At 33.3% G+C, this 72,089-nt stretch overlaps 1 protein-coding gene across 1 annotated transcript; it reads right to left on the bottom strand.

Moving 5' to 3' along the window:
• Nucleotides 1-23,854: 23,854 nt before the first annotated feature.
• Nucleotides 23,855-62,481, bottom strand: LOC120768370. Its single transcript, XM_040095036.1, has 2 exons — nucleotides 62,355-62,481; nucleotides 23,855-26,265 (listed from the first exon to the last, which is right to left on the bottom strand). The coding sequence occupies exons 1-2, from the start codon at nucleotides 62,479-62,481 to the stop codon at nucleotides 25,088-25,090; spliced, it is 1,305 nt and encodes a 434-aa protein (XP_039950970.1). The 3' UTR covers nucleotides 23,855-25,087.
• Between the last annotated feature and the right edge of the window lie 9,608 nt (nucleotides 62,482-72,089).

Genomic DNA, 72,089 nt, shown 5'->3' with positions numbered 1-72,089 from the left:
TTGTGTAGAGTTTTGAAAGTTTTGAAAGTCAAGACATTTACTGAGATATCAGAGGGGAAAAAAATAGACTCCAACAATAGCTGGATAGTTTCTATAACACTTTTTCGATGTTAATTTAGAGGAATTGAAGGGAGAAAAAATGTATCAAAAAAAATTGGGCTCGGGCGATGAGGTGCTTACACAAAGCCTTCTCTGCAATAAATTGTTTCCTAACCCAAATGGTGCCGGCGATAGCCGAGTCTGCGTATTGTAAAAGTACCCTGATTTACATCTGATCTCGGCATCGACAGTATTCCTCAAAAGGCGTGGTACAACAAAAAGACTTTGTATTATCCACCTGTCAAAAATGTCGAAACACCACTTTGTAGAATAAGAAAACAAAGCAGATAAAGAGCGTAAACGAGATGGACTTAGATTTATAAATGATCTAACAGAAGACTCGATGTATTTCTGAAACAACAAGACCAGGCTTGGTAATATCAGCCTTCTAAGAGGTCGGACCACAGCCCTGTAGTTTAAGAGAGTAGATCGGATAGAGAGCTTCAGGTTTGTTTCAATTCCATACTGTTCCCAGATAGTCTATAATAAGAGAGATGGAAACTGCTCACAGCTCTTTTCTATTTGCCACCCTGTATTATTTGATCCGTCCGTGCGGTCAGCAAAAGTAGCGCTAAAAAAGAATGATTTTGCGCTTCAAAAAGCAAAAACAGAAGATCAGAAGCTCACCAAATCAATAAACAATCGCAGTCTAAATAAAAGTACAGAAAAAGGGAAATACTTAATAAATATTTGTATTTATTTATTCATAATGCACGTGAGCTGGAAGCGTAAGCGAGTGCTGCGGCTTGTAAAAACATTTAGTCATATTTGTAATACATTGACAATAAATAACAACAATCAATGTTGTAAGCAAAACAAAAACAATCAGCATCACTCGCATACATACCCATTGAGATATATACGTTTGTATATATATATATGCACTGACTGATTATCATAGACAAACAAATAGTCGAGCAGTAACTAATAGGTTTCCATGCGACTTACACAATGTTTAATTATATACCAGAATATTATCGACAACATGTAGCCCGTCTGTGTCAGAATCCCCGCTGAGGTGTTAAGAAATTAACAATTAAGTAACATGAGTTCGTGGAATGCGCGGCGGGTATTTTCGCGTACGTTAAGACACAGCTTTTGAAATTTACTAATTAAAGTAAATGTGTTTTCCATTGTCGTTATGGAGGAAATAGTTTTACTGCACGAACGTCGTTCTTTCGTTAAAGTTATATCGGCGACCTTCAACTGACGGGTGCGCTGATTATAAGTTTGCTTATTTTCCACTCATTTTCTCTTCAAAGTCCTCAAAATACCAGACAGATTGGTTGGAGTTCGTAACGTTTTTGAGAGCGGTTTTTTAGTTGTTTAGTTAGGTCTAACCTTTGAAAGACATCGGTCTTTATGTTTTACAGCTTTTCGGACTTTTGGTTCTGAGAAAAAGCAACCAAAAATCTACTAAAGAATTTTGAATGAAGATCCAAGATCCCTTCAATCCAAATATTTATTTAAAGTTCTACTGGTTACCCGGTTCATTTATTCACCCATTAGTTAAAGCGTTATTTATCCTGGCTGATTGATCGAAGATTTTTATTATTACTAAAGGATGGCTTTCTCAATTCACGCTTTAGTCCGAGGTTCGCTGGTATGGCCAGATAACCGTCTTCGATACTTCGGAAAAAATGTCACTGGTCATATATCTTATACTTTATATTAGGCCCAATAAAGAGGAGTCTATTATTTTTCCAATAGATGGCTTTAGAAAACTCGCGTTAGGATAGCGCTACTAAAACAACATCTCAAGCAGTTTTGTGAATTAGTGGCTAAGTATGGTTTGATATTATCTTTTACGCGATCTCACACCATACTATATCACACAAAAGATGATATCAGAAAAGCTAGAATTGTAGGTTTCCTTCACGAGTCACCGGGCTGAAGATGTGATTAGTGTTTATAGATTTGATACTGTAGTAGCCAATCACGGGATTTTGGTTTCTAAAAAGGCAATTGTCAAAGATATTGACGAAATAATGGAAATCCGCGAGTCCGACCGGACTTCGAATGCGGAGGAAACACAAAAAACCCGTTTGGAATCATTTAAAGCTCGATTTATGGAAGTTAATGCAAAAAAAAAACTATTGTACCAAATTGCTATCTGGAAATCGTTATGGAGCCGCCATGAATCCATTTCTGAAAAGAATGATTTATGGTAATAAAAAGTAGGTCGGTTATGACAATATTTCAAATCGCGGTGAACACACATAAAAGGTGGCTAAGACAGAATTCATGGTCCGGAGGTTTACTATCAACAGTTGTGCCGTCCGCTCAGCTAATTATCCTCCTTCAGAGCAACGCCAGGTCACACATAAGGATAGTGAATCTCTAGAAGCTCCGTCAGCTTTGTTGTGTTTTTTGTCGGATCTCAGCGTTTCGGACAAATGAGCAGCTTCCTAGGAAGAAAAGAACGTGTGCAAATTATCAGATCGATATTTCCAAAAATAATTTGTGCTTACGGACGAACGGGCAGACAAACGGACGTGGCTAAATTGACTCAGCTGACAAAGCTGGTCATTTATAACGGGAGATCGAAGTAGAGACTTCTTTCAATACCCTTTTTTGAAGGATCACTCAACTTGACGGTAGATCGCAGCAATTCGGACAGACATATGAAACGGCTTGACGCATTTTACGTCGAGAATTAAAATTGAAAGCGTAAAACATACTTGAAGAACAGTGGCCGCCAAACCTTCTCAAACGACATCGCTTCGCTCAATCTGCTCTTGACAAGTTCCAAGAAGATCCAATGTTTTCCACCCAAATTTTGTTCAGCGATGAGGTCAAAAAAAATCAATATTGCCGCGTTTGGGACGAAGATCAACCTGAAGAGATTCAAGAGCTACCATTTCATTCAAAAAAAAAAAAAAACAACAGTTTGGTGTGATTTGTGGGCCGGTGGAATCATCGGTCCATATTTTTTTCAAAATGATGCCAATGAGGAAGTAACGGTCAATGGCGACCGTTATCGCGTCATAATAAATCGACTATTTGATGTCTGAAATTGAAGCTCGTGATCTGATCTCGGTGACATTTGGTTTCAACAAGACGATTCCACTTCCTAACCATCGCATCAATCAATGGATTTATTAAGAGAACACTTGGGTGGGCAGATAATTTTACGTTTTGGGCCGGTCGATTGGTCACCAAGATCGTATGATATCACACCTTTAGACTTTTTTCTGTGGGGATATTTAAAGTCTAAACTCTACGTAATTCCGCTTCGATTCAGGCCTTGGGGCAAAACATTGGACGTGTCATTCGCAAGTTACCAGTCGAAATGCTCGAACGAGATATCAAAAATGGGACTCAATGGATGAATCACCTAAGACGTAGCTGCGGCCAACATTTGAAAAAGATAATCCTCAAAAAATAAATACCAAATAATGTTCTTTCGAATGTTAATAAATATTCTCCATTTAATTTGAAGTTTCTATGTTTTTTTTTTTTAAAGTAGTGCACCTCGAAATGGATCACCCTTTATATATATATTTTTTATTGAGTATCCTACGTTTTCTTATACATATTTATATTAATGTGTCAAAATTTGCATATCAATCGCTCAATATTCGTTTGCTGCCGCAGCTGTTGCAATGTATTTAATTGCCGCAAGGCAACAACAACAAAGAAAAAACAATTTATATCGATAATGAAAATAGAATGCAAAATTAAATTTGTTATTAATTGCATTTTGCAACAACAAAAAATGCAATTTAATAAAATCGCGCAGTGTGACTCTGTTATAATTTATAGAAATTTTAAAATGTGCTGAGCATTAATAAAACGGGAAGCTATTTATGTGGACTTGTATGTGCATGAGTGTTTGTGTGTGTGCATTTAATTGACACGTCAGCGTTTGCGGCAGTTGTCAACGCGTTTTACCTTCCGCCCATAAATACATGCGCCAGTTGCTGTTGTTGCGGTGGCTTTGTGGTTGTTGTCTCTCCAATATTGGTTTGTTTCGGCCTTTGCATATTAATATGCCATAACATGCGCGCCTAGTGATTTTTTAATGCCTGTTCTCACACATAAAAATGTCATAATTTAATATGATGTATGAGCGCTGACACCTACACCAACAACAGCACCAGTGTCCGCATGCCGGTTTTCACCAAATTGGTTGCCACTGTCCCTGTCCATTGCCCATTAACCGCCTCCGCCGCCCACTGTCATCGCTACGGTGTTTGTTGTTATTGCATTTGTTATATTTCCACTTGTTTATTTGTGTTTTTCTGTTTGCTTGTTGTTCTTGTTATTGTTATTCTTCCGATCACTCAGAATTTAATAAATTCGATTTCCTCTACGTGTCGAAAATTCGAAATTCTCACTGATTTCATTATTATTTTTCGATCATTAAACTTTAATGTATTTTGTTTTCGTATTTTTTTTATATTTTATTTCTTTTTTTTATTTTTTTAATATTTTTGTATTATTCTTTGTTTATGTACTCATATTTTGTGTGTCTCTTCCACTACGGGGTTTCATTCACTAATCACCTTCAGCGGTTGCTCATGAATAAAAATTCTGTTTATTAGACACCAATACATACCCCAATCAATTAGTAACATTGGTCCAAAATTTATTAGCTGACGTTACTTTGAGAAATCGGGAATTTTCCGCTGGAAAGCATATCACAGAGAGACAGAGACTGTCAGAAATAAGGTTGAGATGTGTTGAATACTTCGAAAAAACTGTAACGCGATTTTTATTATTGGCCTAAGTCATTTTTTATTTCGAAAAATATGATTCAATAAAAATATAATTACCCATTTTCGAAGTTAGAACCGAAAATCAAATATTTGTTTTCGAATTTTGATTAATTAAAAATGCTATCATTAATTTTTGGAATAGAAAGTATTAATTTTTTTTCGAAGATCCAATTTTGTCGATTTTGGTTTGGAGGCTAATTTCGAAAAACTGTTGAATTACTTTTTTGCTTGATAAATCTTTGCTCATAAAAAAATTAATTCTTACTTTTCGAAGTTATCCTCGAAATTCGAAAATAATAAATATATCGATTTTCGAAATTTAGCTTATAAAAAATGCTATCAGTAGTCAAATTCGGGCCAGTATTTTTGAAATTAAAAGTTAATTTTTTTCGAAGTTTGTACAAAAAATGTTATATACCATCCATATATTTTTAGTAATCACGTACTATAATTAATAAAAAACATTTTTAAATAAGCCTAATTTCGAACTTCGAAGGAAAATCTTCCGGCATTAGAGACTAACTTCGAAAAATGCCTTAGACACTCGGATATATGTATATCTGTTATGAGATAATTTTTATATAGTGTTACGCTGTTTAACATTCGCCTGGTTATTGAACAAAACAATTTTTTCGAAAGATTTGTCAAAAAAGTTCTCATTTTTCAAAGTTAATATGAGTCGAAAATAATTCTCTTCGAATTTCGAAATTTAAGCTTATAAAAAAATGCTTTTAGCAGTCAAAATCGCGCTAGTATTTTTGAAATTGAAAATTCTAATTTATTTTTTTTCGAAGTTTCCACTTAATCCCTTATATTGCAGTAACTGTCTTATAAATTTGACCTAAAAATGTTGTGCACTATCAATATTTTTTAGGTAACTACTTGCCATAGTTAACAATAAAAATTTTCAAGAAGCCTACTTTCGAACTTCGAAGGAAATTATTTTAGTTTTAGAGGCTAACAGTTAACACACTTTTTTTTCCTTGTGACTCAATTTCTCGAAATAATTTTACTGTCACATAATTGGAATTTTTTGGAGAATCCAAAACGAGCTGTTACGTGATAACTGTACATATGTATGTATGTATATACAAAATGTTGGTATAAGTTCCGATACTCACTCGCCTGGTTATTTAACAAAAACAATTATTTTTTTGAAAGATGTGTCATAAAAAAATAATTTCTCGTTTTTCGAAGTTATCCTCGAAAGACGAAAATTTTGTTTTCCAATTTCGAAATTTAAGCAATTTTTTCGAATATCTTATATGCCAACTTCTAAAAAACATTTTATTGTCAGATATAAGATTGGGATGATTTGAAGACTACAAAGTAAAGCTGTTACGCCATAACTTTGATAGTGTTGTGGCTGCATATAAATTCCGATCCTTCACGCCGTACTACACTCGCCTGAGTATTGAATAAAAACATTTTTTTCCGAATGATCCGTGGTAAATAAAAAAAATTGTTTCCCGCTTTTCGAAGTTTGTCTCGAAAATCGAAAATAGTTAGTTTCGAATTCCGAAATTTAACTGTTGTAAAAAGTTCCAGTGGTCAAATTTGGTCCACAACTTTCTATTATTAATTTTTTCGAAAATCCGATTTTGATCGCATGTAGTAAAGCCATATTAAGGATTAAATTCGATTTATGTCGGATTAGGATTCACCGAAAAAAATAATCATTGACATCTCTATGAACCCATCACTGGCAGAAATCCGCCAAAACAGCAAAAAATCGAATTTAGGTCGTCTGAAAGCTAAATATGTGTTTGCCAGCAAAGCATGAGCAAGCTACCTTAATCGCCAGATTGGACTTACCGTGATTTTCTTCTGCTAGCTTAACTCAAATAATCCTACTGATGAAAGCTACAAATATAATATTTTTATAATTCATAGATCGTCTCCCAAATGTTCGCTTCACGACGTGGCTATATACTTACGATTTGTGATTATCAACTGAAAGATTGTAGCGTGTAACCTCAGTTCTCATATCATAGAAATTCTTTAAAATAATTAGTGGGCTTCTACTTCTACAGCCATTTTTTTGACGATGAAGACACAAAAAACAATAATCATACGAAGTAAAATCTCCCCAGTTATATACGAGACACACACCAATGTCAGAAGCGCAAGCTCGATCAAATACTAATTTCAAGTGTTAACCTCATAATTTTACTTCTACTAGCTTTGTCGTGCTTGTTTTTGTTTTCAATCCGTTCGATTAATTTGTGTGGCGTCAACGGGCATCTCGAATAGTAAACAGACCAATAATTAATTAGCACATTTAATTCACAATTGTAGCAATCAATCAGCGGTTGACAGGCATTACACAGGTGATTTCTCTCCGCGATTATTTTGTATCAACGAATTTACTGTGTGGACTTTAAAAATTAGCGCTTACGCTAACCGGTTCACTGGAGCGACAGATGTAGCGTTACGATTTGCAAGCTACGCTAAAGAAAGACATAGGTACATATGTAAGTCCCGATTTAGCAGATGTTAATTCACTATTTATTGATATTTATTTATTTCATCGTTTTTTATAACAGAGACTACTTAAGATAACTTCATTCGTAAGGTTGCCATATGCAAGGATTTTGTAAATATTTTCTCGTATTTTCATGTTGAAATCTTGTTCCAAGTAATATCTTTTCTCAAGACGCTCAAATTATCTTCTATAACCTCTTGGTAAGATAAGAGATAGGCATAAATCATATCTGTAGAATACGTTGAAAGCGCTAACAGTTCCAAAACTAAGTCCTGAACCTGGTTCCAGCTGCGTATAAGGAAAATAGATCTTGGTTTCCTTGATTTTACTAATGTGGGTTATTTTTTGTTCAAAGCTGTGTTTCATGCTTCCGTTATCCTAAGATCTGTTTGCCATAAATAATTTATCCTGATAATATCGAGTTCTGGATTCATTAACTTCACTTCCTGCGAAAGCTTCGAAGGAAGGTCCGAGTCACTGTTAGGACCTCGAAGCGTACGCACCTCTAAAACACTGGAGACGTGTCTTCCTTCTGTCACAACATGATCGATCTGGTTGGTGGCTTTTCGATCCGGAGACAGCCAGGTAGCTTGACGAATTTTCTTATGCTGGAAACTAGTTCTACAGTACAATTTAGTAAGATAATTATTCACTTTAACGTGCCACAGGATTCCAGTACGTAGTTAGGAGTCTTACAATTCCAGAGATTTCATCGCCGTCAGCTCCTTATTGACTACTCACGTAAAAGGAAAATTTCCAAGACTCAAAAAAAATCAATTCCGTGTATTGAACAGTAACTGTTCATTGTTTCTCAGCATTTCGTACAGCTTTTTTCGTTTTCGCACTGCGCAAGCGCAGGCTACTAAATATTTTACGATCTTATCCGCAGCGCATTCAATGCAGCAGCCACAATGCGCCACTAATTGAGTGCCGCAGAAAACAGTAAAAGCGAGCAAGCAACCAGCGCAGTTGCCATTGTCATTGGTGAAGGGCCACTACCTCGACATTGTCAGTGGCGGCGGTGGCAGTGACAGTGAAATCGGCAGTAAAAATTGCTTAATGTTGCAAATAAATCTTATTAATATCACAAATGCAGCGATGCGTTCGCGATCCATTTGTTGTTCATCTTGCATTTGTCATTTGTTGTAGTTGTTCTTCCACTTAGAGCTGTGTGTGTGCGACCGTTCCTTTGCTTTTGATTGCTGATGCAGAATATAAATTTGTGCTGTTGCTTTTTTAATGCGCGCCGAAAATTTATTTCGTTAAATTCTGATGAGTTTCGTGATGGCGATCGTAAATTTTCATTCTTCTTTTCTAGATTTGTTTCGCAAATGTGTTGCTTACGGTTTGGTGGGGTGCTGTGGCCCTTCGTTGAAGCGCAGGTCGTAAAATATAAAGAATCTGCGAATTTTTGTAAAGTGTTCTAAAAAATTTTCCAAAAAAAATTTCAAAATATCTCTCCTAAAAGGATCACTACCAGCTCAATATCCTTCTGCGTCGATGCAGTGCTGTCAGCGCGATTTCCAAGCATTGAAGGCGTCACGGAAGGCATTCTCCGGAATCCTGCTTGGGTCCTCTCTCTTGTCTCAAAATGCTTGCCTTTCATCGGCCTTTTCAGGCAATGAAACAAAAATTCCAAGAGGTGGCTTGGTTATCATCCGATTTCATCGATTTTTATAGTTCTGATAGACTTAAGGGGGACTTAAGGGATTCGTCCTGATCGATTTTGATTGTTTTAGCTTTAATGATTTAGGATGTGTACAAACTTAATAGAGGGCATTCTTTTTCAAAATTTGTATCCCATAGGTGCCTCTTGCTAATGCGATTACCGAATTTCACTTCTATATCTTAATTAAGTACTTAGTTACGTTTAATGACGTTTTGTGGGCGTGACAGTGGTCCGATTACGCTTATCAACGAATTCGTCCTTTCTTGTATGCCAAGGAAACCGTGCACCAAGTTTTATTACGATATACAGACAGACGGGCAAGCTTAAACTTTGTGTATTGTAAGAAAGACCCAAGTTCAGAACCCATCAGAACGCTGTGTATAGCCGTAAAAATTTATTGTAATGATGAGTTTTATCGGAGAAAAGTGATAAATTCAATCGAGGAGGAATCATGCAGCTCATTAATATCCCTCAATCTCTATCTGTCTCACATTTTTCATGTTTTCTTTTCATGATTAAGTGCTTGCAGCGATATGATTAATAGAGGGACCTGTTGTATTTTTCTTCCTGTTAAGTGGAGTGGTGGCACAGTCGTGGCTAGGATCTTTTCTCCTATTCTGATGTATGGAAGAACATAATATATATCTGTATACGTTTAAAATATTCCTATGTCACAAGTTACCCTCGGGTTTACCAGGCGGGTTTTTGAATTTTAACCAATTCATCTATAAAATTAGGTACATTCCCTTTATTTTTATTGCGTAATAGCAAATTTATTAATTTATTTTCACTTAATAAATAACTAATCTGATTTTTTTCTATTTCCAGAACGCGAGCCGTCGGTTAGTCATAACGCGTAATAAATCGTTTAAAAGTGAATCACAAAAAAATAGTGAATGAGTGTTAGAATATGAATGTTAGGGCAGTGAAAAAAGTGATAACGCGAAAGAATAAATGTCCCGTGAAGGCATTGCTCGATTTTTGTTCGAAATAGGTCTATCGAAAGTGATTTTTTTTGTATGAATATATAGTAGGAGTGATGGTGAAATTGTGAAATTCAGGTAAGTCATTAGTCATAATAATTTTCTAATTTAAATATTTGAGACAAACTATATTAAAAATTTTGAAAATATTTTTTATCACGTGAGACCTCCAGCATTAGATTGAATCGTTTGATTTTTGTCGTTATTACATTTAGAAATATTCCCATTCACATACTTTGTATATATATACCATGTCCATGTGTGATCCACTTCGAGCTTCCCTACTTTATTTAATGAGAAAATTTAAAATTAATTAGGAATGTTTTATCATTCGAAAGAACATTCTTTGGCAGTTATTTTTTGAAGATTATCTCTTTCAAATGTTGGCCGCATCAGATGGAACTGAGTCCAATTTTCGATGACTCATTCAGGCATGTCAACTGGTAACTGACAAATGTGAAACGCATGGTGTTTCGCTCCAAGTCCTCAATTGAAACGGGATTGTCCGCATATGCTTTGGACTTTACATATCCCCACAGTAAAAAGGCTTACTATGTGATATGAGACGATCTTGAAGGCCAATCCACCGGCTCAAAACATTAAATATCTGCTCACGGAAGTGTTTCTCAATAAATCCATTGATTCATGTGATGTGTTGGTAGTGGCGCCATCTTTTCGAACACAAATCTTGTCGAGATCGCGAGCTTCAAATGTCGCTATTTACGATTACCTCTTCACCGATCATTTTTGAAGAAATATGGATGATTCCACTGCCCCACAATCCACACCAAAGCTTGATTTTCTGGGTGAAATGGCACCTCTTGAATCTCTTCAAATTGCTCTTCGTGTCAAATGCGGCAATTTCGCTTGTTTACATACCCATTGAGTCAGAAATTGGCCTCATTGCTGAACCATAGCCCATAGAGCGAAGCGATGTCGCTTGGGAAGGTCAAGTGATTTCAGTTCTTATCGATCCATATCACGACGTAAAATGCGCCAAATCGTTCCACACGTCAGTCTGAACGGTGCCGCATCGACTCTCCAATTCAACTCGATAACTTCGTTGTTTTCATATGTAAATTTCGTGATAAGAAAGCGGAGAGAAAAGACCAATCGAAGGCACCTAATTTAACTTTGAACCGGGTATAAACGTATTATGTTCCCAACGATGTTTGTATCACCTGGTAGGAAATGTCTCAGACCCTTTGAAGTATATTACAATTAGTGCGACGAGCTGAGACGATTTAGCCATGTCCGTTTGTCTGTCTACATAAAGGCGCACCAGTCCCTCAGTTTTGGGATATCGTAGCCAAGATGCCGTCGATAACGGAGAAGTATAATATAGACAGAAACGTGTAGACAAAACCAGGGATGGTTGTAGTGAGAAAAAATCTACAAAACATTGTTGCAGAGCGCCGGATCTCCCGAGAGGTGTTGTCACCGACTTCCCTACTCTCTTTTTCACCGCTTATAGGCGCAAAACAAACTTATCAATCTCAAGTTCTTATATGAGTTTCTATTCGAAATAATGCCCCTAAATGTAGCCAACTTTTCGTAGCTTTTGTCTGTTGAGTAAAATTTGTAGAATGGAGGCCCGAACCGAGTCCACTAAAGAAACGAAATAAGTCATGCAAATCATCTAGAAACGGTATTTTCTGAGCTTTCCCTTAAGCTTTTCGATTACTACATCGTACAGTGGGCTAGTTTGACAATTTACCACCTAAATGCGTGTTTTACTTTCAATTTTAGCCGAGGAAGTTTTTACCTGTTTTTAGAGGGTTAGTGAATGGATCTATATAAGTTATGGATATCTGTATATGTATATATATGTAATGTACATATATAATCACTAAAAATTTATCAAATAAATGAATTCATGCAATGCAGCCCGGCTCCCCCCTACCCGGCGTTGGGTGTGCATTATTTTGTTTTTGTTTTTGTTTTTATTGTTGTTGTTTTTGTTTTATTTTTCGCATATAATTAGCTGATGTAATTAGTTGTATTCATTGCGTTGGATTTATTATTAATTAATTTGTTTATTTACTGTTCAATGGAAAATTGTTCAAGCGCAACTGTTGCGGCTGCAGTTTTGCTTGTTCTTGTTATTGTTGCTGTTGTTGCCGTTGCTATTATCGTTGTCATTGCACTTGTGTGCCATTAAAAGTGCGCTGTTATTACCATTTCATTTTCATTTTATTTTTTATTGATTGCTTTTGTTGCTGTTATGGTTGTTGTTGTTGTAATATTTTGCCGCTAGTAATTTTTAATTTCATGTCAAGCCATTCTATTTTGATTTCACGGCATAAATTCGCTTAATGACTGCAAGTCCCCATCTACGTGTGTGTATGAGTGTGTTTGTGTACTTGAGTGTGTCTGTCTGTTTGTTGGAATTATTGCTCGAGTGTAGATTGCATTTGTCCGTATGCATGTTTGTATGTCAATAAATAATAAATGCAGCACGAGTAGAACACTTACGTACGCCCCGCTATAATATGATATGTCCATTTGTATAGCGGTTTTGCCGGCGGCGGCGGCGTCGCAGTTCAGTGACCCGAGCGCCGCGTAACATTCTCTACCCTCTGTTGTACGCGGCAACAGGTGTCTCCTCGGGTTCGACGGCGGTTAATGCTAGCGAAATATTTTTTTTATAATTTTTCATTTGTTGTTGTTTGGTATTTGTTTATTTTGCGCTTAATTGCACTGATTTTACTTGGAATTGGGTGACGAGCGAACTTTATGGCGACTAGACAATTTGCGCTGCATTTAAGCGCTTGCTTATATTTATATAATGCATGTAGGTACATATATACATATGTAGGTGTGTGTGTTTAGCGAATTTTATGGTTTTTGGTTCGTGTTACCGTTTTGAGTTATTAAAAATATATTTTCGAAGCCGAAATTCGCGAGCTTGATTTGAAATGTCAGTGACTTTTTTATCAGAGACATGTTCAGTAAAGCAAAGAACACATAGTCTTTGCAATGGAGGCATTTTACTCCATTTGGAATAATCAAAACATCGCTAGAGTTGAATCTATTTGACAGCTGCCCTCAGTTTTTCGTTTGACAGTTGTCATTTGACGTGCACCTTATAAACGCCGTCTGGCATTCATTTGATGCCTTGACATTTTCGAACTGACATCTATTTGACCAGTTGATTTCCTCCAACTACCATTTGTTTGACAGCTCCTACCAGTCCATTTAACATCTTTCATATAACGTCACTTTAACACCTCGGTATGATATCGACAATCTGTTGTCAGTTTGTCATCTGTCATCAATTTGATATACATATCTTCTTGACAACCAATTTCACCAATTTAATATCTACCGTTTGACATCTTTCATCCGACATCCCTTTCTCATCTAACATCCATTTGACATCTGCCACTGACGTCCAGTTGATTTCTTCATTAGTTTGACAGCTCCTATCAGTTCATTTGATATCTTCCACATGACGTCACTTTGACACATCAGTCTGACCATGTCCATTTGACATCAGTTTGTCACATATGACGTCGATTTGATATCTGATATCAGTTTGATACATCTTTTTGACATTAATTTGACACATCTGTCTGCCATCTGTCATTTCATATCTTCCAACTAAACTCCATTTGATCCGCCATTGTTCGTTTGACATTTGCCATTTAAAATCTGTTTTACAGTTTCTATCTGACGTTCATTTGACATTCTTTATATGATATTTGTTTGACATTTGTCCCTGGAAATCCGTTTGACAGCTGTTTGAGAGCTTCTGTCAGGTTTAATTCTTGCATTTGACATCTATTTAACATCTATCATATTACGTTCATCCTCAATCTGACGTTCGTTGAACTTTGCCATTTGAAATCTGCTTGATAACTTCTATTTGACAGCCTTTTGACATTAAATTTTCTTTAGAAATTTGTCCTATAAAAATGAGAGAAGTCTTGATTTGATTTAATATCTTTCAGTGACAGATTTACCATTACTATAGAAACAACCAGGTCCAACTAAAAACATAGTGCATACCTCGTGGAGTCGATTTGTGCCCCGATCACGATATACCTACCTTGGTCCTAACTGACAAGATTTTTGGAGTCATATTGGGTGTGTTCGGGTTATGTGGTGTTGCTCTTTCTCCATGATGTGTTCAGCTATTTTCATCGAAATGTGCTTAACTTTGTTTATTGCATCTCGGTGTATTATTGGGCTAAACTACTTATGTTTGAGACCCCCACTTGGCTTCGTATAACAAGCGCTCTCCAACTGGCACTTCATGAAGGCCATGCGGATTATAACTACACCAGATAATAACCTCACCTCTCAATTCTGTAATAACTTAATTTTCAATGGCGCCATACTTGAAAATAGCTTCATGTGATCCCCACTTTACTTTCCCCTAAAGCCCCTCTTTCTTGGTAAAACAATGGCATTTCCTCATATTGCAATCGGACAAGAAAATTACATCAGTTCATTCATGCAAAACCAGTGCGCATTCTGTTGCAGCGAATTGTTTATCAATCAATTGCCAATTGTAGCAATACCAACAACACCAGCAACAAACGCATTGTGCAGTTAAAACAAAAGCCATAACTTATCAAGTGTCCGATCGAAAGCAAGCAGGTGTTCTCCAACCGATCGATCGAGATATTGACTTTGCTCTACTGCTATTGTTGTTGTTGTTGATTGTTGGAACATGTGTAAGCGTTTTGTTGCAGTGTTCTAGATTCGCCCACTCGAGAGTGACGTAAAAAGTCGCGATCTGCCTCCGAATGGCAGCGGCTAATAATCGCAACGAATGCGGTTGAGAGGGGCGTGTGCGCGCCATATGGCAGCCGGTTGCAGCGACAACCTGGCACTGTGTTATACGGGTAAAATTAATTATTGACTTCTGTGTTGTGCTGTGCTGTGATATATGTACATTTAAATGCATGTAAATGCCTTGTAAGAATTCATTGCTTGATGAAATGTTGCCGTATTTATTACTTCGATTTATTTGGTATTCAAGATAGAGTTGAGTTTATACACATATTCATTATATCTACAGTTGTGACCAGAATTATAGATGCGAATGGACCGAAGCTTCAATACGAGAAGTCTTGACCGGTAACCTTTCACCCGCATTCATTTTCTAATCACGTAAGGGAAAAAGATATTTTATGAAGTTCTTTACATTGATTTTGATCTATTAGTTTGTATGGCAGCTATATACTATAGTGGTCCGTTCTGAACAATATATCCGAAGATTGCATTGCACATGTGCCAAATTTGGCGAAGATATCTCCTCAATTGAAAAAGTTTTCCGTACAAGAACTTGATTCCGAACGTTCAGCTTGTATGGCAACTGTATGCTATAGTGGTCCGAACTGAACCATTTGTTGGTAGATTTTAGTGCTGCCTTGAACAATAATCTTTGTCGAATTTCATAAAAATATCTTGTCAAATAAAAAAGTTTGCCATACAAGAACTTGATTTTGATCGTTCAGTTTGTATGACAGCTATATGTTGTGAAGGACCGATAGCGGCGATTCCGATAAATAAGTAGTTTCTTGGCAAGAAAAGAAAGTGTGCAAAATATCAGGTCGATATCTCAAAAACTGAGCGACTAGTTTTATAAAATCTCCGTCGTTTCCTTCTAGTTGTTACAAGCTTCTGGACAAATTCAACTGTATAAATTATTCAGGGTACTTTACTTTATTTTAATCGAAATTGCATATCTTCCTAACGAGCTAACCAATTTCTATCAAATTTGGTGCAAAGTGTGCTTCTGTTTTCCTCTTGATATAGCCGACAATTGATATAATCTGACCATAAATACAGTTTTGAACCCATCCCTCCAATATAAAGGACATACAAGCGCTTACCAGCCACTGAAAACAATATCCTACTACTATAGATCCCGATAGCCGATTTCCTGATGAAAGAAGCCGCGGCAACCAGTTCGATAGGAGCGGAACCGTTCTTTGTTGTGGGCCCCCACACTTTACGAGAGAGGTTCCAGAAGAGCAAAAAAAAAAACGGTAGAAAACGCCACAAGCAACAAGTGCCTGAGTATCGACAGAAGAGGCTGTTTCTGGCAGAGTTCAAAAACCTAATGCCTCTTCCTAGAAACAAATAAAGGTAGCTTGTTGGATTATATACAGTTCACTGCGGGCTGTGATTTAATCTGAACAAACTAGGCTACTTTTCCACGGTCCAGTTTCGCTTCTGCGATCAAGTAGTCTGTGCTCCTTGCACACCACCAGAGCACATACTCTTGAATTGCTCGCAATTTCAAGAAGAAGAAGTCGGACTACTGGTCAATTAAACATGCATAGAGAACATACATACTACTATATTACATAAAACCATTAACTCAGAAGCTTTTCTACTAAGTCTCTTCTTTGACTTTGGCATTTATTTTTTGAAGATTATCTCTTTCAAATATTGGCCGCGACTCCGTTTCAGATGGTCCATCCGTTGAGTTCTTTTTTCGATGACTCGTTCAAGCATTTCGACGGGTAACTGGCGAATGACACGCGTAATGTTTTGCTCCAAGACCTGAATCGAAGCGGGATTGTCCGCATAGACTTTAGTCCTTACATATATCCACAGGAAAAAGTCTAACGGTGTGATATCATATGATCTTGGTGGCCAATCGACAGGGTCAAAACGCTCATCTGCTCACCGAAGTGTTCTCTCAATAACTCTATTGATTGATACGATGTGTGAGAACCAAATGTCGCCGAGATCACGAGCTTCAAATTCGGGCATCAAATAGTCGGTTATTATGCCAAGATAACGGTCGTCATTGATGGCATCATTTTTGAAAAAAATATGGATCGATGATTCCACCGGCCCACAAACCACAACAAACCGCTGTTATTTCTGGATTAAATTGCAGCTTTTAAATCTCTTCAAGTTGCTCTTCGTCCCAAATGCGTTAAGTTTGCTTGTTTACATACCCATTGAGCCAGAAATGAGCCTCATCGCTGCACAAAATTTTACTCGAAAACGCCAGATCTTCTTGGAACTTTTTAAGGCTATTGAAAAATAACCTCTACTGTATCACCCGTTATATATTAGGTACTAGTTAAATAGTAAAAATAGTTAAAAGTTATCTCAATCTCAAAGATAATATTTATGTTTTAAATAGATACTAATGGCAGTATAATTACGTAACTGTATTTGAGTGTGTAGCTACCAAATACTTTAAATACATTTAATTACAAATTAAAACAAAGTAGATCACTAAATTTATCTCCAACCATTAATATTTACTATATAAAGTCAGCCCAGCTCTCGATTTCATAACATTGAACGCGAAGGCGCCTAGCGCCAGATAAGCCCACAACACTTACAACGATAGTACTTATATGGGAGAGGTAATACTAGGCTACTGAGTTGCCACCTGTATTACAACAACTCAACTTTTTTTCTGTCATTTTTCTAATTGTTTCTCTAATAAAGACGCTAATTCAAAATGACTCTACAAATGAGCAAATTACTAAGTCTTCGTGTGCATATGATTACGTAAACCGTTATATGACAGCTGACACATTTCTCCACTTTTTTGTTTTGCTCATTAAAAGCTTAACAATAATTGTCAGTGCGCCTTTTAATTGCATTTGCCTGTTCGTAATGTTCGTAATTTCATTTGTAATAAGTAATCGGTTGTTGTAATGTATTCGGTGATAAATACTACCTTGCCGCATATATAACGTTCAATTTGCATAAATATTATATATTATTACTTATATTTTTCTATAATACTCGTGGCCCGGTATAAATTTTACTACAATGATTTGCATTTCTCGCACCAACCGATTTCAGTTGTTTGTGCGGCAATTTGTGTGGCATATTACATCAGTTTAACTGGTTATTGTTCGACGTTCCCCGGCTGTCGGCGATAAAGAGAAATTTTACAGAACTTTCGTGCGACTCCATTTTATGACAATGAATTGTGGCGTGTTTTTGTAAACAGAACTCTGAAACACGTGTTAGAGATAACGGGTTTTTGTGCTATTATCTCCAGATTTATTTTTAAACAACATTTTTCTATATTCTACTTTCCATTTTATGGTGTTGTTATTTTAGTAGGCGTACCCGGTTAGCTTTAGCGGCTTCTAGATATTGATAACAGAATAATTCTCCCTATAAATTCACGGATTCGAATCTTGGTAACAGCCGCAGATGTAATTCATTCATTAACAATCGCAGTTCTAGAAGTAAAAGTTGATGGAACCCCGTTTCGAGCGCTGTGCGGTCGGTGTTTGTACGCTGAGACATAACTTAACATTCTTATTTATATCTAGAATTTACATAACCGATAGTTTGAACAGCAGTCTAAAACTCGAGTGAAGCAGGTGGCTGTTTCGAACTTAACAATGGAGGCAAGTCAGTCCTTTGTAGTAGCTTCATGCGACCGATAACTTTCTTTCTGATGACATCGTTTGTGCGGGAATGATGCGAGGTCTGTGTTCGGGGAAAGCATTCAAGTGTAAACTCTTTGCTTAGTTGGAGTAGTAAATCCAACTTTGATTTCTAGTTTTTTCTTGTTGATGATTTTTCGTAAGACATCGAAGGTATTGATAAATTAGTCATTGATGCTATTAAGGATAACAACGAGACGTTCTTTCGTTTCCTTCGGCAACCCAGACAGATTCGTCGATCGTTTTTGTTTTTTTTTTTTTGTATGCAGTCGTGGAGAAATGGACTTACAAGCTAAGCAGTCTTTTGGAAACCTCACCTACGTTTTTTGAAAAACATTCTCTCAGAGAGCAGGAATGGAAGTTGAGCCAAAATTACAGCCCTTGGCCGCATAAATTTCGGTTCAACTCTGCTTTCATAGAATCGCCTCTTGTGTGAATTGTGTCTCTCTGAGTGCCGTTTCCTTATCTTCTCGCTTTCCGTTTCCACTTGAATAAAGGAGTCTTTATAATTCCTGAGTCCGCAGTTTAATATAAAAACCAGCTTCTTGTAGACTCAAGTTTCAACATCAAATATTTTTTAATAAGGTTTTCAAGACTGACGCTGTCAACTTCATACTGTGGTTGAGAGTAGGCAATAATTTTTTTCATTATAGTGTTTTTTTTGTAGTTTTCTTAAGTTCATCGGGCTCTCAGTGCACTGTGGAAACCATATACCCAGGTAAGACTGTTTTCTAATTACAACCCGCTAAAGTGAGTCAAACAATCAACGCAAACGACTTCGATTGTGAAGAATTGTAAAATACTTGGTCTAGATCTTTAAATTCTGTTACATTCAGAATGTAGGAAAAGTCCTTCGTTGATAACTGTTTGTCGCAAGCAAGTGTTTTGGATTGGTACAAATTATTCAAAGACAGTCAAGAACGCGCTGCCGACGAATCACGGCCAAAACGGCCATCAATATCAACTGATGTTCAACACCTCAATAAAATAAGTGAACTGGTGCTTGAAAATCGATATTATGGATCTCTGGGTGCAAGTTTATTGGGGCCAAGAAGGGTTACTTTGAGGGGATCGACATAGATTTTGTCTTACTATTTTTTGCTCATATTCATTAGATATTGCTAGTATATATATCTAATAAATATAATATCTATAACTGTACGTACATATGCACCTGTGGCAGTACACGTGCCATCTATATTGTCCATATGGTGAGCCACCTGTTGCCATCGCTTATCAACTTATCGCTGTAATCACGGCAAATATTTAGTGCTGTTAATGACACATAACATTTTGAACAAAGAAAAAGATAAGCGTACTTTTCCAACGCGATAAAATATATGAATAAATAATATATATTATAATAAACAAAATATAATACATTTAATATCATACAACTTTATATTTGTCTAAATAAGTGATAGGTCAGTGTGAATTTAATTTTAAATCAATTATTTTCTTAAAGTTCTTTAAAGTATTTTTAGTGGTGTCGATCTTCACTTGCAGTGAATATACATATGTATCTCTCAACGCGGGTATTCGGATTATCATTGAATGTTGCCGTTTTGCCTTAAACCAAAGTTGAAGCAGTTACGCTCAGCTCAATATTTCCGAGTTATTGCATCAAACGATTCTTAAATGAGCGATCGCTATGGATATTTTAGCTGAAAAATGCCTCTTGATTTAACAGTTCAATTGAAAAGTTTCCGGCCTGACACAAAAATGTGTTTTACAATGATAGACCAAGTATTTTTCAATTAACCTGTTGGATCCAGCTGTCCTACAAACACCTTCCTTTTAACTATATCTACTTGAAACTAATCTCTCGTGACTCCCAAAGCTTGAAAGTTAGTAGCTCAGCCATCTGACGCCTATTCCAGCGCTTAACGTTTTATCGAAGGCCTCTCCGTTGTGACTAAGTTAGTCTATTATCTACTGGAACTATCGCGAGTCATAAGTACATCTTAAAAATTGGATTCTCTCATCTGGCAACTATTTCAGCTCTGAACATCCTATCGACGATCTCTCTCGTCCCTAATTTGCTAATTTATTTCTGAATTTACACCAAAAGTCTTTTAAAAAGTACACAAATTATGGTCCAGAGTGTCCCTAGTAGATTCACGATCCACATTTGGATCAAGCGAATTTTAGTTTTTGCGTAATAATATTAATTTATGAGTATTGTTGCTGCTTTTTATAAAAAAAAAATGTTTGATAGTATTCTGTGACAAGATTTACTGTCAATTAGCAAAGCGCAGGGTTGCTTTCAAAGTTCAAAAAATCACCGATTCATCACACCACGTCCACAATGATGTAGAGATATATAATCTTCTTATTTATTGGCGTAGAAACCAAAAAGTACTCTTATGTAATATCATTAAAATTTCACTCACATTGTTTGTCATACACCTTACTAGAACCCACAGTTCACCAGCACTTAGCCTGCGACGTACAAATGTACCCCATAATCGAAATTTCGTTATCGAAGAATGTATTTTCGTGTACTTATCTAGGCGTTGTCGAGATATTAGCCGTTTGTGGGTTTACCTATATAAATACAAAAGGCAGTAACTCGAAAAAAATATTTCGCATATACATATGCTGTTGTACATACAAGTATATACTAGCTTATGTAGAAGTATGTAGGATCGTCGGTGCAGATGTGCCTGCATATCTTTGACACCTGTAGCACCTGTATTGCGTTTAACGGTTAAATATACGGGACTGGGTTATCAACATTTGACAAATTGCAAGCTCATTTTCCGTCACTCCGAACAGCCGTCGAAACATATATACTCGTACAAATAAACACGATAAGATTAAATGTCGGTAATTAATATTCTATGTACTTTGGTGTTGTTTTTGTGTTGGAAATGTGAATAATTCCCTTAATCATTGCTGAGGCAACATGTATATTGCGATTGCGGTCATTTGCACCGGATAAACATATAAACTTTAGACTATACGTATTTGAAATAACACTCCCGTTAGCAAAAATAATCTAAGGATACCTCTTTTTTAATTCAGCTTATCAGCTTTTCGTTTCCTCTGGATTCTGGAAATTCAAAACTTCTGATGTTTTCTACTTGAAAGCTTATGACGGTAACGGCAAAATAATCAAGAGCTTATCTAACCTAATTTTTAATTTTATTTTTATTTTTATCAAAATTTACTCAATTTAGTTCAAAGTCTATGTTATAAGTCATCAGCTATACTCGTAAACTCTTTGAAACTATCAAATATGAAGGTTAGCTCAATACGAGTACTATTAATACTGATTCGTGGGACAGTTGGATCTTCGTAACCTTACGATTGACAATCGGATTATTAGCTGACCTTATATTGTATGTAGGCAAAGTGTCTAAAGTTCATCAGAAAGAGCTTGCGACCTTGCAGGATGATCTACTGAAACCGCCCATCAAGCTCTGGTTTTACGTGTTATGTGCCCTCTTAATATAATAGTGTAGTTCAATATAGTAATTTCAGAATAACAAACCTGTAATGAGGACCAATTCTGGGGTAAAGCGGTTAAAATGAACCGTCTTGGCTGCACTTAACCAAAAAATATAAGGAAAATATTTGTCAAAAAATACATATATAATCAAGACAATGTCTGTTGTGAGCTCATCAATGGCCGATGGGTGGCTCTGATCTGTCAGTGTAAACTGCTGTTGTTGTTGTTGTAGCGACAGAATTCTGCCAAGTTAACACTCCTTGACTGATAAAAAATCGCAGTGCAAACTGTCTTACCACTCGGACGTTCAAAACATCTAGACCTTTTTTACGCACTTCCGCGCCGACATAAAATTCCAACATTTCTCGACTGTTTCGTTTTGCTTGAAAATATGTGGACCCGTGAGGGTTTTGGCGCCAGATCGTCAATTTGCATACACTTGCAACTTGTTGCTACAGAGGATAATAGTTTTGTTCACCTAAAACTAATCGAGATACACTCGTGGTCACGCAAACCTTACCACTCAAAATAGAGATATAGTAAAAAAAAACTTAGTATACGCGTTTCTTGGCTAAAAAGGAGTTCAAAGATGGGCATAATCGCCAATGCCACGCCAGCAACTATTAAACGAAAACCTGCAAATTGCCGTAAATATGCATTAAATCAAGATATAGAACTGTAATTTGGCATAGGGATCGCAGCAGTAAGGGGCACAAAATTTTAAAAAGCGGGAGTGGCCCAGCTCTCTAATAAGTTTAAGGTACATATTTCCTATATCACTAAATCTACAACAACCAAATTCGCCTAGAGCAAATACATATTATAAGAACTCCTACCAAATGGATAAAGTTGAATGATACCGCCTACTATCCATATAACGGTACTGTTAAAAATATTAAAAATTTATTAGATATTAAATTTTACCCTCGACATGCTATGAGCGTTCTTTATGTAAACCGGTGTGGAAATCAGATCATGGGTGTGACACTGCCCACTTTTAGGTAAAATCACATATCTCAAGATCTGCTCGACCGATTTCAACAAAAAATGGTATGCAACATTCTTCTAGCATTCCAATGTCACTGTGCGAAGATAAGGGAAATCGGGCAATAATCACGCCTACTTCTCATATAACTCAATTTCAAATTTCATTTGATTGCTTTACTTTCCAGTATAACAATCAATAAGCAAATTAATATAACAAGATAAAATTTTGCATGAATAGTGCCTTTGAAGTGTGTCAACTTATGACTAACAATTTTTCGAAACAAACTGTAAAAGACTAGGTACCGAATATGTGGACCTCAGTGCCTACAGTTGGCTTTTTACCGAAAATAACGGTCAGTGCGTGAGGTATATCATTAAAATTTGGTGTGAATCCTTTCCTGATATTGGTATGTCTGTGTATTAAAAATAGGTTGAATCTTAGCCACCATATACCTAATATAAAAATATTCGAACTTGCGGGTGACTTTATACCGCATATATCGGCCAATATGTGAGTTCTCTCAATAAAATTGTGAAAGCTTGTTTAGAATGAAAAGACACGGCTGAAAATTTGTGCTAGACCTCACATAACTAACAAGCCATATGTATCGGAAGGTGTCACCCTGGCTTTAATCCTTCCAAGTAGCAAGTGTATGAAATGTTTGATAATACCCGAGCTTAACGCTTCCTTATATTCTTATATTCTATCCAATGTTACACTTACTGTTAGTAAAACCATTTTCTCCCATTACAAAAAGAATAAGACACGAGTATTTTAGATTTTTCAATATTTGTAGACACCATAAAGTGTAGCCTTGAACTTTATTTTCATTGTTTTTGTTTTGTTGTTGTGTTCTTTTCTCAACTATCTTTTTTTTTGTTTGCAAAAATTTTTTGAAGTTCTTGTAATTGCTGTTTGTGGTTTTTGTTTTGCTCTCTTCTCTCAACACATTTTATGGCACTTCAACTTAGAGACTAAAAACAATGAGATTACAGTTAAATATTAAATATATTAATTTTTAGAGTAAAATTACTTGCAGCTTATTTTCACAAAAAAGTAGCAATAGGATTTTTTCTTCATAAATTTAACATTACATAGTACATACATAAAAGTTATATAATATATATAGCTTGATTTAGGGTAGCTAGAGCGACATAAATATCTTTAAATCTATTTATATAGTATGTATATGTAGTAGTGAACATACGTGTTGTGTGGTTGCATGCAACAATTACATTAATTTGTACAGGAGCGAAAGAGCCATTGTTGTTATCTAATAAATGGAGAGTAGAGTTGAAATTTTATAAATACATATGTAGGAGCTTTTGAAAACTTTATTGAGAAAATGTTTTGAAAATCTTCTGTTTTTTTATTATTATTTTTATAATATAGTTATTGTCATTCGAGTGTATTGTAGCAATGAAAAGCTGCCATTTGTTGTTGTAAAAAATTTAAAAATTATTTTGTTTCGAATATTTACCGTTAGTTTATAATTATTGTCTTGGCGGTAATTGAGCGATTTTTGTTTTTTTTTTTTATTTTTTTGAAAAGCAAGCGACATGCTTTTGTAACGGTACTTTTTTTTATTAAAAAATATTGGAGATTTTATTCAAATTAGTCTTTTTTACCTGTAAAAAAATTTAAGAATTTAAAATTTTTTTATAACTTTTATCACTATCTGTTTTCTGCTCTAAGACTCAAAACCGTTATGCCGCATACAATATTTTCTGCTTCCGCTTACTTTTTTTACCGCTACGTTTTTGTACTGTTTTTTTACCTTTATCATGTTCATACTCTTTGAGAAACCACTCTCCCTTTCTCTCTCCTACATCACTCTGCTCTCTCTGGCATACAAATAAATTTACAAAAAATTTTAACCTCGTGTTTTTTACAACTTCTCATTGCCGAAAGCGTCATCACATCATACAATCATACTTATCAAAATAATTATTACTTAGTTAATATCAAATCGATTGAGCTTTCATGCGAGCTTTCATCGTTCGCATGCCATACTAGTATTAACTGATCGTTTTTTGTAAGCCATATCAACGCTTTTAAAGCTTTATTACACTTGCTCACACAGTTGAGCTTTCACTTCGCACACGCAAAAGCTTCGTACGCTCTTAAGCGCCAGTGCTTAAAAGCTTCAGTCACAATAATTTTTATTTTATTATTTATTGTTTTACTTAATTGCTCAGTAGGAAAATCAGCAAGTCTAAAAATAAAGTCTTATGTGCTAAACGCACTATTGAAACCTGCTTGCTAACTAGCTTTCACTTTATCGCCGCTTAGCGCTTATTCGTCCTTCTTCTTTCTGATCTTGCCCTCAGTCTGTATGGTTTCGGTGACCGCATCGAAGCAATCGGCCAGCGATGGCTCAGAACCATCAGCGCTGTAATCCTCACCAGCCATGCGGCTCAGCGTCAAAATGTAGGAACAAGCGATGCGCAATACTGAAAGCTTTGACAATTTCTGCGCATTCGAATAGGAGGGCACAGCACGTCGCAGCGTCTCATATGCCGCGGAGATGGTATGCACGCGCGTGCGTTCGCGCGCATTCGCCTCTATACGTCTTTCGCGTGTCATATTCTTATAGTTACGTTGTTGCGGACGCGCGCTGCCGCTGCCAATACTACCGCCGCTACCGCTGGGCGTCTCATCCGCTGCGCTGCCGGGTTTATTGTATTGCAATGCGCTGCCATTAGCGCTAGCCTGTTGTTGCAGCGCGTGCTCGTCCCGCGCAGCGTTCAAGTGATGCGCGCTCGTCGTTAACGCCAGCGGTACGGACTCACTGTTGACATGGAACTTTAGTTGACTATTTGCCGTTGCCTGTTGCTTCTTCGGCACATAAACGGACGGCGCTGACTCATCGCTGGCAGGCGCGCATTTGTTGGGCACATACGCATGCGCTTGATCGCACTCAACCTTAACACTGCTTGTGGTTGTTGGTTTCTTCGCAACTAGCGCTAGCGGCTCCAATTGCTCTTCGACGGTGCTGGCAGGTATGCGATGCAGTGTCGTGACACCCGGATGTCGCACAAACACCTGCGCTGGATTTGGCATCAATTCATGAGGTAACACTTGACTAGGATCCCAGATGCCGTGCGTTGGTGGCGGTGTCGCAAGCGCTGGCGGTGTCAACACCACTGCAGAATCTGTCGTCGAGGTATAACGTATGCGTTTCTTTAGTGGCGCCGTGGCGAGTGCAGGCGCAAGCGCGCCCGTCGCAACAGACGTCGCGCTTGCGTCCACCACCTTAGAGGGTTCCGAACTTTTGCGTTTATTGCGCACCAGCGCAATTGGTGTGACTTTGACTTCAACGGAATCCTCGGAGGTCTCTGTTGTCGCATCAGTGGGGCTGGTGGGACTGCCGCTGCTTTCGAGGCGCGCATGCTCCATGCGGTCGAGATCGTCGCCGCCCTCAGAACTGCCGGAGCAGAAGCCAGCATCGCGATCGTTGGAATTGGGTGAACCTGTTGCGGAGCAAAAGAAGTAGAAAAGTGAAAAATTAGCTAAGTCAAAACTTTGTTTTCAGAAACTTAAATGCTAGTAATAAATTACTAAAAGTTAATAAATTGCGCTCTCACATTGGCTTCGACAGCAATTTGCATAACTTAATTATTTCGTTGTTGATCAGAAGACAACAAAAGCCAAAACTCAAAAGCAAGAAATAGTGAAACTGCCTTCAGTCAAATACTAGAAATAAACAATGGAAATAATTCCGTCTCAAACAAGTTTGCGCCGCCTACGCGTCTGCGCACACATGACTATCGAAGCAAGGCATGCCATGCGCCGTTAATCTGCGTTGTTTATTTTTCGTATGACAACAATACAAGTTAATCGGCGCGCAGCTGGCGGCACCCAAAAATAAAAAAACACAAAACGTTTTACAATTAAAAATCCCAAGCAATAAATTTAATCGTTTTAAAGCTAGCCGAACGCGTTTGTGCTGATTCGTCGTCGTCGTACGCGTTAACGTCTGCGCTTTCAGGGCTTGGCCGTGACTCAAAGCCACAACCATTTAACTCCTGCTTAACGACGTGCCAGCAGCGCGCCAGCGATTCGTCTATTAAACGGGCGCTATGAGCCATTAACCGTTTGGCTGCTTGGTAGCGCTATGCCGGCGAGGTGTTGGCGGCAAACGAAGAATTAATGCGTTATTTAACGTGCTGTTAAGCGTTCGAGCTTAGCAGGTGACGGCTCATTTACAATTCACACCAAGCGGGCGGTGGTACGGCTTGTGCGGTAATTTATTGTAATTTGTTTTTATTATAATAGATATATTTTATTATAAAATATAATTATATAACAAAAGTAATTACGTCTGAAACCTGTTTGTGCAAGAAATCTGTTAAAGCAACGAGATTTAATTATTATTTTTTTATTATTTCAATTAAGACAAGATTCCGTTTTCTATATTTATATGAGCTGAGCCAGCAGGAAATTGTGGGTCGTCATTTCCGTCACTCTCACTTTAGCGAGGCGCCAGTGATGCTCACAATAATTTCTGTTATGGTCTTGCATACTTAAACGAAACCAAAATCTAGTCCGTAAAAGTCACGTTTCCGTTGAAAGTCACCAAGAAGTTGATATATTCTGAAACTGTTTGAGCATTGAACCGGTTTTGAAATATTTTAATTAAATATGAAAAAATAAATTCACAATAAAATTCGCAACTTTGCCTTAATTACAGTAGTTCCTAACGGCTTTGAGCACAGTAGCACAAAAAGACTGCAAAATAATTTAAAAATATCAATATTTGCTAATATTTTAACGATATTTTTCATAAAACGAAGTTATATTGCTGTAATTTTCAACAAGTTATGCTTTTTGCAGCTGCTGTTGGCAAAATAATTATAAACCAGCAAAAACCGTTTCATAACCGATTCAACCGGTTCGCCAATTTTTGTGAAATGAATGAAAAAAAGTAATACCGAATTCTAATTGCGCTGCGACTATTGTTATTCAAATATTTTATATATTTTTTAACCACAGCGACGATTTTTTAAGTGGAATTTCCATTTTTCAGCTACTAGAAAAAATAAAATTTCAAAACAACAAAAACCGTTTCAAAACCGATTCAACCGGTTCGTTTTTTAGCATTTGGGCAGTCCCAAAACATAATATTAACTTTTTATGCGTATATTTCGAAAGTCAAAACACATAATTTCAAAATTTTTAATGTGCTATGTGTTTTCGAACCTGTAATCATACACTGTTATCCATATGGAAACCTGATGCTACCAAAAATAAAAACAAATTTTTGGTTTGCAACCTTTTTTCAACTCTGCTTAAGAGCCAGCCGCCGTCGTAACTCAGTATACAATTGTGTATAACATGTGCTGGTAAATTTGTATATATGTATGTGCATACTTATGTACTACATATACATATACTGTCATTGCAATGTGGCAGCGCTCAGTTTTCAAGTTCATCACTTGGAAGCCAACAACCTCCACAAAATAAAAAACTGTATCAATTCGTGGAAGCCCACAACTAAAAGTGCTCGAAGGCAGGTTTGCAAGGTGCAAAAAAATTCTCAAAAAACTTTTTCAAAAATATTCTCAAGCACTTGGCTTAAAACTTGCTTAACGAAATTTACATACACACATACATATATTTTATTTAGTCTCCACAAGCGACTCATTCGCAATTAAGGATAATGTGTTTGGCATGCAAATTTTTTGCAGTTCAAAAATATTTTACTCACTTTAGAAATACAACAATAAGAAAAATACCAAACTGAAAGCTTATTAATGAAACTGATAGGACCGCGGTGATGGGTTTATACATATTTTGGCATTAAATGCATATGCAAATGCAATGTTGCAGGAACAGGTGTAACTTTTCGGGTTTGTGAGCGCCATTTAGCTGCCAGCTGTACCCATTGATGTTCAACCGAGGGGCGTTGCTCGCACTTTTTGCGCTGCGCTTATCTACCCATTATTTGTTGCTAATTGCAGTATTTATGCATAAGTAAAATTAATGATTTTGAAATAATTAACTTGTTAAAAGTATACATTTATTACAAATATTTAACTTTTTAATTTAAATTGAATTCAGGTCGTTTTATTTAAACATTAAATGCATACAGATCTGTATTTTTTTTATATTTTAACATATTTCGCTCTATTAATGCGTTTTGTGCGCAAAAAACTATAAACCGTTTCATAACCGATTCAACCGGTTCGAACCGTTTCACAGAATTTCCTGTTTTTAAGCACGCAAAAGCATATGTCACTCGAAAAATTTCATATTTATAAAGTATTTGGTTAAAATGCATTGTTTTCATTCCAAAAGTTGAATTTGCTTATTTTGAAATTAAATTTTTCAGCAAATATGTGTAAAACGAAACGAAACTGCCCAAAATCACAAACCGCAAAATTTCAAAACCAGCCTCGCAATCAGGCTGCGCGCACAGCGCACGCAACGACCCACCTCCAGCAGTGTGTCAGTATGCTGAACCGCTAATCAGCACACTCACACACTAACACATGCTTCAGAATTGAACATTTAAAAGGTTGAATATTTATTAGCCAGTCAATAAAAACGCAAATGCGCTGACGCATGCGTTACAATTTATGCAAAACCTGCCTGTATTTTTTGTACAACAACAGCAAAAACCACACAACTATGGCAAATCGCATCGTAAATTGAGGCAATGACCAAGAGGCCGCGACACGTCGATCGACAGTAGTCGCCGACAGTCGAGTGCCGACCATATATAGCAGTGCATGCGTGTGTATGTGCGCAAATTTTAACATTTGTAAGCACATGTGTATGCATATTATGGTAAAGCTGTCGTTTTTCCACGAATTACTCCGCTGCAACACTTTCAACGCTGCTGCAAGTGGCACGTTGTTGTATTAATTACAGTTTTAATCTAGAACATTTACTGTGCCATATTTACTCTGTTTACTGCTATAATTTCCAATAATTAGCTGCAGATTGCATCAATCTATCAATCAATAATTATATACATATGTATATGAAATCCCCCTTGGCAGCCGCAGGGGACGCTGGGTGTGTTCTGGTTTGAGCCCATCCAACCTTCGACTTGCAGCGATTTGGTGTTGCGGTGCTGCCTGACGCCTAGTACCGTGCTTCGTTTAATTGTTATCGATTTAAATAATATTATTAATATACAACTGTTTTAATTTGAAGCGCGCCGCTCGCCGACTGACTCACTTGCGGGACTTTTTGTTTGTTATATTTTTATTGTAAAGCTGTTTTGCTGAACGCTGTAAACATGTATGTGTGAATATATGTGTTAAAATGTAATAAAATCAGTCAAAACAGTTGCGTACACTGCGCGTTTTTATGTGTGTGTGTGTCAGCTTTATTGTTATTAGTTTGACCCACAACCCCAAATTAAAATAAAATCCCAATAAATTGTTTTTTTCGCAAACAAGTGTAAATGAAAAGAAACAAAAAATATTCCACTCATTTTTTTTTACCAGTAAAACAGCCTTTTGAATATTTCAAATTTATCGAGAATTGCGATTATTATATCTTTTGACAATCTTTATGAGTAAATTTTGTAAACTTAAAATTGTAGCTGAATTGATATCGATTTTAAAGCTATTATGTGAAAAATTAAAGCTAATACACATGTTTGGTAATTATTTTCAAAAATAAACAAATTTTTAATACAACCGTTTCAAACCGGTTGAAAATTTTTTGTAGAAAAACCTGTAAAATGCATAAACTGCCAGTTTTGATGTGTTAGTAATACATTTTTTATTGTTTTGGTCAGTTAAAATTACATTTTAGTGCTATTGATTATGAAAATTTCAAAAATTTTTGAACGCTATTGAATTTTTAATTTCTACTTCGCAACAGCAGCCCAAATTGTGCAATAACCGTTTCACCCGGTTCGAACCGGTTCACAATTTTTTTAAGCAAAACACTACATAATCTTTTTAAGTATTTATATATATGTATATAAATTTAAAACGCAATATTTTCTGCTAGTAATAAGCATTTGGTTAGTGCTAAGAGCTTTTACTTAACAACAGCGCACGAATAGTAGAAATAGTAAAAATATGACGACATTTACGTATAGAATTTCATTATTCAAAAAGTGATAATAATTACTCTAAAAAAATATATTTTTTCTTTTTTCCATCATTTTACGAGCACTTAAAATCATCAAAAGATTTTTGTGATTTTTTTTCTTTCAATACTAAGCACTTTCACACTTGCTCTACACACCCAAATGGCGCACGTACTCACAGAATCCGTCGCGCATTCACTACAATTCATTCATTCATAATAGTGAAGGCCAACACAACGCCACCCGACTGATAAGCGAAATTCTAAATAATTAGCTATTAAATTCATTTGTTTACTCATAATTGCAACACATGTCCCATGAAGCGGAATATAAAATAGAAGTAAAAATTAATCGAAATAAATAAAGTACCAAATATGTGAAATATTACTCGGTTTATCAGTCACGTCAGGAACGTGCGTCCGAGTCCATCTCACTAATCTGGTATTGCCGTCGCCATACGCTACCATCTGACTGGCAAAATACTTCGTGCATGAGTGCGAATGCCACTTGCGCTGATAACCTATTGGCGAAGTCAATGCGCAAGGGAAAATCACTCAGGATCGCCGCTGTTGTGACTAAAAGTCTCACGATGAAAAGTAAAAATAACAGCAAGATGATGCTACAGATTTTTCTAAAAACGACGATTAGCGCGACACGCCGCACATAAGTGTATATATGTATATAGTGTAACGGCATTTTGCAGGAGCAATCGCAAATATTTTAATTATTACATTTTTGTGGACTAAATTAGAAATTTTACTAAATATTGTTTTTCTTTTCTTTTTTCAGTGTGATTGAAATTATTTGCACCATCTTCATAATTTTTTTTCGGTAAGTGATTTATTACTTTTTTTAAATTTTTAAATATTTTATTTAAAAAAAATATATGTATATAAACATAGTTGAATTTTACTAATTCTAGCATAAATAAAATAAAAATATGATAAAGTAGAGGCTTACAGTGCCTACAAAAAGTGTTCGTAACCACAATTTTTTTTTCTTAAATTTAAGCTGGCGCATTAAGCCGGTAACAGCACACACTGAGAAATAAGGAAGGAAATACATTTGATATTTTTTCAATATGTACATGTATCTGTGTGTGTGTTTGCTGTAAATTAAAAGCGAGTGTGAAAAGGTCACTTTTCAGTTATTCTTCAATTGCCTTGGGTTGCAACAGGTAAATGCAGCCGCACATATGTTTTTGAGGGTCAGCAAAGGTGCTCACTTGTTATACACCGATTGTTTATTGTCGTGCCACATATGGTTGCACACACACACGCTTGTCTTTGGGCACATCTGTAGGCAAGCAGCGTTGCATATGTGAAATTTCCAAGTGTAGCATACAGTTTTCCCCCCTATTAGTTTAAGGTCGTCGGATTTTCCTGCCAGCGCGCTTGCTTTGTTGCTGCTTGCTTGTGTTTGTGTGAAAATTTTTGTTGCATGAACGGGGGAAATTCCTTTGAAATTGTGCTGCAGTCCACATGGACTTTTACTTTGATCGTAGATCTTGCTATCTTTTGCTTTTCTGGTATTGTTTTTGGGTAAGAGGGCACACAGACTCATATACATATATACGTACTTACATACATATACATATGTGTGTGCGCTTGGGGGTTGCTCATTTCTTTTATTATGCATTTACGCGTATAATTTTGATTCCTTTGAAAAAATGAGAAAAAAATCTTGCAACGCGACGCATATTGTGTAATTATTAGTTTTTTTGTGCTACTTTTTCAATTACTGTGATTTTTTATTTTTTTCCATTTTTCTCATAATTTTTTTTTCTATATTTTCTCTATTTTTCTTATACATATATGGACATGTGTATGTGTATATATATTTTTTTTGATTGCTGTGACACCAGCAGTTACTTTCACATTATTTATTTGCCGCTGAGGTGTTCTCTGAATATCAGTGTATCTGTTTCTTGCCTCGCTCCCTCCAGATCTGATTTTTCCACTGTATTGGTTTTGTTTATTTTTTTCTTAGATTTTATCTTTTTTATTTGTTTCTTTTTTTTTTTTTTTTTTTGGTATTTTTTTTTTTTTTGATATTTTTTGTTATTGTTTTTGATATTTTTTGTTGCTTTTATGCGACTTGACTTTATCCTTTACAGGTGTTTCCACGCTTTATTTCAGTCTTCCTTTAAATGCCACTAAAATGCAGACAATGCATTTAGCTGCGCTGCTGTCCCTAAAATCCGCCGAGTTTCTTCCTTAAGCCTCTTACTTGTGAAAATATTTTCTTTTTTTGGAGAAATAAAATTTTCGGAAATTTATTACACTTGTTTTTATGCCGTTGGTAGCGTGATTGTGTCGTCGTGATAAGCTGATACATTTTTTATGCCTTTGATTTCCCATGAAAAAATGACGAAATGCAGGACAGTGGGCTTTAAGTATTTATTTTTCTGATTCATTTATTATTATTCAATATTTTTAATATTTTTTTTTAATTAATTTTAATATTTTTAATTATTTTTATTTTTTTATTATTTTTTTACATTATTTTTTTAAATTTTTTTTATTATTTTTAATTTTTTTTATATTTTTTTTTAATTTTTTTTATTTTTTTTTTTTTTAAACATTAAATATATTTTTATATATATTTTTTTATTTATTTTATTTGTCTTAATTATTAATGTTTTAAATATTTTTTTAATTTTTCTTGTTATTTTTAATAATAGTTATTATTTTTAATTTTTTTTTTTTTTTATTTTATTTTAATATTTTTTTATTTATTTTATTATATTTTTCTTAACAATGCCTTCAACATCTCATTTTAGCCACCTGAAATGCGCTACCTTTTTGCTGTTGTTTTATATTTATATATTTTTTATTTTAAATTTCTTACTTCACTTTGAGTTTTGTTTCGAAAATCGGCGCACTCATAAATTATGGCCACGACGACGAAACGTGACCCCTTTTAGCGATCTCTATCGCCAACTGTTGCACATGATGCGCGCAAGCAGCGCAAAAAGCAACAAAAACACACATTCATCCACACAACTCTTGGCTAAATTTGTATATAAAGCAACAACATAACACTCGTACAACTTTTTACTGGTTTTTTGCACACTTCTTATTACCTTTTTGGTTCAGCCCTTGAGCGTTGCAACCTGCCGCACCGCTTTTGACTGGTTCGACACTTCAGCGCCGCAGCTTCTTGGCTCATTTTGCAACGATAAAGTGTGCTTGCAACATACACGTACATATTTACATATATAAAATGTTAAAATGGCGTTAAGCAGCACGTTTTATCGCTGCTGCTGGCGGCTGTGCGGAAAATTTCGAAAAGAAATAAAAATCATAAAATCTGGCTGTTTGCTCGGTGTGAAGTTGAAGAGCGGAACGCTGGAAAAATATCACGAAATTATTTGCTAATTTTTAGAATTAAAAAAAAATTGTTCAAATATGAAACAAACAAATCAAATTTTTTTACATTTTACGCATTATTTGATTTAAAAATTATTAAACAAAATATAAATAATTAAAAAAAAGTTATTTAAAAATTAAAAATATTTAAAAAATATGTTAATCTATTATATATTTTTAAAGAAATTATAATTCTAAATATTTTTATTTAAATTTAGATTGAATAGCAAAAAATTATTTAATTAAAAATTTTTAATTATTTTTTTCCGTTTTTATTATTATTTTCTTTAATATTATTATTTTTCGGTAAATATTTAATGCATGATTAATACCGAAAAATTATTTACTAATTATTAGTATAAAAATTCTGATTAATTTTTTTAAATTTTATAATGCATTAAAACAAGAATTTTAATTGAAAAATTAAAAAAAAAATTAAAATTATTCGAAATTTAAGTATATGTTTTTAATACATTTTTCACATAAAGATATTTATTTAAATATTTTTTCTTAAATTCAGATTGAATTGCGAAAAAAAATTAATTACGATTTTTTTAATTAATTTAAAAATTAAGATTAATTCATTTAAAATTTCTTCAATTAAAAAATTATAAATTATGCAATTCTATCTAAATTGGAAAAAGAGTTTAATTTTTTAAATCTTCTTTTAATTTAATTTTAAATTTTTTTATTATTTTTTAATTTTTTTTTGTTATTATTATTTTTTAATTAATTCTTTTTTTATTATTATCATTAATAGTTTTTATAATTTTTTTTATATAAAATTATTGCAAATAAATAATTAAACCTCCAGTCAGTCAAAGTGGCCTAACCACCGACAATCCAACAATTAGTTGCCTGCTCGCGTATGTCCACACATTCAACATCTTTGTTGCGTCTTATTTGCCTGTTATTCAATCAAAGTCTGCCAACACCTTCTGTTGCTACAACGCATTGGCATTCGTTGATGAAGTTGTTATTTTTATTTTTTATTTATTCATTGTTGTTGTTTTTTCTTCTGTCGATCACACACGCTCGCTTTTGCTGTTTTCACATATTTTTGCCTTCTTTTTCACGTGCAACTTAAGCCGCACGGCAATCAGATTTAGCCTTCATCCTTCAATGCGGCTGCTGACCGCCGCTCTTCGGAACAGATGTGCAAATCCGCTATAGAATTTCACACTTGCTTGCGCTGAAGGTGGCGCATTTTCGTGTTTTATTTTTACACAATTTTTTGCAATTTATTTCCTGCTATTTGAATGTTCATTTAACAAACAAATGATTTTTCAAATTTTTTGTTTTACTTTTATGCGTTGTTTTTGCATTTTGCGTGGTTTTCCATTTGTTTTTAATTTTCTTCTATTAATTTTTTTTAATTTTCTTTTATTATTTATTTTTAATTTTTTTTATTTTTTTTTACATTTTTTTGTTTTTATAGGTTTTCTTTAATTTTTTTTTTTGGATTTTTCTAATTTTTTTATTTTTTTTTTAATTTCTCAAATTTTTGTTTTTGTTTTTAATTTCATATTTTTAATTTTTTTTTCTATTGTGCATACCTTTCTTCTATCCTCAATCGCTTTATTTTGGCAAGTTCGCTCGAAAATATGGTTTTATGATTGATCTGTTTGGCGGATTTGTTGACGCAGGCGGTTATTAGTGTGTACATACATATGTACACAAGCAAAGCAAAAACATGTGTAGATACATACGTACTTTTGCCTTTATGTGTTTGAAAATATTTTTCTTTGAGTTTTTGTGGCGTGTTTTTGCCTTTTTATTGCTTTCATTTTACTCAATCTCATATTGCCACAGCTTTTTTCATATTTAGTTGTTTATTGTTGTTGTTTCTGTTGATTTTGGTTTGGGTGCACATGTTAATAGTCGGTTGGCAATGCTACTGGCGCCAGTTGTGGTTGATACATACATATGTCATTCAGCATTGTAAGAGAGCAATTGCTCTTGTTTAAAATTTTAATTACAATATTTTATTATTAAAAAAAAAATCGTAGATGCAGCAAAAAAATGTTGTATCCAATATTTTTGTTTTGTATAATTTTTTTTCCAGATTTTATTTTGTGTAGCAAGTGTTCTTAAAATTAGAATTACAATTATTTTTTAATATGTTTGCAATATTATTTTTTTTATTTAATTTAAATTTTTTTATCTTAATTTATTAATTTATTCTAATTTTGTAATATACTTTTCTTAATTTTAATTAACTTTTTTTAATTTTAATTTCTTAATTAATTTTAATTTTTTAATTTATTTTAATTTTGTAATTTAATGTTCTTAATTTTAATTTTTTCGAAAATTATGTATTTTTTTTTCATTTAATTTTTTAGTTGTAATTTTTTAAATTAACTTCAATTTTTTAGTTTCCTATTTATTATTTTTTTTAATTTTTTATTTTTTATTTAATTTTTTCTCTTTTAATTTTTTAAATTTTTCATTCATTAATTTTTCTTAAATTTGTTTTTAAGTATATTTTTTTACAAACACGCATAATTTTTGATTTCAATTTTAACTTAGCAATCAAAGCAGTTTATTTCCTCCTACTCACTTCCCCAACTTCCCTTCAACTATGCATACATACATACATACGAGCACATTCATACATATGTACGTATTTATGTACAGCCTATGGTTTGTTCACTGCAGCAATCAATTTTTTATCGCCTTGTTCATTACTCTTGCATATATTACGGCGCGCACACACACACATACACATGCATTTGCATCTATGCATTTTTAATAAAAACATGGTCGTCATGTTTACGTCTGCTGCTCGTCAAAGTCCCGCTTCGCTGCAATGCATAAAACATGTGTATATTTATGAAAGCAGACACGCACATACACACACACACGCACACATCCAACAAATGCCGTGCAACATCTCTACTAGCGCCCAGCGTCAGCCTTCGATTGTCAATTGCGCGAGTGCATTCATTACGCTATCTTCATAGCTGTAGTTGTTGTTGTTGCATATATATTTTTTTGCACGCAGCTTCGCCTTGTACGCAATACGGACTTAACGAATCTTAATTATGTGCGGCGCTTGCAATTAATTTTTGCAGCAACATGCATACACATATGAAAAACAAACATACATACACACATAGATATGTATATGCATGATTAGCAGTACTACACATGTTTTCCATCACTATTCGTCTGCTTAATTATTCAGCCACATGCGACTGCGCTGATCGCTGCGTTGTTCTTATTGTTGTTTTTGTTGCAACTACTTAGTTTCCCGTTAAAAAAGCGATTTGATTTTGTTTTTGTAGCTTTCGATTTTTTGTTGCCTTTGTTTTACTCATTTGCTATTGTAATATTGACAAGTGTTGTTGTTTTTATTGTTATTGTTATTGTAGTGCGCTCTTTCATTGCATTTATTTTGATTGTTGTTGTTGTGTGACATGTTTTCTCAATTTGCTAGACATTTTTCGCATACAACAACTAATTGATTGCAGTTCAATCAGCAAATTGTGCGGAAGAATTGGAAGTGGCTAAGGGAGGGGAGGGGGGAGGTAATGCGTTGAACTAATACTATTAGGGCAAATATGGAGGACTCGTATATTACCCTAATTTTCTAGTTAAATATGCGCCCAGGCAGTTAACAGACTTGTGGGTGAACTTTAAATATTTGTTTTTGTTTTCAAAATTATCATTGATTTGTAGAATGTCTACGCTCTGTAACGATGTGACATGTGGTTTAAAGGGGAAAAGGGGAGTAGTGTGGAGACCGCACTGGGTCCAAAAATAGAACAATATCATCTAGAATGGAGATAATGTTAATTTATTATTCATATATATCGGATTTCTCGGCTCAGCTCGATTCGGATATTTGTATGTTAGAATAATAGAGACTAATAACTGATTTATCATTGTACATTTAGTTTTAAGTACATTTAGTAGATGCTGTCGCTGCCAATGACCTGAATTTCAGAATCGGTTGAAAATTCAAATTGAAATCGATGAAGAGGAAACTTTCTCTCTCTGACACACTCACAGTAACTCTGTCTCTTTCTTTTGCCTTCCTTCTTCTCCCACTCTTTGTTTCATTCTCTCTCTTTTTCTCTACTTTTTTGCTCTATCTTTCTCTCTCTTACTTTCTTGCTGCCAAAGTAATTGGCTGACTCTGTTTTTACCGATATGTAAACGATTAGTGGTCACGAGCTCGATCCATTGAACCTTGATTCTCGCTTAAGCCGTTGCCTTCCCACTTCTAGAATCAATCGTGAATAAAAAATTCCTTACGAAACCTCAAAAGCCTCATAAGGATTGCAAAAATGCTATATATTATATTCTATGTCAATAAAACTGGTTTCAGGGTCGTTGAATATTCAAACAGATATCGAAATATATAGCAAAGCTCTTTTTTAGCCTCATTTACGCTATATCTGTCTCTTTCTCTCGCTCTCTTACACTTTTTTATTTCTCTCTCTCTCTCACTGTTTTTTCTTTCTCTCTCTCTTTTCTCTATTTTTTCTCTCTCACTATCTTTTCTCTCTCTCTCTTTCAATCACTTTTTTCTCATTCTCACTCTACTTCCTCTGTTACTTTTTTTTCTCTCTCTCTCTCTCTCTCTCTCTCTTTCTCTCTCTCTTGCTGGTAGAGTAATTGACTGCCTCTGTCACACTCAAACAAATTTTGGTCACAAGTGTGACCGATCGGACCTCGGATCAATTCCTTGCGTTATATGAGAAAAGAAGGAAAGCTCTCTCTTAACTTCTTTGACACTATCTCTGTCTCTTTCTCTCGCTCTCTTTTCTCTCTCTCTCTCCCTCTCTTTTAACTCTCGCAATCTTTATCACACTTAAACAATTATTGCTCACGAGTTTGCACAAATCGCTCCTCGGATCGGTCCCTTGAGTTCCATGGTTCACAGGATCGTTTCAGCGCGCTTATAGAATCGACTCATGAATAAAAACTCATTTATGAAACCTTGAAACTCCCACAAAAATTGCAAAAATGCCCTTCTACTAAAAAGAAGCTTTGAACGCCGAGCCACAAGTGCTTCGTAATTTATTTTTAACACTTGAGCAAATAGCGCGACGACACAGAGAGAACTTTTGCACAATTATGGTCACAAAGCGCAATGCTTGGAATTTGCTGCGCATAACCCAACACATCACACACACACACACACACACACACACACATACTTCTATAAGGGCATATCAATCGCGATCGTGTCGATCATTTATGGCGAGATCGTTTATTATCGCTGCCAACTGGCTGCCGCAACGCGTCGACTTCACCTTGTAAACGGATACGTTGCGGCGCTGCACGCTTGGCTGGCTGGCCCGGCCACCAAATGTGGCGTGCAATATGCGTAGCAAATGCGCATATGCGCGCCGGCAATGCCGATTTGTGGCAAGCCAGTTGGCGCCTGAGCGCTTAATTTGAAGCTGCCTCACCTACTTAGCCGCCATCTACACACATGCACGCAGCTCGTCGGTTGCATGCACCAGCAGGCGCACTCAGTTGGACGCATGCCACTTAAGCATGCAACAATAGCGTTGCTGCAACAATGTGCAATGCAAAGCGGAGTATGCCAGCAGCAATTCTTTGTACCCTTTGTTGTTGTTGTTGTTTTTATAATCATTGTATTCGCTTGCTTGCCCACTCTGGCCACTGTGTGACTGTTGACCGTGGCATGCGTTGCAATTTTCATTCTCCACTCCTGCATTTGTTGTTGCAGCATTGTGTTGCAGCAGCAGGCAGCAGCTGCTGTCGCTGGACGCTTTTGTTTAGCCATCGCTTGGCATTTTTCTGCGCTGCACCATATTGGAATATGGACACATTCCGCAGCGTTAACATTTCATTTGTGGCACACATGGTAATGGCATGGTGGGTCGGTCGATTGGTCGGTTGCATGCAACAGACAGCTCACATTTCAACTTGAGGCAGGTAATTATAGGCATTGCATGTAATGCATGTGGACTGCTACGCTTTGTGTTGTTGTTGTTGCTATAGATGTTGTTGTTGTTTTTTTTTGTTTTTTTTTTGTTTTCTGTGCCTACCACAAAACGCTTCTGCCTGCCCAGTGGCTGTCTGCTATTTACATTCTGCGTTGCAGCGTCACGTGCCACATGCCCCATACAAGCATTTGCAAACGCATGCCTATCAGCCGGCAACATTCATCTATGAAATGTGCCGATTTGCAGACAGTTTGAAATCTGTCTGTCTGTCTGTCTATCTGTTGCATTATCTAGTTTTGCGAGTTTAATTTCTTTGACTTTTCTATACTTCTGTGCGTTTCTTAAGTTCTCTTGCCGTCTCTCATTGTGTTGCAAATGCAGTTGCACGTGTGTGTGTGCGCGCTTTATGCCATTTTTACTTGATAACTTGCTATTAATAGCGCGCCATTGTCATTCTATCGTTAACTCAATCAATGTACAATCTTAGTACATTGTTGTTGTTGCTGTTTTGGCAATGATTTACTGGAATTCTTTCACATTTTCAGCCAATTAAGCGTTTTCAGCTTAGCATACTTCTTTGTATTATTTGTGGCAAGTTTGAAATTTTTTCTATGGTTTTCGTAAACAAAACTTTAAATTTTAGAAAAAAAATTAATTGTGGAAACAAAAGTTTTTATATTAGAGAATATATTTATTAAAAAATTTTTTTTTTTTTTTTTTTTTTAAATAACTTTTTTAAATATTTGTTGTTTTAATTTTTTTTCTATACAAAAATTTTTTTTGAAAATTTTTTTATATAAAACATTTAATTTTTTTAAATTCTAATTTTTATTTTTTTAATTTTTTTTTTTTTTAATTTAGAGAAAAAAATTTATCTAAAGTTTTGGTTATGTGTTCATGACTATTTTTCTGTGAAAAAATTGTGTTATTTATTATTTTCTTTTTTTTAATTAATTTATAAATTGTATTTTTATGTTAATTTTTTAAGTATTTTGTTCAAAAATTTTCAATTTATATATTATATTTTATTTCATATATTTATTTAAAAACAATTTAGATTTTTCAAAATTTTTTTATATAAATTTATTTTTTCTAAACATAATTTTTTTTTTCAAAAATGAATATGAAACAATTTAATTTCAACAAAAAAATTTTTCCATAAAAACAATTTCCTATTTTTATTTCAAAATTACAATTTGACATTCAGAAATTTAAAGCGTCAATCAAAATCAAATCAAACACCTTCATGTACTACACACAAAAACAACAATAAGCCACAACGCCACCGAACCCAAAGCACCAAAAAAATAGAATATGATATTTTAAATAACAGTATCCATAACAATAAAGGCAGCCAAACCACGCAACCACTGATAGCTAACTGAATGATACATATACATACATACATATTTACGATTAGTTGTTGTTTGTGTTGCTGCTTTGCCATAGCGCGCGAATTACGGTGTTTGATGCTTTGTGTAAACTGAAAAATTATTTGACGCTGTCTTCGGCGGCGTTGAGCGCTGGCGGTGGCGGCCGTTGCACCGCAAAACACTTAATGCTATTTCCCCTGTGAACGACCGCGAACCATCCCCCGGCCAGCAGCCCGCCAACGGTTGGCTGCTGTCGCTAGCACGTTGTCTAACGCCAACGCAAAACCCTCAAATCAACTCAACTTCGCGCCGCGCCGCTTTCAAGTTGCATTGCCATAACAAATGATATTTGTCATAGTATTTGTTGTTGTTGTTATTGTTACTGTAGCGCTTAAATTGATGCGCGCATCAGCTGCACGCGCCCGCGCCCGCCGCCTCACCACGCACACACGCGCGCAAATCCAATGCCAAACTGCAGCAACACTTCGCCGGCGCTGCGTGTGCTACTTGCAACAACCCCATAAAAGCTGCTTGTAGCCACCACCAGCTGTGCAACAAAGTAGCAAGTCGTTTTTTCCAGTTTCGCTTTTATCTATTTCCATATTGTATTTCCTGCTGTGCGTTTTTGTATTTTTCTATTTTACATTTTGTCTAACCGTCCGTCCGTCCACCCTTTAGTCGCCCCTCGGTCTGTGCGGTGCTATGCTATGCGCCCGCGGCTGCGAGCCAACGAGCTAAACGCCAGTTACTGGAGCGTCATTATTCTCATCAGCCATTCAGCGCCGATGATGCATGAGCACGAGCGTTTCGGTGGCTGTCGGATATTTTCATATTTTCCGGTTTTTATTACCACTGCAGACTGTCAGGCTAAGTTAAGTACGTCAAGAGCTGACAGTAGGAGTAGCAAAATTATTATTTTATACTGTAGTCTTCTTTTCCGACCATATTTTTTGTTGTTGGGCGGGGTATAAATCAAGCAAGTGCCAGAGAATATCGAAATTTTGTTGACTGAGATTTGTTTGGGTATGGGAAAAATTCTAGAGAGGCTTATCTTTAATAAAATTTTACTTTTTATTTTATATTTAGTCAGCTCATTAGTTAAGTTAGTCAATTTTAAGTTGTCAATTAAGTTCTGGTTAACTAATCCGAGGTCCTTCTTTCGGTAAAGAACCTTTCTTTAATCAGAACTTAACATAAAAATTTAGTATCAAGTTCAAATTCATACTCACTTTAGGTTTGAAGTTCTCTCTGAGTTTTAACCGGCACTTTAAAGTGCACTTTGGCTAAGTATAATGCTGAATGCGAGCTTTTAGTTTACCTTTACTTTTAGTATTCACTGTTAAACTTAACCATCAGTTAAAAATTTAACCGTCGGTTAAAAAATCTAACCTTAGGTTAAAAGTTAACCACAACATTAATGCAAATGTTATCCTAGTCTTCTAGCATTCACTGTTACACTTAACCTTCGGTTAATAATTCTAACCCTCGGTTAAAAGTAAACCACAACTTTAATGCAAATTTTAAGCTTGTCTCAAACTTGATTTAAAATTTTCATTTAAATTCTTGCTGACAGTAAGAATTCACTACCATACTATTTTGCTACACACAGTCATTTTGCTGTCTGCACCATTTGGCGAAGGCATTACTCGTCGGCAACTTAACCCAAAGCGCTTGAATGCCAAACAGCCGCCCAATACCATTCAAATCAGTCAACAATCCAACCGTCTCAGAGCGCCTACCCAAAAACCCAACAACCAACAACACTTTCTATCTACTAGTCTATCCCATAGTTCTTGCCACACACCTCCCGCTAACCGCGCCAACTTGTGCCCATTTTCTTGCTATCCCAAACGCTGTCGTCTCGCCATTAAATCGGCAAGTTTAACTGCTGTCATCTGCCGCTGATGCGGCTCACATTTCTAAAGAGCATGATTTTTATGCCTTTTCTTTTTGCAGCACACGCTTTTCACTTTTATTTTTATTATTTTCGTTCACTTTTTTGCCTCGATTTTCTATGATTTTTATGTTGCTTGCTGGTGGCATGACTCCAAGCCATCGGCGTTCGGTTCGTGTGCGTGTGTTTCTGCTGTGGCACGAACTGCGCTTTGAATGAAGTCTTCTCGAGGTCGTCCTCAGGGTCTGCACGTCCACCGCGCCGCATTGGCAGTGCCGCGTCTGGCCGTTGCATGATTTGTTGCTTGCTTTGTGGCGGCAGCCTCAGCACACATCCGTCCAACAACCAGCAGTTACTTGCCAGTCGATTACTCATTGCTGCCCGTTGGCCGGGTGTTGGCGTTCAAATTCGATAGCGCTGCCTGCCACTGCTGTGCGCTCATGGTTTTCTTATTTGCCTGCCTCATCTAGTGGTAGCAGCAGCTGTTCTTCCTCAACAACAACCATTGTTCTGGCCTTTATTATGCCTTGTTTTGCTTGCTTGTTGTTGTTATGACCGTTGTTGTTGCTCTTTTCAGCAATTTGAGTTTTCCACAATTCGCTCGACATGCCACCTACACCTACAACATGCATTGCCACACAACCATATTGCTCACCGCTCCCCTCGCCTTGTCACTGTTGACCCCTTTTCGCACTCTCTTTCGCCGGCTTTTTGTTATACTTTGTTGTTTTTGTTGCAAACATTTGGCGCCATCTGTTCGATTAAAATCCAAACTCAAAGTTGAGTGTTTCCCAGCGCGCGACGCTCGCTTGCCACCGCACTCTTTGCGCCACCAACAATGTCGGCATCGTTAGCTCTAGCCTCCACTCCTTTGCTGGCATTTTGCTATTATTATTGTTGTTGTTTTTGTTTTGTTGAAAAGCATGTGATTCACGCTTTAGCCAACATTGTGGCGCTTTGCCTCGTCATAGTCGTAGTCATCGCGGTCGTCGTCGTCGTCGGCACCGCTGCCTTTGCTGCTTGCCGCACGTTTGCTGGCTCACTTGTTTGCCGCCGCCAACACATTCTGGGAAAATCGGTCGCGCATTGCTGGCAAAAGTTGTTTGCAGCATTTATCGCCAACACCAGTTGTCTACGCGTGTATGTGTGTGTGTCTATTAGCACATGTTGTTTAAGTCCGCGTGTGTGTGTGTGTGTTTGCTTGGGTGCCGCATTTGGGTTGTTCCCGTGCTGCTGGATGAAGATGTGCCATGCTGATAACTTTGTGAATTATGTACAAGCGTTGTCAGTGTAACAGATGTGCACTTTTCGAAAAAGCAACAACAACAACAAGTACCAATAGATATGCAAAACAAAAACTGACACTTAGAAGATAGCGAACAAATGTTGCCATTATGAAGATAGAATATCGAATGAGTATTTAATTGAAACATGGCGATAACAATGTGCACGACTAAGTATGTGTGGGAGTGTGTGTGCATATATGTACATACATATGTATAAAGTGGAGCTTAAGCGCTTAAGCGGCTTTAAGCAAGGGTCTTTCTGTGTGAAGTTTGCTTAAAGATTGTACAAATTTGTAGAGTGAAAGAAAATCCATAAAAAAAAAACAATTTAAAAAAAATAGCTGAGTTCAGAAAGAATGAACTGAGCCATGAAATTAGTTTTAAGATTTATCAGTTCTTAAAAATTGGTTTCCGGCTAGCTGATTATCATATCAACTGTCGCTATTTTTAGTTAAATATAACTAAAGGTCTTCAAACCTATTCGTTCTTGATCAAAAATAACATTTTTAGCAAATAGAGTTGCCGAGTACCTTTTTATAAACAAAAAAATATAAAAAATTTTTCGATATGTAATTTTTCAACTTAATTAGTTTAATTTAATATTTTTTTAATTAAAAAAAATTTTATTTCTTATACCATATACGCACCTTCGGCAAAACCTTTTTATATAAAGTTGTAACTTCGGTTCCGAAATCATTACAACTTTGTTATTATTATTATTATACATAAATGTTTCAACTGATTCTTAGCAGCGTTGCCACAGTTAGTTTAATAAAATATTTAATTAGAATTTTGTAAAAAAAAAAAATTGTTAATTTTAAATGAAATGAATTTAGTGAATATTGTAATTGAACGAATTTAATTAACTTAATTAATTAATTTAATTTTAATTAATTCAATTTAGTTAATTTTCATTATTTTTTCTTTTAAATAATTTCATTAATTATTTTTATTACTTTCATTACAATTCCTTTATTTTCCTCTTTTCTTATAACTAAAATCTCTTTCGCAAAAAATTTTCACACAATTTTCCTAAATTTTTTTACTTTTTTTTTAATTTTACTTTTTTAAAGCGTTATTTCTTTATTTTTTCATATTTTATATTGTATAATTTTAGTATCTATGTTTATGAGTGCATTAACAGTTTTTATAACTGTAAGCAATATTTTAATAAATTTTTATTATATTAATTAATTAAATAATTTCTTGTTCTTGTTTTGATAATGTTTAATTATTTAATCACTATTATATAATTTTATTTGTATTGTTGTTTTTTTAACTTGATTTCAGTTTATTTTATTAATTTTAATTTTTATATGTACATATGTATATCTATTTTTTTAAATTTAATTTGCTATGATTTTATAATTTTAACTACATGTTTACATTTTTAAACTGGACATTTAAAAAAAAATATTTTTCTCTTCTTTATTTAATTTGATACATTTTTAAGTAAAAAAAAATTAAAACTAAATTCTCTTCCGCAAAAATTTTAATTTACTTTTTCAATATTTTTTTTTATTTCTCTGACATTTTATTTTATTTCTATTCCGGTGATGTAGATTTTGTTATTTTAAATTATATTTGTGTAACTCAAATTATTTTTTAATTTTATTTTCATTATTTTTATAATTTTTTCATTAGATAATTTTTTGTTTTAATTTAGTTTCTTTTTAATTAATTTCATTAGCATTTCCTAATTTTCCTGCTTTTTACAACTAAAATCCCTGCCACAAATAATTTTCACCCAATTGTCCGCAATTTTTTTTTACTCCTCAGCTCCCTCTCAGTTCTCTATTATTTATAAATATTTATTATTTTATTTATAGCAAAGGAATGGTATACAATAATATTTCATTGCAAGCTATTTTCGCCTTTAATTTATTGCTGGTAATTCATCTGATTTGCGCTGCCAATGACACATACGCATACACACCCCGTCGAACCCAGCGCAGTTGGGCAGCAAACCGTTATGCACATGGCTAGGCTCGAATATTTATTGAATTGCAGGCAAAAAGTCACAGAAGAAAAAGAATTTTTATAGACAACACAATTTATAAAAAACAACAAAACAAACAACAAAAATCATAAAAATGTCGACACGTTGTAAATTTGGGTGTGTGCGTGCATGCGTTTGTCTGACAAATCAAGCAAAAAGCAATAATACTTGCATATGACAGAAATACTTCCAATTTATGTTTTGTGGGGAGGGATAAAAGGCATTAATAATAAGGAATTACGATATATGGGGAACATAGAGGGATATATGGGATGTGTTCGCAATTTTTTAATATTTTTTTTATTATATATTGCAATAAATCCACATTTCTCATTTCGAACAATGCTGACTTATATATTTTTTATTAGAGCAAACATTTTCAGAAATCTTTTCATGAATATATGAATTTTTTTCGAGTAAAGAATAAATTAAAAGAAAATTTCATAAATTATAATTTTTTTTTTGATATATTTCCACAATCTATCACCCGCATTTGACAGCTGTCACACACAAACCTTTTCTCTCAAATCAAAAATTTCCTACTGGGTATTTGAATTCATTAATTTTTCTCCGCACTGATACGCTGACAGTTGAATTTGTTTGCATTGCATTTGCAGATTTTCCGCCACCATTGCAATTTGCCCAATTTCTCTTGTTTGTTGTATTGTCGCCTACGCGCTGTGTTGGGTGCCATGTGGTGAGCCATCAAACAATAAGCTTATTATTTTGGCGCCAACAATATGCGCGCATAATGACAATCACTCAGCTGAAGCAAATCGAGCGACGAAAGCAATGCCAGCGATGCCATAAATTCTACCAAATCAGACTGAATGCCAGCAGACCACGAACAACAACTACAGCGAGACAACCACGCCAATCAATATTGTGCCGAAAATGTGTGGAAAACAGTAGTTGAATAACTTAAAGTATCAGCAGAAGCAAAAGACAAAGCAAAAGTGGAGAAAAAAGCAATTGGTTGGCAGCGCCACTTTGACTGGAGCACTTGTGCTTGGCTACATATGGTCGGACGCTGCGTATGAGCAACATGCATTTGGTGTGAGATTTTATGTGCGCAGATGTGATTATGTGTGCATGTGTGTGTGTGCTGAGGGTGCTCAAAAGTAAGTTGTACGCGAACTAAAGCAATCTGTGCGCATTAAAACTGCGCCGCTCCCCACCCCTCCGCTTGCATCTCCTCCACCAGCTCAATTTGAATGCTTTTTATTGTTGTTGCCGCTGACTTGCGTTGGCCTGGCAGGCGACGACAGCATGACATTTTTATTATTTGTCGCATGCCACACCGCTGCGTCTGTGGCAGCGGCAAATATGAAAAAATAACAACAACAACAAGAACAAGCAGCAGTGGCAAGAGTAATTGTAGCAAAGTTTTGCCGCAACAGCAGCGCGCTTAAATTGGACTGCAGCAACAACAGCAAGTAAAACAAAGGCGCAGCAAGCAATCATCAGCGAGTAAACGCAGCTGTGACAACAGCTTGTTGGCCAACTTGATTTTTCCAGCGCACACACTGGGGTTGATTGGCAAAGCAGTAAAGAAAAGCCGAGCAACAACAACGACAATTACAACAAAAACACCGAAAGCAATTCATTTGTGTAACAACGTCGCAACTGTCTGTGCCCTCTACATTTGCTGCTATCGCTTTTATGGTTATTGTTCTTATTGTGCGGCTCAAGCTTTTTTCGACATATTTGCTTTGGTTGTTTTTGTTGTTCTTCTTATATTTGCTTGTAGTGTAATTGTTGCCGCCAAGCTGTTGACGAGATTTGTTATCGTCGCCCGAAATAAATTGTGTGGCGGTTTTTGAGTCACAAGCACAATTTTGGCGCTGCTGTGGCGGACAATGTGGCATAACAGAAGTGAGGGAGTGCTTGTTGTTGTATGTGTATGTGCGTACACAAAGGGTGCGCAAGGGCATTTGCCAGCTTGGACGCGTCATCCAGATTATATTTATGCAAAATCACAAACGCGCAAATGTAGTGCCACACACACAAACAGATAAAAAATACATATGTATGTGCAGATATACATATGTACATACACATATACTTACATGCATATACATATGTATGTGCATATAAACGTAAATACATCACATCTGCATATATTTGCTTAGCACACAGCCACCACTCGGCGACGTACAGCAGACAGCAGACAGCAAGACCATTAGTTAGCATACTTCTGGGGGTTGCCAAGCGCCAGCAGCAGCCGCAGTGGTAGTGGGTGGCGAAACGCAAGGGTAGCTCGTACTCTGTGCATAAGTATATAAGTATGTAAGCATATTTGCTATTCAATTTGGCATATCGGAGAGCTTATGGCATTTTGAACGCTTGGATTTTCTGGAATACCTAAATATTTATTAAATATTTGTGCAAAAATACTAAAAAAACATTCAAAATTAGATACGATTTGTTTAAAATTCTCACTAATGAATCAAAAACGGATTTTCAAGAATTATTCAAAAAATATTAATTTTCAAAAATATTTCGAAATAAATTTTGGAATAAAAAATTTCAAATACTTTTACATTTAAAGAGTAAATTGTGGTGATTTTTTTTATATTCCATTTTTATTTAAATAAAAAAAAGCTTTCAAAAACATAAATTTTCGAAAAAAGTGACCTTTCCGAAATATATTTTGCGAAAAATTCCAAATATTTTTTATTTAAAGCGAGAATTATGTTCAATTTTATGCATTTAGTTTTTATAAAATTTTTTTAAAATATTTTAAACTTTCAAACACAGGAATTTTCGAAATAAATTTTGCAAAAATATAAATATTTTTTTTTACTTTAAAGCGAGAATTCTGTTCAGTTTGATGCAATTTAGGTTTTGTATAAATTCTTAAACATATATTTTTAGTTTCAAAAATAAGAATTTTCGAAAAAATTACGTAATAAAAATACAAAAAAGCTTCAAAACTTATTTTTCCTTAAAAAAGATGTGTTAATTTTTTTTTTAAAGAAAAAATGGTTTTTATGAGTTACAAACTTAATAAAATAAAAAGGCTTTGTATTTTCAAAAATTTTTAAAGCTAGAATTTTTGAAAAAAAATTTAAATCATTTAATTATGAAGCGAAATCTCTTTTTTGATGTTAAGTTATAAGAATAAAAATCATCATGTAATAAGCAAAGAATAACACATTTTCAACAATTATCAAAATTGAATTTTCGAAAAAAATGTAAATATTTTAATATATATTTTTGTTACATTCTTATATTTATATTTTCGAAAAACAAAATTATTCCGAAATACAAATTGTTTTCAGTAAGCATAAATTTGAATGCTTCGAGATAAGGCTTGGTCCCAAACCAGTCGCCACAAGTCATGCAAGATTGCAAAACTCTATTCTTTTGCCACAACTTTGGCGCACCCACACTTATACATACATACATATATACACAAACATGCCGACTTATAGAAATTACTGAAAAACCATATAGACCAAGCCCAGACAACCCGAAATCTCACCCATACACACTCACAAAGCAACGCTCATAAATTGATATATTTACATTTGTTGGCAAATCAGTTGTGTGGCATGCAGCAGCGCAGCAGCTTATTTGAATACATCTATTAATGTGTTTGCTCTTATTATTGTATTTTCGTTACAAATTCCCTCTTGCTCCACACCTCCATTTCGTGGAGGCAAAAACAATGCATAACCCGAAACATAAAAGACAAAGAAAAATGATTTGTCAACATTTTGAATTTATCGCAAATACACGCATACATATACACAAGCAGACCAAAGTGACGCAATCGTCGCCGAAGTGTGTGTGTGCGTGGCTGTGCTCCACCATTTCAACCGCTGTGGCAGACAGCAAGAGCAACCGCAGCTCCAACAGCTGTTGGATTGTGGTGCGGCGGTGACCCAAGCAAAAATAGAATATCCACAAATAACGGTGGCCTCCACCCACCCCTCTTCACCATACTTGTGCCTTGTGCTTTGCCATTGTTACAGTTAGCAGCTGCGTGGCGCTTTGCGTGCTGATTTGTTTGCGCAAGTAATTGATAGCGTTGCGCAAATGTGTGTGGCAGCAAAAAGTTTTTCTATTTGCTAAAAGTATTTGTTTGTTGTTATTTGGGGTTAGTTGAATGTCTGGTGGGGCATTTGGTTGTGTTTGTGCAGAGAGCACTTGAATTTTGTCACAATTAATCAGAGTTAGAGCAAAGAACGTCTGTGATGTCTTGAATGTTTCTAATTCTGTTTGGTAGGCAAACAATTTGTGCAAAATCAAACTGTGTGTGCTTATAATGAAAGCTGTCTTTATTTGTTGAGATGTCTTCGCGAAATTTGTCACAGTTTTCTGCCAGAGCCGCACTACTATCTCTGAATAATATGTTCGGTTCGGATCACTATAGCATATAGCAGCTCTCATACAAACTGATCGTTCGAAGTCAAGCTAAAGATCGTTTTATACCCTTTGTGCTATCAGAAATGCACCTGTGTAGGGTGTTATTGCTTCGGAGAAGACGAAGTTATCGTTTTTTCTTATTTCGAAAGTTATTTTACTTTCTTTACTTTTTCGTCATTTTTGATAAAATATTTTAATATTTATTATATTCTTTATTAATATTTTTTTTATTTATTTAACTTAAATTTTTAAGTTTTTTAATTTAGTTTTTGGTCTTAATGTATTTTTTTCCTTATTTATTTTTTTTTGTGTTTTCTTAATTATTTAAATTTTTTTGTTTTTTTATTATGCCTTTTTAATCTTTTTTTGTAAACATATAAAAAAAATTATAATTGTTGTTATCATTTCAAAATTTCATGGGTTACTCTTTATTTTAATAACTTATTTTTTTCTTTTATATTTTTTTTTTTTATTATTTTTTATATTTTAATTAGAGTATTCTATTTTATTTTTTTAATTTTCTGTTCCTTAATATATTTTTCTATAATTTAATTTTATTAATTTTTTATTATTTTTTTAATTTTAGGTTAGGTATTTTGTTTATATTTTTTTATAATTTTTCCATCATATTTTTTCATTCTTTAATTGCTTAAATTATTATTATTTTTTCCTTTATTTTATCCATTAATAAAAATTTGTTAATAAAATATTTTAATATGTATTTTTAATGTTTCTTATAAATTTAAAAAAAACTTGTTTTATTGTTGTTTGTTATAATTTTAAACACTTTTGGGAGTTTTCTGTAATTATTATAATTTTTTATTTAATTTTTTTTTATTTTCTTAATTTATTTCTTGTTAATTTAATAACTTTTTATTTTTTTTTTTTTGTAATTTTTATTTGTTATTAATAATTCATTTCTTGTATTTACTTAACCCCTAATAGCCTAATATAAATTTTTTTGTAATTTACTCTAAACTATTTTTTTTATTTCTTATGTATTTAAATTTTATTTTTTTGTTATTTTATTTTTAATTTTTTTATTTTATTATTATTATTTTTTTTTATAATTTTTAATTTTTTTTTTCACCCCTTAACATCAAACAATCAACGCCTTCCCTCATCAGCACCTGCTTTGATTTTATTTCATAACTTTCACCTCTAATTTAAATTCTTGTACAGACATGTCTATGCTTGTACATCTGTGCATAGTATTTCGCACAACAACGCAATTATTTCAGCGCCAAGTGCTTATTAATGCCCTACACCTGTTTTAATTATGTTTTAAACGCGCATTTTTTTCGCTTATTTATTATAATGCTTTGCTTTACACTTTTCTTTATGCTTTTTGTTAGCAAATGATTTAAAAATTATGTGAAATGGCAGCAAAAGTGCGAAAATTTCCTCAAATATGCTGCCGAGTCCAGCCCGAACACGCCTGCTTTCACACGCAGTGCCGCCCCCCACCAATCAGCCTCATCGGCAGCACCGACAGACCCACCGACTGTGACGCAGCACACGAACAGCAGCCAACATCTGTTTTCGTTCGCCTCAATTGCCATGCGGGCAAATTATACAAATCGTCTAGTCAGCACTTTAATTCCTACTTTCACACAAACACACACGCACACTTGTTCAGCAGGCAACCGACAGCTTGCTTTTATTCTTTATTATTGCCTCCCTAGCGGTAAATTCGTTGTTGTTATTATGATTGTTTTGTGTTGCAAAGCATGCTGAAAATTTGTTGGTCGATATGAGAATACAAATAATTCCCGATATCATAGCGGGGGTGGCATTTTATTAACAAAACACACGCAGCGTGCATACACGTCGTGAGTGTGTGGGTGTGTTTGTGTGCGTTATGGCTGGCAAAGTGGCTGTGGGGGTAAAGGTGGCGGAAAATTGTTTCATTTGTTAAGTATGTGGAATTTTAATTGTTCAGTGGTTTTCAGTTTGTACGCCTGTTGGTATGCTTGCATATATGTAGGTATATATGTATATATGTGCGTGTGCTTGTGTGTTTGTACACATATTAATAAGCTGTTTGAAATTTTATTGTTATTGCTTAGTAGAGTGTTTATAAAAATATACACCCGAAAGGCACATGTGTATATGCCAACGGTAGTTTTTGTCTATATGTTTATATGTTTGTTTGTAAGTATGTTTCTCTGCATGTATAGCAATTATATTCACACAAGGGATTTAGAAAATTCTATGATCAAATATAAACAAATATTAGAAGGCTCACATACGTATATTTGTGCGTGTGTGTGTGTTTACAAGTGCATGCATTCGGCTTTTTGTGCTTATTGCTACCGTTTAACGAAACAAGGTCGCAGTGCGCATAATTATAAGTGCAAATGCCTCACACAGCGCTTGCGGTAACACACGGCTGGGCACTTAAAAGTTAAAAAACGTATTAATTATTGTATACAGCGGCTAATTCAGGTGCTAAACGTAAATAAATTAGAGCAATGGTGGGTATATGAATAAATACAAGTGGGCTAAAAATAATGTGTAACATTTTTTAAGCAAAAAATTAAAATAAAAAATTTATCAAAATTAAAATAAAAAATAATTCAGTTAAACAATATACTTATTCAAATATACAATTATATTGGAAAAAAACTAAGTTGAAAAGAATAATAATAAATTATAAATAAAAATAAGTATAAATTAACTGTGAATTAAATTAAGAAAATTAATCAAGGAATGTGAAAAAATAAGAATTAATTATTTGCAAAATCAAAGTCATTTCTGAAAACTAATTAAACTAAAATTAAATTAAAAAAAATTAAATGAGTTAAGGAAAAAACAATAAATAGAAATAAATTACGTAAAAAAAACAATGAATAAAATGTATTCTAATAAAATATAATAAATAAAATTTGTTTCAAAAAATAATTAATTACGAAAATTAAAATAATATACCATAATAAAAATTGTCTTAAAAAAACAAATTTAAAACTAACCTTAAATTAATTCATATTTAATTAAACATAAAATATAAAAAATTAATTTAATTTCATTTTTAAAATTTTTTTAAATTTAAAATAATCAAAATTATATCAAGGAAATAAGTTTAAAAGTAAATTCAAATTAAATATCATTTAATTAAAATAAAATGTAAGTAAGTTAATTAAATTTAACGTGTGCTCTTCCGATCTAATGTATTAATTAAGAAAAATTATATAAATTTATAATGAAAAATTATATTAAGAAAACAAGTTTAAATTAGTTAATATTTAATTAAAATAAAATATAAAAAATAAATCTAATTTAATTGAAAATGTAATTAAAAACTTGTTAATTAAGAAAAATTAAATAAATTTACAATAACAAACATTATACCAAGAAAATGAAATTAAAACAAAAAATAAAAATAAAAAATATAAAGCAAAATACAGCAATATAAAACAGTAAAAAATTAACAATTTAAATTCAAATTGACATCAAAATAACAAATGTTGAAAATACTTTAAAAATTACATTAAAGAAGTCATAAAAATAAATTACAAAAATTAAATGACATTGAATAAAATAAGTGATTTATAACTTTATATAATTAGAAAATATAATATTTTATATAAAAAAATATTAAAAAAAAATTAAATTAATTAATTAAAAAAATAAAAATTAATTCATTAAGAAAAAGAAAAATATTAAAAAATTTTATTAAAATATATTTTTTTAAATTTAAAATATTAAACAAACAATTTTAATTTGTATTTATTTTTATTTTAATTTTTTTTGTAATAAATAATAAAGTGTAGTGAAAAATTAAATCATAATAATAAAAAAAAATTATTATTGCAAAGAAATATAAAAATGTAAATAAAATAAATTTATAATCATATAAAAAATGATGCGCGAATTACAACAACAAAAACTTGAAAAATTCTAATTAATGTATAAGAGAAAAAATCAAGAAAGCGTCATCAATTTCAATTATAAAAAGCTGCTTTAAAAAAGACACGCTCACAAACACATACAAACTCAAATATATGAAATTTTAACGAAATAAGTATTACATACATATAAACTTTAATGCATTTGCACAGAAAACGATACATTTAATTACATTTATTAGCAAGTATTGCGACACATCTATATGCAAAAAATTACGAAATATTTTTTACTTTAACTTCCCAATTTTTTATTTTTTTTCATTTATATTTTTACTTTTTTATTATATGAATTTTTTAAATTATTTTTACGATATTTTATTTTTTAATTTTTTTCCATCTTTATTTGTTTTTTAATTTTTCGTGTATGTATATTTATTTATTTTTTATCTTTTTTAATTTTATTTTTTTTATACTTTTTAATTTCATTTTTATTTAATTTTTTTTCTCACTGCTATTTACTCGCACTTTTGGCAATTTTTTACGACTACGATGCAGTTTGCATACGAATTTCGATTGCCGCGTTTAATGACCTACAAAATTTACAAAAAAAAAATACCAAAAACTCGCAACAACAAGCAAACAACAATGCGCAAATGTAGCAATTCAAGAAATATTCCGCCAATTTACATATGGCTATATTACAAACAGCCAAAACAAATATTGTACCAATTTATTGTAATTTCAGAAGCAAATAACGGCAAGGTGTTGGTGACAACACCACAAAATGTGCACAACTTGGCACTTGACGTAACACGCGCAAATATTTGTATTATGACTTTTTGCATTTTTATTCGGCTATACGGTACATATATACATATGTACATATATCAATTTGATTTGACTATTTATAGCTTTGAGCAAAGCTATCATCACTCACCTTTCCCTATCACACGCTGCTGACAACAACACCACCGTTGTTGTTGTGTAAGCATTCGTTCGAAAGGTTTAATTACCTTTTGATAAAAATGCATAGCTTACAAATATCGCTCGAGCCGAAGTGAGTGGTTTATATGCGTATGTATGTGTAATATACTGAAGGCAGCGCTATTGTTGCCGATTTATTGCCGAGCAATCGGAAATTTTGCAAATTAATTCAATTATATATTTTGTTATTTCGATTTGAGTTATTTGTGCAATTTTTTATTTTTTGTTATTATAGCATCCCTGTTATTTATTTCATTATTTTTTATTTTTTAAAAAATTTTTTTAAATATTTTTTTAATTTTTGTATATTTTTTTAATTTTTTTAATATATTTATTTTTTATTTTTTTATATTTTTTTAATTTTTTTTTAATATATTTTTTAGTTTTTTGCATATATTTTTTTAATTTAATTTTTTTCTTATTTTTTAAATATTTTTGTATTTTTGTATACATTTTTTTTTTAATTTTTTATATTTTCTTGTTGCTCTACCGCACGGAGGTCAATTGTGTGGGCAAAGTCGGCGTCGTGTAACCAGGTGAACGTCTGGCACTCACTTGCTAAATATATGTAAGCACATACATATGTACATATGTCTGTATGTACATACATACATATGTGCGTAAGCTGAATTAGCATAAGAAAAAGACAATGTCTGCATACATTTGCCGATTAAATTTGCATTTCTTATGACGCCAACGAAACAATTCGCACCTTCACCGTGCTAAATTTTGATTTGTAAATAATACTGATTGAGCAATTTGCGTTCGAAATCATTTTTTTCCGCTGCTCAGCGTTATTGGCGCTGGCTGACAGTCAGTCAAAATAGTGTATTTTTTTTTTAAATATTAAAGCGAAAATTTTAAACAGTAAACAAATTAAATCATTTTGCAAAATCACGAAACTTTACATAACGTAACATAACATAGCATAGCATAAGAATAATTCCACATAAAAATTAATTAAATAAATTGAAGTTTACTTAAGAAAAATTAGCGTGATAGCTTAACTTATCATAACGTAACGTTACATAACTTAACTTAACTTAACATAATATACCATACTTAATAAGTAATAACATAGCATATCGTAAGTTAACGTAACATAACTTTTCGTAACATCACTTGACATGCCATAACTTAACATAAAATGTCATAAAGTAAAATTATTTTAAAAAATTGGAGTCTACCAAAAAAAAGCGGAGACAATATAATTTCTAAAAATCACAGAATCATAACATAACGTTACATAACATAACAAACGTAACATAAATTAGAATATCTTAACTTAACGTAACTTACCATAACATAACATAACAATTTAATTTAAGAAACTTAAGTCCACCAAAAATCTATATACTTACATACATATGTATGTATAATGCAATGCCCAAAAATCCGAAAACTACTACACTCATGTGGAAAAAGGAAGCACAAAGCAATATCAAAAGCAGCGCCTGGAATTTTTCACCTTCTTAGCCGAAATCCGAGTAGTCGATGCGCCGATTTAATTCGATTTGATAGCAAGACATTACAAATTTTATACATTTAGCAGGCTGATAACTGCAGCAACAACAACAACAAAGCAACTGAAGCGAGCAAACAAAAATGTGTCATAAATCAGGCAACCGAAAAAACACCAACAGGTGGTGACAACCAGGCAGTCAGCATGTGCAGTTAAGCAGCGCCTTTATGCAGGTAGTCAACTAGCAAGCACCGTTGCTTACGGCGCACCAAGCAATTACGCGTCCCTTTTTCGGCAGCCAACGCCGTGCAGCGGAATGGCAACACTTTTACCTGCCACAGAGTTTTATGCGGGTAATTTGATATTAATTTTTAATGTGGCTAAAGTAAGGGTGTGTATTTGTACATACTTATATATGTATGTAAGTATATAGGAAAATTTTAAGGCGAATATTACCCTTTGCAAAGCCTTACACCCAATTTGCGGGCGACTTTCTTAATGTTGTTCCAATGCAACAAGCCATGAAGCAACAAGTTGTGGCATAAACTGTTGCCATAACATATTAACATTTTTTTCCACTGTTTAAGTATAAACTTTATTATTTTTTTTATTAATTGTTTAAAAAATATTAAAATTTTATTTTATAACTATTTTTTGATTTTTGCTAAAAACCTATAATTCAATCATTACTCAATTAACCTCACTTTGGTCTTCGACTCCTTTCTCCCTACATTCGGCTGCATGGTGCTCTGCGTTGTTTTTTCCCTGCCCGCTGATTGGTCAATTTATGGCGAAGTGCCGTGCCAACGCCACAACCTACGCAAATTTTGATTGGCTCAGCCAAACTACAAATTTCGTTAGATTTCATTTTATTTATATTTTTTCCTGCTTTTATTTGTATTTAATCAGCTAATTTGCCGTTTGCCACCTTTTCATGCATATGCATACATACATATGTACATACATATGTATGTATATGCATTTGCTTGTATGTTTTTTGGCATTTTATAGGAACATTTGTTTTTTCTTGTGTTTCTGTGTTGAAACAATTGTTATAACAGTTTTTTTTTTATCAGCTTTTGAGGGGGCTATGGTAACATGCATACTGTTTTTATGTTCATGTGTACTTGGTTATGTGATTATTTATCTTATATAAGCGATATTGAGTGATCGTTTGGGATCTTCAGTGATTATAATTCAGCTAGCAGTTTTGGCCGTAATCTTATTTTTCAAGTATTTGCCTTGCCTTTAAGTTGAGGTGAATAAGTGGAATGCCACATTTTTTAACATAACTTAACATACCATAATTAATACATAATTACATAACTTAGCATAACATAACTCAACATAAAATACCATAAAAAATTAACTTAAGAAATTGCAATCCACCAAAAAAGGCAGAAAAAGTTTAATTGCTAAAATTTATAACATCATAATATAACATAGCGTAACATAACATAACTTTACGTAACATAACATAACAATAATTTATTATTTTTATCAACCTACGAGATCTTTATTATTGTTGCTGTTAAAAAGAGTTTGCAGAATTCTCAAGAGCTCACACAGTCTTAAAACATTAGACCATATTTTTCGTATTTGATTTTAGTACGTTTTGATATTTTAGTTTTTTTAACAGTTTTTATATAAATATATATACATATGTATGTATATATTTTATTGCTTCTAAAAAATATATTTTTTCAACAATTTTTTTTTTGTTAATTAATATTATTATATTATCGATTTGTATATATTTTTGTAAGCGTACATATATTTCCTTAAATAATTTTAAAAAGAATTTTCTTCATCAATCTGGCTTCCTATCAAACTGACAATTTTTCTATTTCTTAAAACAGACTTGTTTTGTCTTAAAAAATTAAAAATAATATATATATTTTGCATAATAATAATGTTTGATTTTTTTTCGGAATTAGTTTTTAAATATTTTTTTTTAACTTAAAAAAGTATATCTGGAAAATTCTAAAATATTATAATTATTTGATTTTTATTTTTTCTAACCTTTAAAAGTATGTATGTTTATGCAACTTTAGAATCCATTGTTTTTGACTTAATTTTTTGTTTTCTTATAAACGGATAAAAATTAAAAATAATATTTTTTTAAATAAATTTCTTTTATAATTGTTTTTCTAACCGCAAAAATATTTGTTCAAGCATTTATTGCTTGCATTCAATTACTTTTTTGTTTTTTATTTATGAAAGTGTAAATATTATAAAAATATGTTTTGAAATTATTTTTTTATATTTTTTTTTTATTTGTAAAAGCGTAAATGTTATAAAAATATGTTTTAAAATTATTATTTTTTAATTTTTTTACATTGTTCATATTTAATTTACTTATTTTTACTAGTAAAAGCGTAAATTTAAAAAAAGATGTTTTTAAACTGTTTTTATTTTTTAATTTTTTTTCTAAAAAAACTTTTTTTTGGATTTATTTTTTGATTACTTGCAAAAACATAAAAATAACTAAAAATGTTTTCAATTTTTTTCCTTATTTGTTACTTTTTGCATTATTTTAATATTAATAAATTTCAAACTTTTTTAATTTTTAATATTAAAATTTTTTTCAATTTTGTTTATTTATATTTTTACTTATAAAAGTATAAATATTACAAAAAATATATTAAATTTTTTTTTTACTTTTTATATATTTTTAATATTAATAATTTTTGTTTATAGTTTTTTTTTTTTTGAACCCTAAAATTATATCTTTTAATATTCTTGTTTTTATTGGTTTCTTTTAATATTATTTTGTATTTTTTAAATATTTTTATAATTATTTTTCATATTAAATTTTTTTTGTTTCTGTAAACATTTATAACTGCTTAATTTTGTTCTATTTTCATGGATTTCAAATTTTTTTGTTTCTATTTTATTTTTATATTTATTATTATTGTTGCTTTTGTAAGTAAATTTGTATATCTGCTATTTATAGTTGTTTTTGTTTGCTGTAAGTTCATAAACTCTTATTTTGTGCCTTTGTAACTTATTTTCAAAAATATCGAAACCCAAAACAAAAACAAAATATGTATATTTTCGTCATATTTCCGTCTAAATAGTTGCAAAAATATTTATATACAAATATATTTACATGTTAATAATAGAATTTGCTTTATTTGTTAACTGTTTTAACGTCTATTCGAATTGTTTGACGTCTGTTAATTAGTATTAACTTATTTCAAGAGCAGCGCGTAAATACAACTACACCCACGCAATTACATGCTGCATATACGCACACATACATATCATCACAACTAATTGACTGTTTATTAGTTACTGCTGCACTTGTAATAATATTTACAAAAGCACTAAACACCTGTGTAAAAACAAAGCAACACAAAACAACACAAACAAAAAAAACTTATGTAACAAATCTACGCATGTGTGTGTGTGTGATTTTATAATCGTAATATATTCTGTAGTAAGAACCAAAAACAAGGCTTTACATCACAAAAATGCGCCAGTCATCATATTTGTCGCAAAGTAAGACACACACACATATATGAACATACACACACACCCACACAGATGCACTTTAGCTTCAACGCAATAGCAAATTTGTTAGCATTCAATCTGTACGAAGATCACGCCTAAGTATTTCCTAATAAAATATTTAAAAAAAAACAACAACAAAAACCGCCGTAAACCGCTAATTAAACTGTGTAGCAGTATTGCAGACAATAAGCGATAATCTCAGTCTAAAGCGCGTGCTTGTATATGTGTTTGTTTCTGTTACGTCCGTTTAGCTTGGTCAAAGTGCGATCGTCTGGCATCGAGCTGCTGCAGCCGTTAGTGGGGGGTGGTAATAAAATTTGCCAATTCGTTTGCGGTATTTCCGCTAAAAGTGTTAACCAGCGCAACGAGTGCAGGCGCACTTTGAAGTGTTTGTATGTATGTATATGCATTATATATAGCTTTATGTAATTCACTTAAGTAACAGCTGATCAAATTTGAACCGGACTGGTCCATTTACAGCGCTGAAATGATAAATATTTTTTTTGTAAGATTGGCATGAATTGTTGAAATGTTTTGAAGAAAGGATGGACTGATCAGATTTGACCCGGACTGGTCCATTTGCAGTATTGGAATAATCAATATTTTGGAAATGAAGTGTTGAAAGGTCTTGAAGAGTGGACGTAATACTATTAACTTTTTATTTTAGCAAATCCAAACTCCTTGGATTACTTTTTCAGTAGACCGATGCTCTAATTATGTGATTCATATGCCAATTCTGTCCTTTTTTGTTACAAACTTTCCAGAAATTTGTTTATTTTTCATACTGGAGTAGGCTTCTGTTCAGAATATATTAAGTTTTCCGGTACTGAAGAGTACTAAGTTCTTTAGCACAATCAAATTTGTGAAAATCACTAACCTAATACCTAATAACTAATTTATATTAGTCAATTTAGACGCTTGGATTGTTCTGGTAATAAACAATATTTACCAAACTCCGTAAAATGATCCAATATTTTGTAGATCAATAAAGGCATTTCTGAGAATGGTGGATCGTGCAACATAACTTCCGAAAATTGCACACCGATCTTTTGTAAAAACTAGTTCTATATTCTCTATTATTATGTGAACATAATAATTATCATAATATAGGTTTCAGTTTTAGTTCAGAAGACCGTTTGTTCTTCATCAAGGCTTTTGAAGATCGGTTGATCGTCTTCAAGTCTTTTATACCTGAAACTGATCTACAACTGATTATATTACTTTAGTCATTCGAATTTTCAATGCAGTTAGGACGGTCTCTATAGCTTTGCTTCAGAAAATATTTATAACATAGATTCTTTCAGATATTTAAAGTCCTGAAAGCAGAACTCGCTGTTTTCAAGCTTCGTGTATATTGAAAGACCGAGCGGCGTTAACGTTTAACATTTTATAGTTGATTTTTTATAGCTTTTTAAGTGTGTTTCTTATGAATCGAAATTCAACTAATAAGTAACTGTTCTTTTTGTGCTTACCTTTCATTATGATCGCCGTTAATTCTGAAGCATTTAATTGCATACAGAATTGTTGCTCGCTGCCGCCAATAGCTGTTGCACTTGCTGTCGCTGTTGCCGTTACAGTTGCCGTTTTTGTATTGGCCATATATTGTGTTTGTGTTTTTTTAATATTTACTTAATTCGTTCTTTAACCGTTGCAACTATTATTTGTAGTTGTAATTTGGTTTTTGTTGCAATTATTATTGCAATTAACAGTTTATTTGTGTTTTAGGATTATAACTGTTTATTTTTTCCAATTTTTATCACTCACTTATACACTTCTGACGTTTATACTGCGATTTATCCCTGGGTTTAGCGTACGATTTGCCTAACCAGCACACTAACAACAATAATGATATTTTGTTTGTTGCTTTAATCCGTCGCCAAGCTGTTTTTAGCGTTTCGCGGCGCTTTGACACGCCGTTTGCACGTTGGTAGCGGGTGTTGGGCCGTCTAAGCTAAATTGCTTGTTGTTTGTTGTACTAATTGGCCTTTTCTACGCTTCCGCGGCAGTTTAGCGTGTCAGTTGGTTGACACCGTTGCGTTTTTGGGGGTTACGGGGGGTGTAATAACACTTGAGTTTGAGTTGTTTCAACACTTTTGCGAAGTGCTGTGTGTGATTTATTATTTATTTCAACACTTTTTTGTAGTACTGTATGAAATTTAATTTTTGCTCCGTGAATTGTTAGTTTTTAATGTTTTTTAATTCAATTTAGGGTTTAATTTTTTTTTTGTAATTTTTGTTTTTTTTAATTAAAGTTAAGCTTTTTTGTTAAACCTTTTTTTAAACAAATTATTGCTTTTTTAATAAATTATTGTTTTTAAAATTTTTCCAACTTTTTTTATTTAAATGTGTTTGTTTTGCAAATTATTTTATTTTTTCAAATTTTTCTTTTTCCTTTTTAAAATAACTTTTTTTCTTTTCAAATTTATTATTTTTTCCTTTTCAAAATAAAATTTTGAATTAGACTCAACCGTTTTTGTATTTTTTCACCACAAAAAATTCTTAAATTTTATTTTTGTTATTTAGAACCAGCTGTATCTTCAAGCTTTTTAAGTTCAAGCAGCGCTTTTAATTTTTTTTGTTATTTTTTTTAAATTTTTTTGCGCTTATTTTTGTTTAAAAATTTAATTTTTTTTGCTTTTATTTTTAATATTTTATTTTCAGTTTATATCTTAGAAAAAATCACTTTCCGCTACATATAATTGCATATGCCTTGTCACTGCTTATTTTTTGTTTAGATTTTTAAATTTAATATCTAATAAGCTGCGCGGTTTTGAGCCTTCAATGACACTTGCCACACAAAACACACTTGCAACACCTGCGCACAGTTGAACAGTAAATGCTTTCCAGCTTATTTACATGTGTATGTATGTATTTCCAATAATATTTGCGTAATATGCGGCGCTTAATGTTCTACAACAACACTTGTCGATTTTCCGTTGGAAATTGTTTGATAATAATTTTTTTTTTATAACTTTTTGCTTTCTTATTCGACACTTCGGCACAATTGTTTTTATTTTTTTCTTGCTCCTCTTCCGTTGTTAATTTGTTTTGTGATTACTGTTGATTTCCTACTACAATAAACACCGCTCCGTTCTCATGCACTCACATCCGTCAACGAGCGAGGTAGCGAACCGAATGACACACCAAACTCAGCCGTGTCATACAACAACCCAAACGAAGGCGAACGCCAGTGCCAACGACGACGACGAGCACAACTCCGACGACGACAACAACGACGACGACGACGATGGCAAAGGCGATGGCGATGATCCAGCAGCGCAGCAGGGGTAGACAGGCGCAAGCAGGCAGGCAGGCAGGCCGAGCAAATGTATGGGCAGCCAAGAAATCAACTGCTGCCAACCAGTCCGGCTGTCAGCCAACAAGCAAGCCCAGTAGTAACCAAACAAATGCAGAAGCACAAATTTACATTCATACATACATATGCATGTGTGTACAAATAGCAGCCAGCAATAGCAATGGTTGTTGTTATTGTGCTATACGGTGCTGTGTTGTGTTGCATGGCGTTTGGCCGATTGCGTTGCATTTGCATGCATGTGTGTGTGTGTGAACAGTTGGTTGTGAATTGCTGCTGACTGCTTGGCTGTTCAGTTGGTTATCACTTGTGTTTGTTGCTCATTGCCGGCAAGCTACATACATACATACATACATATGTATGTGCATTACAATAACAAATGCGTTATCGGATTGCAATGAGCGTGCCTTACCAGCCACACATGTGGGGCGCCATGCGAAAACACATAAGCATACATACATACATATATACATAAATCTGCATACATGCATGTATAAATATCATACATATGTATGTAAGTATGGTATAGATGTACATACATACATACATATGTAGCCGCATTATTGTTTCCACTTCGCGCTCGCGCTGCTTTGTTGCGTGTGGCGGCGTTTGCAGTTGTGCAAATATTCAATTTATTAGAGCCATCGTGAGTTTAGCAAAAACAACAATAACATCAACTGCGTGCTGAAGGACAAAAGTGTTGCTCGCTTGGTCTCTTCTGATGTACGCGACATTAAGAAAAAGTGTTTTCTTCATAACCTCAACATGTGTGTGTGTGTGGAGGAGGATGTTGTTGTGAGCGAACATGTTTGAACAAAATTAACAATAAATAAAATTATGTTTATACAAATAAAGAAATAAAACAAATTTAATAATTTTTGTGGTTTTTTAGATTTTCAGCAAATTTAATTTTTTTTTAATATTTTTGCTAATTTTTCACTTTTGTTAGACGAGTGCAAGTAACAAGAAAAGCAATACAAAACAGTAATAAAAATAAAATCAAGGAAAAAAACCACAAAATGGCGTCTACTTCAAAAATAAATTGTATTCCTTTTTTTACTTTTAGATTTTTTTTTTTTTTTAATTTTAATAGGTATTATGATTTTCCAAGCTCTGAAGCTGCCGTGATACAAAGATCTTTAATAAAGATTTCTATCAAATTTCAATAGAATTGGTTAAGTGGCACTTTTGATAACATCTGAACCACCTCAAAAAAGTAGGTTTGAGAAAAACGCGCTTAACGCTCGGAAAAAACAGCCTTTTTCAACATTTTTTTTCTCATTTAAAAAATTAAATATTTTATTAGAGTTTTAAATTGCTACAAACATACACTATTAAAAAAAAATCTGCAATTTTTGGAAAAAATATTTTAAACTCGACCATGGCGATGCAATTTCCGGTGTTTCCCCAAAATAAAAATGCGCCCGCGTTGGCAGGATAAGTTCTTACAGAGTCATCTAAAGTGAAAAAATATGTCTGTAGGTAAAACCTTAAGTTAGAACTTGGACGAAGGAAGAAAAGTGAAAATTGAATTTTTGGCAGTCATTTTTACAAAAAAATTAAAATTTTAGTGAAAAGTTGTTTTTTCAAATAGTTGTAATCGAAAAAAAATGCTTCGTCTAAGTCTTAAAGAATTGTACCTCAAAAGAATTGTGTAAAATTTCATGAAGATCGGTTGAATAGTTCTCGAGCAATCTTGCCAACCGATCTCATAAACACAGTTTCGAGAAAAACACGTTTAAAGAGGTTTCACTTAACCTAGCTAGCCTCGAATATCTAAACTAATTATGAAAAAATTTTCAAATTTCTGGGCAAACATACCGCCTTAAATCGGAATTGTGCTATGTATTGCTGGCTGAGCTCTTGAAAGTTAACGATATCGGCATATAACCAAACTGTATTCGTTCTATTGTCTACCATGAAAATAAGAAAGTATTTGAGAAATGCTTTTGAAGAAATTATTTTTACACGCTCCTCAACCAAACTTCTTGCTCAAATTTCTACTCTATCTAACTATTTTTCCGTCTTCTGCAGCTAATTTTTTGGCTGTCGTAGAATTCAAGCATTTTTCGAGATCTTTTCCGTATTTTTTTTATCTAATATTGAACACCTTTCTTTCTAATTCGCATTTTTGTGAAACTGAAACTATGAATTTCAGGGTAAATTAAACTGTTTTTAAGTAAATATAATCGAGCTCCTGTCTTTCTTACACTTTTCCCTAAATATATTAAGTTTTAAGCTCATTTTATTAAGGACCAATCGGTTTACGATATTTTATTGCGATTTTTGCTACAAGAAAACTCAAATTTGTATTTCTTGTAAAGACGAGATTATAGGTAAAATATACTTTTTTGAAAAGCTACCATAAGTCTTAGAAGGTTTATTTTTTTTTTTACTGATTAAGTGTTCGAAACTATAGTCTCTCGCATATGTATATTCTTTATTTTTTTATACATAAATATTTATTTTTTTTATATACTATTTTTTTATATACATATGTATATACATATGAATGTACTGTATACATGTGTCGTATGCAAGTACGGTCAAAGTCAAGTCCTTGCATAATAATTTTTTGTTTTAAATATGTATGTATGTAATTCACCTTATTTTCGTTTTTTTTGTTGTTTTCATTTTTTAATAGTATTTTAAATTTAAATTTTGTTATAATTTCCAATATATTTTTTTTTACTAGTTGTAAATACTATATTCCAAATTATTATATAATGTTTACTTTAGCTTATGATAGTTCATAGTAGACATGCATATGTATATATGTATTTACTTAAATATTTATTCACACAACTTTTCCATCACTCATGTTCGCTCAAACACGCTCGCTTGCAACCATTTCTACAACGCAGCATTTAAATTTTCCTCCAACATTTACTATTTCATGCTTTTTTGCTTCTCCACACATTTCGTTTTTATGAATGAAATCAGTCGCTTTGTTGTTGCGCGCTCATGTCACTTTGATTTTCTCGCATGCTACAAATTTCTGCGCTTTCGCATTTGCTCGTCAAACTACGATTCGCTGAGTGCATGCGTACTACGACGAATGCGGCCACAGCACACTACTCTTAAAACGAAAGTAAACACACACACACATTCACATGCTGCATCTGTATATTTATGGATCAGCTTCTAAGCACTGCTAAAGCATGTACATTATGTATATAGCTGCCCTACAAACGGCAAGTTCAAGATAAAAATCTTTATGTACATGTATATCCTACTCATATATCTATACATATATGTATTTTAAGCTATTAAAAGTGCATTTGTAAGGAATATTATAGCTTTGGTGCAGCCGAAATTGGGGTTTTAGTGGTAAAAATATTTAGTCGCTCTCTTGGAAAAATCTATCAAATATTTAAACTCTTCTGCAAAAAAAAATATTAAATTCATTGGTGCAAAGCTGAACTCATATTTGAAGTAACAAGGTTGCAAGCGTCCAGAACTCTTGATAAGAAATTGAAAAAAATTGTAATACTAATATTTACTAGTGAATAATTGCAAAATTCGGCGTGTGTTTCAAAGTAAGTGGTAATTTTCAGTACTTAAAATCAGGTAAAAACCGTTAAAATAGACTGAAAATTCGAAATTGGTGAATATTACATTGTCATATATTTTAACTTTTTCTTCCTTTTATTTTTTTTAACTTTGCAAATTTAATTTTTTTTATTTTTTATATTTTTCTTGTTTTTAATTTTGTTATTTAATTTTTATATTATTTTCGTTTTATTATGTATTTTTTAGTCTTTAATTAAGTGAGTTTTCTAGCATTTTCTACATTTTTTATTTATATTTAATATTTTTTATTTTTATTTTTGATATTAATTTTTTTTCTTTTCATTTTTATATTATTTATTTTTTTTTTTTATATTTTTTATATTTTACTTTTTTTAAAATTTTTTTATATTCGCTATATTTTGCTCGTTTTATTCTTATTACGCTATATATAATCTCTTTTGTTTTATTATTATTTTTTTTCATTTTAATTAATTGATTTTTTGTTTCAACTTATATTTTTCTCTATTGTTTTTTGATATTATGGTTATTTTTTATATTATCTTCGTTTTGTTTTTATATATCTTTATAGACTTTTCTAGTTTTTAATTTTTATATTTGTTTTATATACCTTTTTTAATATTTTTTGGTTTTTATTATTATTATTATTTTTTTTAATTTCTAATTAATAGACATTTCTAAAAAACCATGATTTTCTAAATACATATATTTTTTGTTAATTTTTTTAATTTTTTTACTGTTAATTTTTTTTTTTTGTTTCGATTCCATACATTTTTATCGGCTTATTTAGTTTTTAAGTTTTTATTTTTTTATATTTATTTTATATATATTTTTTAATATCTTTTCCGTTTGCTATCATTATTTTTTTATGTTTTTAATATTTTTTGGTTTTATTACTATTACTTGTTTTATTTTAATTTTTATTTATTCGATATTTAAAAAAAAAAATATAATTTTCTAAATATCTTTTTTTATTTTTTGCTTATTTTTAAATTTTTTTTGATGTTGTTAAATATTTTATTGTTTTCCGTTCAATTTTTATATATTTTTGTAAATAATTCTTTTTATATTCATACATATGTATATACAAATATTTTTTATATATACAATTATTTTTGTTATTTTAATTATTTTTACATCTTTAACATATTTAGATTTTTTCGTTTTATTATTATTCTTTTTTAACTCATAATTGATTATTCCTGTTAGAAACTTATAATTTTCTACATTTTATTTTTTATTTCTTTTTTTCCTTAACAATATTATTTTTTATTTCAATTATTAAACGATCTCTTGTACCATCCTAATGTCAAAATATTTCTATAATTTCACATCTGTACTGCTTTTTTATAAACATGTACATACATAACGGCGTGAATTTTGCACGTACATACATATGTACATATGTATGTATGTAAATAAATATACGAATATATACCGGTTCGTATATCATTATTGACACATACGTACATACATTTGCCATGGAACTTTTCCATATTTATTCATATACATTCGTAAGTATACCGTTTAATGCCAAAAAGAAACCCAAAAACGTGCTTGCAGACTAAGAATATTTGCTGAATTAAGGCAGTGAACAACCAGATTAAACACTAGCAACAACAATAACTTAGCCATTGTGTTGTATATATGTATGTACTATGTATGTTTACATTTTATCATATTATCAATTGAATTAGACAAAAATTTCCGCAAATTCATACCAATTAGTAGCTGTACATATGTATATACATACATACGAGACACATGTAGTAAATGTATCTAGCCGCCGTGATAAGGCTAATCTGACAGGTGTTAGTATGGAAATTTCTCAACTCTTAGACCCCTATCGTATTTGTATTTTGTATTATTCTATATAACATATATGTACATATATACAGTTACATATTTACTAGAACAGTCACATTTGTATGTATATTAAGTAAAACAAAAAAACAAATAAGTGGAGCAAAATCGTTAACAGATACCTTTTGATGTTAAACACTATCAGAATGGAAAGTAAACGAGATGATTCAGCAATATGCGCTTGAAAGATACTTGATTTGATGAGTCACATAACAAAAGCGTTAGCCTCTTATGCTAGATAAAATTATATTAAGCTCATATAAAAATATCCAGCTAAATACATACTTACATATATGTATGTATAGTATAAAATAATCATATGTATGTATGTACTTTGCGATTTTTATACCCTGAATAGGGTATACTCAGTTTGCCACGAAGTTTTTTTGAGACTCTATAAGAAGGTACGTAAATGAACAGCTTAAAGAGCTGAGTCGATTTAGCAATGTCCGTCTGTATTTATACGCACCATTCCCTCAGTTTTTGAAATATCGATCTGAAATTTTGCCACACCCCCTTTTCTCTCCAAGCAGCTGTCGATATCGGATCACTGTAGCATATAGCCACATAAAAAAGAACGATAGAACCTTTTTCATTTGATGAGATATCTTCATGAATTTCGATCAAATCATTTTTGATTTATATAGAGATCATTCTCTGCAGATCACAATAAAATCATTTATAGACTAAATTCTATATCATCATTTCATTCTCTGTCTCTTACTCCGTATCTTGTGTCTCTAACTTTCTCTCTTCTTTTTCTCTTTCTCCCACCTTACTTTTTTTTCTCACTTTCTCACATCTTCTCTTCCTCCGCTCCGTTTCTATCTCTCAACCTTTCTCTTTATCACTCACTTTCTCTTTTCATTTTTCCCTTTTCAGTCTATCTCCCTTTTTATATACATTTTTTTATCTTTTTCTCTGAGGTTTCTATTTTTTCTGTGGCGTTCCCGCTTTTTGTTTCTCTCCTACCTTTTAATTTTCAACATCAATCTCTCCTTTTCTCACTCATATTTTACTTTTACTCCCTCTTTCTATATATTTCTTTTTCTCTATCTCTTTCTATTCATCTCTCTATCTTGCATTTTCCCCTTTCTCTTTACTACTATCTTCTGCTGTCCGGTATATAAAGAACTCTCCTCTAGGAATCGATCGATCCATTTATCGATGGTTCCTTATAATTATATTTCCTTCCAAGTCTAGTTTATTCAAAACCATTTCTTTTCTCTCATTTGTACTCGTTGTCAAAAATCAAATCTCGGCCTATTTAGGGTTTCCTGGTCCACCGCGAATTTAGGATACATCGTTCTTGCTCAAGGACAGGACTCTAAAATTGAAAATATACATTGCAGTCCTCATATACATATATGTATTTAATATTTAGTTCCAGTTGAAGCGTAAGGCCGAACATAGTGTCTGAAGATTAGATTAGGTTGTCAACGCTGTTTTCCAGTTTTCCTTCCTAACTTTCTTATTGGTTTCAGTAATTCAGTATTTTCAGAAAAAATTGGTGATTAGTCCAGGTTTTTTAGATCGTTGGTAAGCCGTTTCCTTGGACTACGACCCTGCCATTATATACATATATACAGACTGAAGTCGTCACAGACCCTAAGACCTCCCTCTCAGAATAATTGTGGATTGGTTTAGCTTCGATACTCACGTGCGATCTCATCGATCTACTTGGCCCTGCCAGTATATATACCAAGTTCAATCTTTCTACTGTGTATAAATATTCTTTTTCCAAACCAATTGCGTTTTGGATCCATTTGGATTCCTTTATTTCGGTAATGACTGCTGAAGGCTTGTTAAAGCTAACATTCTTTGACCGTTTTTTCAATGTTTGGTTAGCAGGATTCTGTCAGTAAAACTCTGTTTAACTCAACCAAGATTCCTTCTTTCGGTAAATTATATTTTTTTAACCAAAACTTAACCGACAGATGTCTCCTAACCAGACGTTGAGGAAACGGCTCTTAGAGTCCAGGTTGCCTGAGTATTGCTAATTGATGTTTTTGGTGTACCCACCCACACAAGATTTCTCACACTTCACCTCCAAAGCGAAACCTACAAAAACCGCGCATTGGTGGATTGAAATCCCACCACTCACGCCCAGCTTCTATGGCGGCCAAGGTAGTGTCAATAGAGGACTCGCCACATCTGCAGCACACGTACAATTGTAACAACAACAACAACAACAATTGAAATTGGATTAAGTACGAATTCTCGCAATAATGGTGAGTCAGACAAATCAACCGGTCGAGCGTACACAGTCGACCAAACCAAGACAACACGGACTGAAACGTGTCCCAGGGTAATCGAACAACCAGTCAATGCAACAGTGGGCCGCTTGCTGCACACACGCTTAAGGGCGAAAGCTCGACTGCCGACTGCAGTGAGATGGAAGAGAAGAGTGGCACGGCGTGACGAGCCGACAAATCGAAGGGCGCTCGATGCCACAACAGTCCGTCCGCCAGCCTGCCGGTTTGCTGCATGGACTGTTTTG

The sequence above is a fragment of the Bactrocera tryoni genome, chromosome 2 (assembly GCF_016617805.1).
Source record: "Bactrocera tryoni isolate S06 chromosome 2, CSIRO_BtryS06_freeze2, whole genome shotgun sequence".
Taxonomy (NCBI): domain Eukaryota; kingdom Metazoa; phylum Arthropoda; class Insecta; order Diptera; family Tephritidae; genus Bactrocera; species Bactrocera tryoni.
Note: the sequence above shows the minus strand (reverse complement) of the source record. Positions and strands in the feature narration are given on the sequence as shown.

Coding starts and splice junctions, on each gene's coding strand:
- LOC120768370 (XM_040095036.1), bottom strand. CDS start 62,481: ATGGCCAATACAAAAACGGCAACTGTAACGGCAACAGCGACAGCAAGT. Junction 26,266..62,354: donor AACGGCGATCATAATGAAAG/GTAAGCACAAAA, acceptor GCTCCGCAACAG/GTTCACCCAATTCCAACGAT.